Source organism: Durio zibethinus, chromosome 24 (genome assembly GCF_047325235.1).
Source record: "Durio zibethinus cultivar Kanyao isolate XHJ-2024 chromosome 24, ASM4732523v1, whole genome shotgun sequence".
NCBI lineage: Eukaryota > Viridiplantae > Streptophyta > Magnoliopsida > Malvales > Malvaceae > Durio > Durio zibethinus.
Window position 1 is genome coordinate 6,045,052 of NC_143185.1, and position 72,089 is coordinate 6,117,140.

At 29.0% G+C, this 72,089-nt stretch overlaps 3 protein-coding genes across 9 annotated transcripts; 2 read left to right on the plus strand and 1 right to left on the minus strand.

Moving 5' to 3' along the window:
• The first annotated feature begins 8,128 nt into the window (after window positions 1-8,128).
• Window positions 8,129-22,764, plus strand: LOC111316783 (serine/threonine-protein phosphatase 5-like). 2 transcript variants are annotated; one of them, XM_022918919.2, is made up of 14 exons: window positions 8,129-8,273; window positions 8,759-8,906; window positions 9,090-9,259; window positions 9,341-9,412; window positions 10,224-10,374; window positions 12,296-12,460; window positions 13,777-13,885; window positions 13,965-14,082; window positions 14,398-14,545; window positions 19,904-20,152; window positions 20,939-21,064; window positions 21,152-21,252; window positions 22,150-22,224; window positions 22,341-22,764. In XM_022918919.2, exons 2-14 carry the CDS (start codon window positions 8,828-8,830, stop codon window positions 22,398-22,400), a joined length of 1,623 nt encoding a protein of 540 aa, XP_022774654.2. In that variant the 5' UTR covers window positions 8,129-8,273; window positions 8,759-8,827; the 3' UTR covers window positions 22,401-22,764. The 2 variants fall into 2 exon arrangements, with proteins under 2 accessions (XP_022774654.2, XP_022774651.2); XM_022918916.2 differs by lacking the exon at window positions 12,296-12,460.
• Window positions 22,765-24,291: 1,527 nt separating this feature from the next.
• On the plus strand, window positions 24,292-28,288 carry LOC111316784 (Pentatricopeptide repeat (PPR) superfamily protein). 6 transcript variants are annotated; one of them, XM_022918923.2, is made up of 4 exons: window positions 24,292-24,430; window positions 24,991-25,068; window positions 25,631-25,688; window positions 25,794-27,918. In XM_022918923.2, the coding sequence occupies exons 2-4, from the start codon at window positions 25,037-25,039 to the stop codon at window positions 27,783-27,785; spliced, it is 2,082 nt and encodes a 693-aa protein (XP_022774658.2). In that variant the 5' UTR covers window positions 24,292-24,430; window positions 24,991-25,036; the 3' UTR covers window positions 27,786-27,918. The 6 variants fall into 6 exon arrangements, with proteins under 6 accessions (XP_022774658.2, XP_022774655.2, XP_089610033.1 ...); XM_089753907.1 differs by having other exon boundaries at window positions 24,354-24,430; window positions 24,991-25,051; window positions 25,794-28,288; XM_022918920.2 differs by having other exon boundaries at window positions 25,631-28,288.
• Window positions 28,289-30,548: 2,260 nt separating this feature from the next.
• LOC111316339 (G-type lectin S-receptor-like serine/threonine-protein kinase LECRK3) lies at window positions 30,549-33,076 on the minus strand. The gene has a single exon (XM_022918326.2). The coding sequence runs from the start codon at window positions 33,054-33,056 to the stop codon at window positions 30,630-30,632; it is 2,427 nt and encodes an 808-aa protein (XP_022774061.2). The 5' UTR covers window positions 33,057-33,076; the 3' UTR covers window positions 30,549-30,629.
• Window positions 33,077-72,089: the final 39,013 nt, after the last annotated feature.

Sequence of the window (72,089 nt, forward strand, 5' to 3'; positions counted from 1 at the left end):
GTGATGATTAAATGGTAAGCTTATTTGTTGTTTGCATAAATTTTAGCTAGAATGTGATATGAAGATGTTATTTGACTTTAAATGTTAACTTAATGTTTTTTTCTCTTCTTAGTTTGTCATATGCATGTTGAAACTCCTCATATATTGTAAATGCCTTCATATGATGAAAATTGTGATGTTCAATGTATATTTGAATGAAATGAAATGTTGATTGCTTAGGAAAATACCATAAAGTATTTGGCCAAGGTAGTTTCCTTGCTTGGCCAAAACTTGCTCATCCATTTGTGGCAAAATATTGCTTGATCTTATGTATTTGATTTTTGTATTTGTCATGTTTATTAAATTTTCAATGTTTTGGATTAATTTTTCAATAGAAAAATGATAGTTGAATGAGTTGTTTAGTTGATTTTTATGTTTGTTTGCTTAGATTTTTAAAGAACAAAATGGTGGCACATTCAAACCAATTTCAAAAGTTTGTTATGTTTGATCTATTTTTTTCTCTTGGATTTTTATACGAAACTTGTTTGTAATTTAGTTTGTAAATGCATAGGCTTGTAATTAGTTTATTTTTTTGGTCATGCTTTTATCATGCATTCAGTAATGGCATTTATGTAATTTATTCCTATTGTGTGCATAATTTCATAAAACCCCAAATCTGTTTTAACTTTTTAGGAATTTGCATGAAAATCTTTTGTGAAATAATTTGTTGTTGAATGCCGGCTAGATGTTAGGGTATTTAAGAAATTTTATTTAATTAAGAATTTTTATATATTTTCACAACTCAAAATAGATCCGCTTTTGTTAAAATCATGATTATAAAAATACAAAATAATAAAAATTAATAGGACGAGACTTTAAATATAAAAATTCGCACCCAAACTTTACTTAAATGTTGGAGAGTCCAAGTGGTTATTTTGTATTTGAAAATTTGATTCTTAAATTCATATTTGAACATCATTTGCATATGTTTCATTTTTAGATTAATATCTTCATTTATAATGCATATACATATGTTTGCTCTAGTTATGGATGTTTAATATTAATTATATTATTTTTCATTTTTTACTACATAAAATGTTTTCTTAAAATTTTTCTTAAAATTTTTTTAATTTTGAACAAATAAAATTAAAATAGTATTATGTGAAATATAATTATTGGTACTTTACCTAGATGTTAGAGAGTCATTAATGATTATAATTTACAAAGAGAGTTATTTTATTATTTTAGATGGAATGTTATGATAAATTTTAAATAGAAAGATTATCTTCGAATTTTGTCTTTATGTCGAAGACTTTGAAGGTATTTTTTTAATTTAAAGATTTTCGTAATATTCCTAAATAAATGATTTTTTAAACCAATTTTATTTCTTACAAATAAAGGGAATTATAATTAAATTTCATATAAAAAGTCATTTTTATCCAGAATTACAAATAGCGCATAATTAATTGGTTCTAATTTTGTAGGCATTGTGAGGGTGCTAATCCTTCCCCACATGTAACCGATTCTTGAACCCAATCTATTTTCATAAATCAAAATTATCTTTTTAATAAAGCTTTTAAACATGTTTTATTATTTTATTACAAGATAAAACTTTTGGGTAGCCAATCACACTCTAAAAAAGATTAGTGATAACTTTTCATGTTTTTTACGATTTTTAAATTTTTATGACTAGCGATCAAATATCCAAACTAATACATTATGACACAAGTCAAATGACATATGGGTTAGTATTGGGCTTAAAAAGATGGCATGTATTCTGTCAGTCTAGGAAGCAAGTATTTTTAATAATTAGTTAAGTAGGAATATTTTTAAAAGGTTCAATTTGAGTGAGAGTATTTCGTTAGCTACTGCGACGGCATTAAAACCTCAAGAAAACATAGGCGCTTTACTTACTTCTAAAGAGACGAAGCTCGGGTATAGAGCTCATATTATACACATGCATATGAATGACATAGTAAGCAAAATAAATAAATAAAATAAATGAATAAAAATCTTTTTTTTAACAAATAAATCCAATTTTATTAGCCTTTTGGATAACATAAATTTATTTGTTGGCCTAACTCTTAGCTGGCCTCTAGTGGAGTCGTCAAATTATCATAATGCATAGATTCGTAGGCTTATCGCTAGTCATTGATTTTTAAGAGTCGCCACCAATTTTTTTTGTTTATATGCGATTGACTACCTAATGAATCTGTCATGTTGTATAAAGGAATCCCAAATTTTACTCAAGTATTTTTAAAAGGTAGATTTAATGTCTACGAAACCAAAACTAAGTTCAGAAATATGGTTATGTATGAGAAAAGTTATAGCATCCTCACAATACTCATTTAAAGATGGTACAAGCCTAATTTCATGTTATCTATTAAGCTTTAAAAAAACTTACAAATAATTAATTATTAGAAATTGTTCTTAATTGACTCCAATACTTTTGGTAGAAAACTAAAAAAATTTCTTTACTTCAAGAGTATGCATGAAAACTATTGTTTCTCTTACAAAGGTTCCATCATCATATTATTTAAAAAAATTAAATTCCATAGTCAACTTTTCTTAAGAATTCCTTTTTTATTTTGTTTCTAAAGATATTTTATTTAAGAGAAAATTGATACTTACAATTTTTTCCTTAACTATTTTTTAAATATTTTTATTTTAGAAAATTTGATATTTCAACTTTTCCTCCAATATTTTTTTGAAATATTTTTTTATTTAGAGAAAATCAATACTTCAACTTTTCTTCGAAAACATTGAAAAATTGAGATTTCATTTTTTCCTCAAAACATTTTTTGATTTTTTTTTTGTTTAAAAAAAATTAATACTTCAACTTTTCCTTAAGAGAAACACTTTTAAAAATTTTATTTTTAAGAAAAATTATTTTTTTAAGATTTTTTGTTTTAAGAAAAATTGATACTTTAACTTTTCTTCAAGAAATATTTTTTTGAAAATTTTTATTTTTAAGAAAAATTATTTTTTTGGAGTTTTTTTATTTTAAGAAAAATTGATACTTCAACTTTTTCTCAAAAAATGTTTTTTGAAACTTTTACTTTTTAGGAAAATTGATACTTCAACTTTTCCTAAAAAGATATGTTTTGAATTTTTATTTTCTTCAAAAAGTATTTTTTGAAATATTTCTATTATTTTTCATTTAAAAAAATTTAATACTTTCTTTTTCCTCACATTTTAATTGTTATTTAAAACATTTTAATTTTCCTAAAAAATTTTGGAAGAAAAAAATTATATATAATTGAATAAATGCTATTGATTTATGAAAAATAAATAAAGATAAATAAACAAATAAATAGGTAAAAGAAGAAAAAAAATACCTTAGCTTACTTTGGCTTGGCTTAGCTTAAACAAGGTGTGACGCTAGGACAAATGCAGATTGAAGCGGCTCAATGCACGGCTCAACTCGATGACTCAATGAAGTAGGCAGACAGGTCGAGATGCTATAGATTAGGTCGAACCTCGGGTGATGCATGGATCTTGCCAATTTTTTAAGTCTAAAACGACGTCATTTCAAGTTCGTATAAAAGGCAAAAAAAAAAATTTTCCTTCAAATCTTCCATTATTTTCTTTTTTTTTTTTTTCCTTTTCTCTGCCTTTCTCTCTCTAAAAATTGAAGAACACTATTGAATTTTATTGGTTTATGGAGAACAAGTGCTAGAAATTAGGTTTTCTTGTCGAAAAATTCAAGTTTCACCCTGAAATTTCATTGGATTTTGAAATTTTCAAAATTTCCCAAAAAATATAGAAAAATCCCCAAAATTGCCTAATCGCCTTTCTATTTCTATTAGGATTCTCCAAAACACCACCTAGGCTTTAATTAAATTTCATAACCAAAAATTTTTCCAAAGAAACCTATTTTTGAAAACTCTAATTTCTTCATAATTTTTTTAATACTTTCTAACTACTGTATTTTCTTCCTCCTCATTTGGTTATGTGATCATTGGTTTATATTGGGTTTAAATAGCAAGGATTAGGTACAAGATCGTTTGGTGATTCAAAAATTAAAATTCCTTTTTTTTTTTTATAAAAAAAATCCTATCTTATTCATCCATTTATTTTGGTTTCCAAAGAATCCTCTCATTAGTATAATTTCAAATAGCAACCCTCATTATCTTGGAGTTATATTAGGATTAGTCTTCTGTCTTTATTTATTTAGTTTTCATTATCTTTATCCAAACACAACAATAGGAGACGGATCAAGGATCCACCAAACCAATCCATGGATCAAGATCCGAAACCTTAAAAATGAGTGTCCACATTATGGTTTCTGTCTATTTGGCAGTAGCGTAAAAATGTAATCCTTGAGAAAATCTGTTGATAACTTTAAAAGTCACTCTGTTTGCAGCAAAAAATTTTCAATGTGTCTATAATGTGCTATCTGTTTGGTCTTTTATATTTCGATATTCCATTTCTAGATTTATTCACTAATCTTTGTCCTTTGTCTCATTGGTTTTGATGATGGATTTTAAAGAAACTTCTATGATATTTTAAAAAAATTTTTGTGGGCGTGTGTGCTTCTTCCTTCCTTTTCTCTCTCGATTCATGCATTTAGGTTTTACTCTTTTTTTTTTTTTTAAATAAGGGTGAATATGCTAAAAATTTCAGTGTTTCAGTGGAAGGCAATGAATTTCGGGTTTTACATCTTTGTTTTAAATTATAAATTGATGATGAGAGGAAATTTATCAATATGTATCTAAATTTCATTGATTGCAAAAAATCGACTAGGGAGTGGATTGTTCATTGCAAAAAATCTAAATTTCCTTTTGTTTCAAATTATTATATACTTAATTAATAAATAAAGAGAGAAAGGAGAAGGCATCTAAAGCCCTAAAGACAAAAAGAATTCCTAAAAAATCTTTCTGATGGAAATCCGTTATCCTTTGATATATTTGTTTTCATTGCAAAAAATCTAAATTTCCTTTTGTTTCAAATTATTATATACTTAATTAATAAATAAAGAGAGAAAGGAGAAGGCATCTAAAGCCCTAAAGACAAAAAGAATTCCTAAAAAATCTTTCTGATGGAAATCCGTTATCCTTTGATATATTTGTTTTCTTTAAAAAAAAAAAACCTTAAATTTTATTCTTTGTTGAGTTAAATCTAAAGGAAAATGGAGGAAAAAGGAAAATATATTTGTCTAATGCAATAGTCCGGATTTTTACATTTTAATACTTATTTTTATAATTTTTAATAAAATTTTTGTGACGAAATTGAGCTAAAAAAATTATCTATTGTTTCAAAAGATAAAAATTTAAATTTGATCTTTTATATTATGTACAATATTAATAATTTATATATTTTATCGTATTTTTTATAAAAATTATATATCGATCATAAAATATATTTTTTATTTTTATTAAATTTATTTATAATTTTATTAAAATTATAAATTATATTATTTTTATATTATGTTCATATCATAATATTATATAATATTTTAAATTATCAATATTAGAGTATCCATATTTGCTGCATCATTTGTGTGATATTCCACTGCAGTAGACCAATGCCTACTCTGCTGTGGCCAACCCTTCATCGACTTAACCATTTATGAATTTGGTTGGAGTATTATGGAACAACAAAGATTAGCTTATAATTTGGAGAGTCCAAATCCAAAAGTTATGATTCCCTATTTGTTTATTTATTTATGAATCTCAAATTTACGACTTCTGTTACTTTCATTTATGCACGATTATTTTAATCTTAAAAAATGATTATTTTCTATATAAACTAATTTTTTATCTGTGCAAATGCACGAAATATTTATAAAATATTTAATTTAATTCATTAAAAATCTACATAAAATTTTTGTAGATTCAAATTTTTGTTTTTTCTTCTAAATATTCGTATCTTTTTTATTTTTTTTTATTTTTAAGTAAATTTATATATTTAAGTCATATTTGATATATAAAATGATAAATAGAATAGTATGATTATAATTATATATTATATTTGATTTGTATTTAATTAAAATAGATAAAATTACAAGAAAGATTATCAATCTCTTGATATAAAATGATTCAATTCTTTCAAAATGAAGATAATTATTTTCAATTCATGAGATTAAATTTATATGCTTTATTATATTCTTAAAAATTATATTAATAATTTAAATTATATAAATTTTGAGGAAGAATAATTTTGACTAATAAATAAATTATCTCATTTTGATCCTTATACGCATTAACATAAAATGATATTATTTAATCTAATCCTAATTATAATATAAATCTTATCATAATTTTATATACTAAACATAACTTTAATATTAACATATTTGATTTGATTTTTAATTTCATATATTGAAATTGTAAAATTTCAAAATATAATTTATCAACAAAATTTTCAAATAACTTCTTGACTGTCATCTTAATTTAGAAAAGTATATTAATAAATATTTAAAACATTGAAATTTTTAATTAAATTCATTTTATAAATTTGTTTGCTTAATCGGTAAAAAAGAGAAATTTGCTATATAAAAAAAAGATTTACATAAAATCTAAATGTAGTAAGTATTTATAAATCTCAAGAAATTATAAAAAAAATTGATACTTAAGATAAAGTATAACTGAAGTTTAACATTGAAATCCATAAAAAGAATAGAAAAATTTGAAATTGAAGATAAAAATGTAATTTAAAAAGTGAAATGAAAAAAATTTTGTGAGATTCTATTCGATTCCTCAATCCCCTAAATATTTATTTTCTCCGTATATACATATGCCTATGATAAAAAAATTCTATTCATTTAAAAAAGAAAAGAATGATGAAAAAACTCTAATTTAAAATTTTTATTACTATAATATAATAGAATTTAGAGTAGTAATAGTAGAATTGATATATATTAATAAAAAATTACATGAAAATCAAGAAATGAAAATCCTTTTAAAAATAAATCACATACTAAGGAAACAAAAAAAATACTTTTTTATTTTTTCTAAAAAGACCCATTATTATCATTGCAAAAAAAAAAAGAGGATAAATTTAAGAGAGAAAATAGAGTTTTGAAAAAGAAATATGAATGAACAAAAATACTTTTAAATGAAAATTTTGAAGAAATTTGAAATGAAAGAAGTAAAGAAAAGAGTTTTGGATAAAATAGAATAGTAAAAATCTATTATGTTTTTGATCTTACATCAAGCATTTTAATTAAACATATTTTTATCTATTTATTTAAATGGATATTTTTATATGCTTTTTTAATTGGATATTTAAAAAATATATTAAGATGGATATTTTTAAATCCTTAAATCAAAATTTTTAAATAGTAATTTATGAATACTCTTATCAATTTAAATAAATTTAAATATTTTAAATGGATTTAAATAATATTAAATAAAGTAAATAATCATATATCTTTTATCCGTTTTTAAATTAATATTTGAATATTTATTATTATTTAATAATTTAGTTAAAAATTTTTTATATTTGATTATTTTAATAATATCTATTATAATTATTTATTAATATCTTATATGTCGTCATAAGAAACTATACACCTAAATATTAACATAAATAAATCTTTTAAAATTTATATGTATATTGTAATATAATATTATATATGATATATGATTGTATTATTTTAAATTTTATTATAAATAAAATTATTCAAATGTCATATATTTTATTTTTTAAGCAATTATCATATATTTATCTAATAATTTATTTATTTAAACATATCTTAATAAAACACATGTCAATCCTTTGATTTTATTAATTATTAAATTTTAAAAAATTCAACATCAATATATAAGATAATTTTTCTTACAATTAATTTATTATTGATGACAGAATTTAAATTCAAATGATTTGATTTAAAAGTGTATTATTTATGTTTTTAAATATTTGATTTAATAATTAATATATATATTTTTATTTAAAAAGTCGAATATTTTATTATTATAAAATGTGACAATCAATTTGTGAATTTTAATTCTTCTAACAATAAACCTAATATTCAATTCAAAATTATTTTATCACATGCAATTAAAAAAATCACTACTTTTTACTTTTCTCAAGGTTTTTTCTTCCCTTTCAAGTAGATAAGTGGCTAGTAATTCAGGACACATCCGATCAACCAAATGTCATCGAGGAAAATAATAAAACAAATAAATAAAATAATAATAATTTTGAAAAGTGAAAAATAATTGGGTTGCTCTCGCTCTTTAACTAGGGTTTCGCTTCCAATTAAGCTTACAATTCATTTTCTCTTTCATTTTCTGTCGATACGCAAGCTCGGTTACACCTGAATTTTTTCCTTCTAATTTACAGATAATGTACTTTCTTCTTCACTAATCTACACTTAGCTCTCCCAATACTAGACTGACCGCAAAGCTGTTAATATTTTTTTTTTCTATTTTCCTTTTGATTGGTTCCTACGAAAATGCTTAATACTCTGTTTGATTATTCTTTTGTTGCTTCTTAGCTGCAACTCGCTTTTTTTTTTTTAGGGTAAAAGTTAAAATTTCTTTCCCTGTATATGAAATTTTAAATATCTTAGAAAAAAGATAGAACTTTGAGTCATTTTTTAGTTGTATTAGTATGTAGATTGTAGAGGTTGTTTGTTTATTTATTTTTTAAGCTCTTGCTGATAATTTTAGATTTGTGATTTTTTCAGTGTATTTTAGGCATTTTTCATTTCCGTTTTGTGATACTTGTGTCATTGATGATAGTTACTGAATGGGATGTCTTGTTTCCGGATATGAAAGTGTGGTGGTTTTGCTATCCTGTTGTTTATTTGATGTTGTTATGGATGGTGCAGAGGCTTGTAAATAGAAGATAAGCATTTCATTAACATTTTACGGGAGTTAATCAAGACGGTAAAAGGGTTATGCCCAGTATGGAAAATGATAGTTCTAATGTCCCACGAGCCGAAGAAATCAAAGACCAAGCTAATGAAGCGTTTAAAGGTACCAACTTGATGTGCATGTGAATCTTCATTATTTCAGCTTTTTAATTGTTTATTGAATAATGATTGAGTTCAAGTGTTTGATTCTGCATAGAGAATGTGTAGATGGTTTAATGATGTTTGATGATGTTTGCAACTGTATTGTGTTTAGTTATGCAAAAGTTGTTTGTTTGCCTTTTTCCAGCCCACAAATATGGCCAGGCTATTGAATTGTACACACAGGCGATAGAGCTAAATAGTAAGAATGCAGTATACTGGGCAAATCGTGCATTTGCTCACACCAAATTGGAAGAGTATGGTAGTGCCATACAGGATGCTACAAAGGCAATTGAAGTTGATCCTAAATATTCAAAGGCATGCTTTATCTACTGAAACAGCTCAGCCCCTTGTGCAGAATCTATTTTGTTCTTTTTCTAATGTTTCTCCAACTTACAGGGTTATTACAGACGAGGTGCTGCTTATCTTGCAATGGGGAAGTTTAAGGAAGCACTAAAGGATTTTCAACAGGTATTTTGTCTTCCGGGGTTGTAATATTGCAAAATATGTTTGGTTCATGTCTCTGTTTAACTTCTTGCATACAGAGGTTGCCATTATCGGAAATATGTTTCTCAAAAATTTTTTTACCTGATTATTTATTCATTTATGAGTTAGATATTTCTTCCTTTTTAATAAATAATTTTCATTTTATTAGAAACTATCTTATTATTTTGACTCTCTAGGATTATTATTGAATTTTTACTCAATTTATAACATAGCTTTACAAGTTGTCCCCCCTTCTAGTATTATATATTGTATGGGGTGATGAGATGTGCTTGCAAGCTAGATTTGAGATAACTTCATTGGAGTCGATGTAATATTCTTCATTTTATGAGATGCATATATCTGCATATATGCATGCATTTTCTTTTGAGTGAGAAAACGTTTATGGTTTTGTTGGTTTTTTTACCTGAGATCATTGTGAAATGCCACGTTCCTTTGCAATTAATACACTGGTAGCAGGGGGATCCATTTTTCCTATTTTATGCTCTCCAAAATCGGTCTAGTGAAATTTATGCCTAGATAAGTCACATATGGCATATTGTCTGATCTAATTTAAAAGTCAATATTTTAAGGACCTAGGAGGGTTCTTGCAAGTTAAATGCCTAGGTCCAGAGTTTCAATTTAGAAGTAACTTTCTGTATTGCAAATACTTATTTTGCATCTATTGCCAATACCTTTTTTTTCTTCTCTCAGAGGAAATTTGTGTAATTGCCATACATTATAACATGTGACATGAGGTTTGTGATGTCTGAAAGTGTTTTCCTTCCTTTGGACTTAGGTAAAAAAGATTTGTCCCAATGATCCTGATGCTACCAAGAAATTAAAGGAATGTGAGAAAGCAGTAATGAAATTAAAATTTGAAGAAGCAATTTCTGTAACTGAATCTGAGAGGCATTCTGTAGCTGACTCTATTGACTACCACACGATAGGTATTTTCATTTTTCGATTATTTCTACAATTTATTCCCTAATTTATGTATTCTAAGATGTATTCCGGAAATGGTCTTCCACATAGATATGATATTCATTAGAATTGCTGTTTCTTTTTTGCATCTATGGGTAATACCATAATGGACAATTTTAAAAATAAGGTTGTGGAAATATCTATAGCATGTTGTTATAGTTGTGCAGAAGGTATTTAGTATGAGTCACATTCGTTTTAAGAAACTATGAACCTTGTTTGGTTGAAAGGATTACTCAAATATCATTTAGGAAGATTTGTGAATCTTTGTGTTTCATCTGTTGATATAATTTGTGAGATAATGTGTAGTGAAGCTTTTTTTTTTTTTTACTTGTTATTCTGGTGTGGGTTTTTCCTGCAAATTTTCAATGGCTTCTGATGTTATGATTTTACCATTTTATCCTCCTCTTGCAACTTCATATTTCCTATCAAGAATTTCTAAGCGTTCTTTAGGAGTAAAAACAACAAATTGTCTAACAGTTGATGCACTTCAATTTTGTTCTATGTATAGTTTGTTAGCTTGTGACCAAATGCTATTAGGCCTTTCAGTCTGGAATCTGGATGTCATCTTCTTGACAATTGATTCATTGGGTTTTATATATGTTTTATATATTATGGGGTAATGAGTTATTAGAAGGTAATTGTGCTGTAAAAGCTGCTAATTTATATAACTTTAGTTGGTAATTTTATTATTATATGTTTAAGGATAAGTGAAGTGGTTTATAAAAATTTTATAATGTCTTGGCCTATCAAGGCTGGGTTTTTCTAATGGTCTTTTGGTCACATGGATAAAATATGGCCTTGAGCTGAATCTTCTTGAAATCTTTTTATTTTTATACTCTGTAAGTATTATAGTTTTCCTGATTTACCACTTTAGGTTGTTTTTGTATGATCTATATTTTGGTAATGTATAGGTAAGAACATCGGTTGTAGGAGTTTTATTTTGTGTTGATATATCCTTTTTTTGAAGTAATAATAAGTTTTTTCTCTAATGATAAGAAATGATATATGTATATATATACATTATTGGGTGGAGGAACATGCCCATATACTTGTTATTATTGATCCTAATTTTTCAAGGATTCTTCATATTCTTAAGTTTCTGATGGACCGTAGACTACTTAGGTCTTGCAATAGTTTATTTTTGTTCCTTCCTGGGGGTGGGAATTTGGACTTTTTGGTGATTAGTTAATTTGTTGTACCTCTAGGTTTCTGACCAGGTTTTATGTTAATTATACTGCAGTAGTTTAGCATGCTAGTGAGTTGTTTTTGCTTCACTAGTGACTGGTTCTGCAAGGCAGTTATATTATCAAAAGGCAGTTTTATATGCTTAGAAACTCATCAGCCATCTTGCTGATGGGCAAGCAGTCAAGGTTTAGCATCATAATATATTTAAATGAGTAATTTGAATCTATATTATGAATAAAATAGTGAGGTAAGATCAATGTGGTATTGAGTTTGATTGCTTCCATCAATGATAAATACTTAAATTAATACTTATAATATTATGAAGAAAAAAAGCTAAATTGACACAATGGCTAATGCTCCTCTGTGTATTCTTCTGGTTTAAGCTTCATAACTTAGCACTTCTATTTTCGTGAGGAGAATCTGTACTCTCTTTTTATAACACCACAACTTAGTCTTAAAGTAACCAGATTAAGTGTTGTCTTACTAATTAGGTATGCTGGACCTTCCAATAATTTCTCTAACAAGTCTGGCTACCGGCTTTTGCTATTTCTAAGGGTAGAAGCAGTGTTTGGAGATGTTTTCCTGTCAGTTTGAACTGCTTTGATTCTAAGATTAAATTTACAATGGATAACTTTTATCAACTAGTATAAAATTTATGGTTAATTAACATTTATATTATTTTAACATATTGTATCATAATAGGGAAGAGTCCCAGTTCGCCGTCCATGCGCACCCAAGTGGCCTTAGCGGCAGTTGCAGTAGCATTTGTGGCAGCACTAGTGATGATTGTGGGGGCAGCAGCCGCCACAAAGGTGGCCGCAATAGTGGGGGTGGTTCTAGGGACATGGTGGTGGGGTGGATCTGCTGGTAGTGGTGTCTTTACTGAGAGTTAAATGCTTGACTTAGGTTTGACAGTTTGAGCTCCAAGTAAAATGAAGTACTGCTACAAGTCAATCTCACATGTTTCAATAACCAGTCAGGAAATCTTTTCTTCTGGAGAAGTGGTTAATTGCACTTTCAAGTTTAAATTAGTGAATTCACTAAAAACACTGATGCATTTCGCTTGGCCATTTAGTAGGAATTTTCCTTCTCTCTCTCCCCTTTTATTTGTTTAAAAAATTCTTCTTTTTGATTTCACTCTTATAAGAATTGTCCTAAGATAATGCTACCAACCATCATGTATTTTCATTAAGGAAAAGGGAGAAAAATTAAAAATGTTGATTGACTACTTATTGACTCCTTGATGCAATTATAGAAACGTTGGGGGAATTGGGAACACTTTTCCTCCCTGTGAGAGGGTACTTAATCCTAATATTCTAGGTGGATGGGAGTGGGTTTTTGCTTTTATTGCATCTATAATATTTATTTACAGAATAAAATTTGTGCCGATTTATTTTATATCCATATTACGTTTGGTTGAGGCAAGAAGTTATTACTCTGATTTGCTTAAAGACTGAGTTCAATACCAGGCTTAGATGTTTTTGAGTTTAGCTTAGGTCCTCCTCATCTCTTCCTGGTTTTTTCTCTGAGCCGGTGGTTGGATGATGTACTGGTAGGTTGTATTCTCCTTTCATGAAAAACCCTTAGCCAGTAATCAACAAAGAATTTGATCCCAAGTTTTTGACACATATGGTGAATGACATTGTCTGCTAGTTTATTTCTATATTTATTCCTATGCGTTGCATGGGTTTATGATGTAATAGGTAATAATTATTGATCCTAAAAGAATTTGTAAATTGAATATAGCATTTGAACAATTGAAAAGCTTTGGAAACGAGGACATGTGGAGTTATCAACAGATTAATTTTAGTACGTGAGGATGTATAACTAGGACTAGTACATGAGAAAGAGAGAGAGAGAGCTCTTGCTTGTTTACTTTTTATAGACCGTGCATTGCATGGGTTTATGTTGAAAGGATTTGTGGAATTGAATGTAGCAATTCATTCTGGCATTGGAAAGAGGCTAATGCATGATTGCCATTTACTTTCTAATATGTGAGCTGCATATAAACATTTAACTTACATGATCAGCAGTCATATAAACACAGATAAAACATTCTGCAAAATGTTGTTTATTTTGGAGACACTGAATATTTTAGATGCTTTTTTGAATTCTTCAAAGTATCTTAACAATAATTTTGTCTGCAGTGCATTAATGACATTGCTATTTTGTTTCCATTGTAGAGGTGGAGCCACAATATTCAGGTGCAAAAATAGATGGAGATGTTGTTACTTTGGATTTTGTTAAGAAAATGATGGATGACTTCAAGAATCAAAAGTGTTTGCATAAAAGGTATGTTTAGCAAGTGCAGTTATGGATTTTGTTCTTGCTACATCACTAATATTTTTTTTGAATAATGTTATTGTTACAGGTATGCCTTCCAGATTGTCTTACAAACAAGAGAAATGTTGCAGGCTCAGCCCTCTCTTGTTGATATTAATGTTCCTGATGGCAGTCATTTCACTGTATGTGGTGATGTTCATGGTCAGGTAAATTCACTCCTTTATGTTTAATCTGTAACTTTAACTGCTGGACATGATATGTTTTTACTGAATGTTAATTGACGGAGGATAAAGTGGTATTACCTGTTAATAGAAAATAAATGCACACACTTGCATGACATGGTGATGTATATAATGTCACTATCCGGTAATGTTGGATGTAAATAGCTTTGTTGCTTTCTTAAGTTACCCATCAGTTACAGCTATGTTAATTTAGCATGCCTCGTTTTATTGCTGATATTTTCTCTTTCTTTTTGGTGGTTTTTGTTTATTAATGCATTTATTTTTCCATATTTCTTGTAGTTCTACGATTTGATAAATATTTTTGAGCTTAATGGTCTCCCTTCAGAAGAGAATCCATATCTCTTTAATGGTGACTTTGTGGATAGAGGATCTTTCTCTGTGGAGGTCATCCTCACACTGTTTGCATTTAAGTGCATGTGTCCATCAGGTGAAACCTACTTTATACATTCTCTGCCTCACATTTCCTTCTTGGCTTTTACATTTGTTTTGGTAATCATTTGTTTCCTGCTTTTTCCTCCCCTTCCTCTTTTGGTTGACATTGTCAATCTTGTTAATTTCAGATATTTTAGATGAATCTTTTCCAATTTTCATTAATATTTTCCCCAATCTTATTTGCTTTCACCAAATTGTCACTGGAATATCTAGGTGCTTTAATTGAGAACTTCTTTTAGGTCATCTCTATCTAAACTGATCATCATGAGTGGACATTGTGGAAAAACTAAGAAATAAATCAGTGTGAAAACTGAATGTATGTTGGAAAACTGCTTATTGAGAATCATACAAGAATTTTAGGTTTATATACAACTAACTAGGGGTTAAATTAGGAAACTAAATCTTCCTAAAAAACTAATCCTATAATTGAGGGATTGTCTATCCTAATTTTAGGGATACAAATACTTAATTTTAGATATACAAATATAAATATACAGATTACAAGATTACAACCAGCTGTAAATAAGTGTTTTCCCACACTCCCCTTCAAGCTGGTGAATAGGTGTTTTTCATTCTCAGCTTGAAAATAATTTTTTGAAATGTTGCACTACTGAGCCCTTTAGTCAACACATCTGCAAGTTGACCCTTAGTTGATACATAAGGTGTACAAATCAACCCACTGTCTAGTTTCTCCTCTATGAAATGCCGGTCTAGTTCAATGTGTTTTGTTTTATCATGTTGCACAGGATTGTGTGCAATGCTTATTGCAGACTTGTTATCACAGTAGAGTCTCATTGGTCCATCCCACTTGATCTTCAAGTCTTCTAGGATAATCTTTAACCATAGTAGTTCACAAATTCCTTGAGCCATTGCTCTGAACTCTGCTTCAGCACTTGATCTTGCTACCATATTCTGTTTTTTACTTCTCCAAGTCACAAGATTACCACCTAAGAAAGTGCAGTAGCCTGAGGTGGATCTTCTATCATTTACTGAATCTGCATAATCAGCATCTGTATATGCTTCTAGAACTAACCTTGAATTTCTTTTGAATAAGATACCTCTCCCAGGATTGGCCTTCAAATAGTGCAATATACGGTAGACAGCTTGTAGGTGCACTTCTTTAGGACTATGCATAAATTGACTTACCACACTCACATCATATGTTATATTAGGTTTAGTATGTGAGAGATAAATGAGTCTTCCAACTAATCTTTGGTACATCTCTCTATTTTATGATTAGGATCTATAAGGGTATTTGCAGGTTTACATGCAAGCTTCCCAGTTTCCTTCAGAAGATCCATCACATATTTCTGTTGTGAGATGAAAATATCATGCCGTGAGTGAGCTACTTCAATTCCTAGGAAGTACTTCAATTTCCCTAGCTCTTTTATCTCAAATTCTCTAGCCAGACACTGTGTTAGAGATTCTCTCTTTTTCATCATCTTCAGTTACAATTATATCATCAACATACACTAATAAACTGTGAGTCTCCCTGAATCAGAGTGCTTGATAAACAATGTGTGATCTCTTTGACTCTGTTTATATCCCATTGCTAGCATCACTTTGGCAAATCTCCGGAACCAAGCCCTAAGAGACTGTTTAAGGCCATATAAAGCTTTTTTCAGCTTGCATACTTTATTTGCTTCTAGATGACCTCCAAATCCCGGTGGAACCTTCATATATATTTCTTCTTCCAAATCACCATGTAGAAAAGCATTCTTTACATCAAATTGTTGAAGCTACCAATTGTAATTTGCAGCCAATGATAACAAAATTCTAACTATATTCATCTTGGCAATTGGAGCAAAGGTTTCCTGGTAATCCACTCCATAGGTTTGAGTGTAGCCCTTAGCCACGAACCTGGCTTTATACCTTTCAACAGTACCATCTACCTTGTATTTTACAATGAAAACCCATTTACACCCCATTGGATTTTTTCCTTTAGGCAACTCTACCAATTCCTGTGTCTGATTTTTCTCTAAGGCCTTCATTTTTATTTTCATGGCTTGCCTCCATTTCTCACTGGATAATGTCTCGGATAATTTAGTTGGAACAGAAATAGTGTTTACGCTCACAAGAAAATTTTTGTGGGATGGTGAGAATTTTTCAAATGACACAAAATTAGAGATTGGGTATAGTGGATGCTTGGTACATTCTCTGGTTCCTTTCCTAATGACAATAGACAGATCATAATCACTAGTTATAGTTTTAGGAGATTCATGCTCATTTTGAGAAACAGAGTAAAAAACTGTAATTACCTCATTTCTAGAGTTAGGATCAGGTTCTTGGACTGGCACTGGTTTAGGATTTGGAACTTTCCTTCTTGAGTAGACTTGTAATTCCTTTATAGAATCAAGAACAATATTATCCTTTGTCACATCTTCCATATTTGGAATGGGTTCAGACTCAAATTCAGTGTTTGATTTGGGCTCAGCAGAAACAGATTTCGACTCAAAAGAATTAATGGGTGTAAATGTTGAAGAATGGGGCAAATCAAGCAAAAAGAAGTCTTTATCCTTATCTTCCATGAATGAAGTCTCCCTCTGAAGATAAGGTTGAGTAAAAAATGGTTTATTTTCTTCAAAAGTCACATCTGCAGACACATAATTTTTTGGTAGGAGGATGATAACACTTATATCCTTTTTGAGTTGAAGAATACCCCACAAAAATACACTTAATCGCTCTTGGATCCAACTTTCCCCTGTTATGACTGTGAACATGAACAAATGATGTACAACCAAATATCCTAGGTGTGAGATTGTTTGTGGTATTGAGGTTGGGATAAAATTGTGAGAGTAGTTCCATAGGAGTTTTAAATCCCAAAACCCTTGAAGGTAACCTATTTATAATATGTGTGGTAGTGAGAACAGCTTCCCCCCAGTAAAATTTAGGTTCATTTGCTTGAAAAAGAAAAGCTTGGGTTATGGCTAGTAAATGGCTGTTTTTTCTCTCTGCCACTCCATTCTGCTGTGGAGTATTAACACAAGATGACTCATGGATAATCCCCTCTTTTTGGAAATAGGTAGATAGACTTTGGTTGAAGTAGTCTTTTGCATTATCAGACTTAAATTTCTTGATTCTCACTCCAAATTGATTTTGGATCATGTTTTGGAAGCTTAAAAACACACTATTTACATCTGATTTGAATTTAAGTAAAAAAATCCAAGAGACCCTGGTACAATCATCTATGAATGAAACAAACCATCTCGTACCAGAAATATTAGGAATTGTAGAGGGACCCCAAATGTCACTATGAATAAAGTAAAAGGGAGTAGAACTTTTTTTGTTACTGATTGAAAAAGACACACGTCTATGCTTTGCAAGTTCGCAAACATCAGAATGAAAATCTTCGATATTTAATCCTTTGAACAAAGAAGGAAACATGTTTCTCAAGGTTCCAAAAGAAGGATGTCCAAGACGAAAATGATAAAGCCAGATTTTGTTTTTATTGGAAGATTTTTCAGAAAGAAATGACAAAGGTAAACTATTCTTGATACTATTTGTGTTATTTGATGTTTAAAGATAGTATAGTCCATCCTTCTCCTTAGCAAGTCCAATCATCTTCCCCAAACTCTGGTTCTGAAATTCACAATAAGAGGGATAAAAAGTTACTTTGCAATTCATATCTCTGGTAAGTTTTTGTATAGATATCATATTAGTAGACAATCCAGAAACATGAAGAACATTTTTGAGAACAAACGAGGGATTAACTTGAACATCTCCTAATCTTGCCACTGTGGTAAGTGAACAATCTGCAACAACAATTTTCTTATTACTAGGACACATGTTTTATGTACTAAACTTTTGTGAGGAATGTGTCATGTGGTCTGTGGCTCCTGAGTCAATGAGCCAAGAACTCGTAATAGGCTTAGCCGAGACATTTAATCCATGAGAACCGGAAGCTTTACCTGAACTAGAAACTTTACCCAAAGAACATACCACAGTAGGCTTTTCAAGGAATTTCAATAAGTTTCTCAGCTTTTCAATCTCTTCCCTGTCGAACTCTCCTTGTTTCTGAAACATCTGTAGTACTCCAGTGATTTTTTCAGTTAACATTTTCTCAAATTGGGTGGTAGTGATATCTTTCTTTGAAAGGGTTCGGCAATGAAGGGCTAAACAGGATTCAGCAATGAAGGCCTAAAAAAGTCAGCAATGAAGGTTGAAAATTTTGCTTCCCAAGAAGAGCCTAAAGCTCTGATACCATGTGAAAAAACTAAGAAATAAATCAATGTGGAAACTGAATGTATGTTGGAAAACTGCTTATTGAGAATTATACAAGAATCTTAGGTTTATATACAACTAACTAGGAGTTAAATTAGGAAACTAAATCTTCCTAAAAAACTAATCCTATAATTGAGGGATTGTCTATCATAATTTTAGGGATACAAATACTTAATTTTAGAGATACAAATATAAATATACAGATTACAAGATTACAACCCGCTGTAAATAAGTGTTTTTCCACACTCCTCCTCAAGTTGGTGAATAGGTGTTTTTCATTCCCAGCTTGAAAATAATTTCTTGAAATGTTGCACTACTGAGACCTTTAGTCAACACATCTGCAAGTTGACCCTTAGTTGATACATAAGGTGTACAAATCAACCCACTGTCTAGTTTCTCCTTTATGAAATGCTGGTCTAGTTCAATGTGTTTTGTTTTATCATGTTGCACAGGATTGTGTGCAATGCTTATTGCAGACTTGTTATCACAGTAGAGTCTCATTGGTTCATCCCACTTGATCTTCAAGTCTTCTAGGATAATCTTTAACCATAGTAGTTCACAAATTCCTTGAGCCATTGCTCTGAATTCTGCTTCAGCACTTGATCTTGTTACCACATTCTGTTTTTTACTCTTCCAAGTCACAAGATTACCATCTAAGAAAGTGTAGTAGCCTGAGGTGGATCTTCTATCAGTTATTGAACCTGCATAATTAGCATCTGTATATGCTTTTAGAACTAACCCCGAATTTCTTTTGAATAAGATACCTCTCCCAGGATTGGCCTTCAAATAGTGCAATATACGGTAGACAGCCTGTAGGTGCACTTTTTTAGGACTATACATAAATTGACTTACCACACTCACAGCATATGCTATATCAAGTCTAGTATGTGAGAGATAAATGAGTCTTCCAACTAATCTTTGGTACATTTTTCTATTTATAGCAGCATCTTCATTAGCTTCTCCAATTTTATGATTAGGATCTATAGGGGTATTTGCAGGTTTACATATAATTGATAATTTTGATTGGGAGCTCTTTAAACTGATCTTCTGGACTTGATGTTCCCTATTAGTATGGTACTTATGCAACCTTAATTTCACTTTTATTGCATCTAACTTACTTGGGAATTTTCAGCTATTTATCTTGCTAGAGGGAATCATGAGAGTAAGAACATGAACAAGATATATGGCTTTGAGGGTGAAGTCAGGTCCAAGTTGAGTGAGACATTTGTGGAACTCTTCGCAGAAGTATTCTGTTGTTTGCCTTTGGCTCATGTAATAAATCAAAAGGTTTTTGTCGTACATGGAGGTCTTTTTAGTGTTGATGGGGTGAAACTTTCTGACATCAGAGCAATAGATCGGTTTTGTGAGCCTCCTGAGGAAGGTAAACTTCAACAAGGTGTTTTCCTTTCAGTTTCTGCGATGCCTGTTGCAATTTCATATGTTAGGCATTAACTATTGATTTTTCTTCTTTTTAAGTTTAGCAACTAAGTTGTTAATGTGTATGTATTCATCCTCTTTTATTAGAATGGATGTTTCTCCATATAATCCATATCTATATCTATACAGTGTATAAATTTAGCTTAAGAGGTTGAATTTTTTTAAAGACATAAATACCCTGTCCATTTTTTTTTTTTAATTTATTTCTAATAAAATTTAACTATAGAGTAGAGGTTTACTTAAATTTTTTTCATGTAGAGTTTTAATCTAATTGAATCTCTATTTTTTATTTATTGACTTGCTAATATTAATTTATTAGATAGGATTGGAGGGGCATGAAACTTTTGTGAAGGTTAAAATACCTTATTACTTTTATTTTTTTATTTTAATAAATTTTTATAATAAAGTTATGATTTTACTTGAATTACATTGTAATCTACCTAAATCACTGTTTTTAATTTGTAACTTTTCAATCTTAATTTATCATACAAAAATTCAATTTTATGACGAGATTTATAATTAAATTGAAAATTTTTAATTTTTTTTATTTTTTAATCATTAGACTGATATATAATTTTATTCATATGTAAAATGCATATAAAAAAGTAGCTATCTAAATTTGCAAATCTATGACGAAATTGAAGCAAATTGAGGAGCAAAAAGGTAGTCATGTTGGATAATGATATCTTGTTTTGACTTATGTCTCATGGTTCTCTGTTGATTTCATCAGGGTTGATGTGCGAATTGCTTTGGAGTGATCCACAACCTTTCCCAGGACGAGGTCCTAGCAAGAGAGGAGTAGGTCTTTCATTTGGTGCAGATGTGACGAGAAAATTTTTACAGGATAACAATCTAGGTATTTATCTGTTAGTTTGTGTGCTTTTTTATAGTGGAAAAAAAGTAATTGGTGTCTGATGTTGGTGATCGTACATGCTTTTGACAGATTTAGTTGTGCGATCTCATGAAGTAAAAGATGAAGGTTATGAGATTGAGCATGATGGTAAACTTATTACTGTTTTCTCTGCACCAAATTATTGTGATCAGGTAATTGAATCTTAAATTCCTTCATAAATAGGATCATCTATTAATGCAAAAATTATCCTAAGATTTTTTTGTAATCGTTTCATAAGGATATTTCTGTACACAAAATGCTTTAAGTATGTTATCTTGCATGCTTCATTTTCATGAATCATTCTGCAGCCTTAGTTTAATTTAACTGCTTATCCTTGGTGAACTAGTATCAATTATTAACTATATGAAGTTGCATCATCTTGTTTTATTTTTTATCCTTTTTAATCTGAACCAAGTGGTTTTGGATAATCAGAAAGACAATGGTAGCTTATAACCAATATTGTAAAGCAATTAAGGTGGAAGGTTGAAGTTTATCAGTCTTGGTTTTATTGTCGGGGATTGGTGCGCATGCGTGCTCCTGACTTTTGTCTTTGTAATCTTCTTATGTAGTCATTTTAAAGTAACAATGTGTATATGTCCTTCGGTGCACAAGTTTCTCCATTGTAATCTGCATTCTATGGTCATTTTAAAGTTCACTGCAATATTACAAAGATCAATTGATGTTGTGGACAATGTCAGGCGTATTGTATGGACAAGAAGTTTCTACTAGTACTTGGTGAAATTACTCTTGAGAGTAGTATACTGTTCTTGAAATTTAATGTTTAGGTTTTTGCACGAGGATTTGGCCTTTTCCAACTTCACAGCCTCTTTACCTATGTTCTCCCCCAACCCCTGTTATCTTTAGGTCTCTTCTTAATTGTCATTCTGTTTGAAGTTGAAATTGAGTAAATTGGTTGGAGGTTCTGTTTTAGGAGTTGAAGATCCAAATAAATTATATATAAATATATATTTGTATTCTAACACCATTGAACCATTTGAGTCCTGTTTTCTTGTTTACATATTATGTTGTCGAAATTTTATTTGTTTCAGATGGGTAACAAGGGTGCATTTATTCGCTTCGAAGCCCCCGATTTGAAGCCAAATATTGTTACGTTCTCAGCAGTGGTTAGTAGTTGTTTCTTTTGTTGTCAACATTTTCCCTCCTAGGAAAGCACCAGGATCCTTCTTAATTTTTTATTTTATATGAAATAAGTTTGACATACTTTCTCTGTGATTTGCAGCCTCACCCTGATGTCAAACCGATGGCATACGCAAACCATTTCCTCCGAATGTTCCAATAAAACCATCCTGTATGATCTTCTGCTTTGCAATGTCTCCACTGCTCGATGGTAATTTGTTCCAGGAGGCAGCTCGAGCAGTTGTAAATGTTGACAAATGCAGTTTAATTTATGTTTTATTTTATTTATTTTATTTTTACCTACAATGTTGGTCTCTGCGATTTATTTTAAGAATTTCAGGCGTGGGGTTCATTATGAAAATTTTACGCACTTTAATCCAAAAGCCAGTTCAAGGTGGGGAAAAAGAAGAGAAAAAAAACTGGCTAGTCTGATAGCATTGTAAAATAGGTGACTTCTATTCCATGTCTTTGTATTTATAACATTTGTCGTCCTTTTTACATTCAATAAAATTGTTATGTTTCTTATTCGTAGGTGAAGTCATTGCCTCGTCACTTAATACTCTTTCCTTTTAAATAAGATTATTAAATATTTAGCTATCAGATTTTTGGATTTTTTTAAATTTTAATCCTTTAATTTAAAAAAAAACAGTAAGTTTAAATTTTTTAATGATTGAGTGATCAAAACAGTAAATTTATATATATATATATATTTCTTTTGGTAAGAAAAAATTCAAGATAAATAAGTTGTTCAGTTTTTTAGATCAAGATAAGATGTATCGTATCTAATAATTTAAGATAAATAGTTATAATTCGTGCATTCGATATGATTTTAATAAATGTTTATTAGTATGACTTAAATTCAAAATTTTTTCATCGAAAAAGATAAATTTTAATCGATTGAACTAATTATTATATGATAAATTTATATATAATACTTATGAATTTGGTGAATAAAACATTTTTTTTTAAATTAAATGACCAAAGTAAAGCGTTTATATATGAAAAGATTTATATATATATTTTTTCATTTTCTTAGTGGTACTTATTTTATTTTATATTTGATCTTTTAAAATTTTTTTTTGCTTATCTAACTTACAAAATTGATGTTTTAGTCATTAGCATTTATAAATTTGGTCACGTAAAGGAATGGACTCTAGGATGGCATTTCATCAGGTCTTGACAAAGTACATTTTGATTTTGATTGCTTAATAATGTAACCAAGGTAACATGGTAATAAAAATAAAATTTTTAAAAAGGAATAAGTTATAAATATTTTTAATTTTTTTTACTATCATGTGATAGAGCACCTTTCATGCCATGGCAATCAAAGTATTTTGTTACATGGAAGAAGTGCTTTTGTTGACTATCTTTTAAATTAATTGATATGTTATTAAAGTTAATATTTGAAGAATAAAAATTTAAATGAATTTATATATGTTATGTTCTTTTTAATTAGGTAAATAATAAAATAGAGAGGTTAAGAGTAGATTAAAAATTAAAAAAAAAATGTTTATGGACCATTGGATCAAGTTTGATTTGGATTAAATTTGATTGACATTTTTAAAGTTATGTTAAAACTGGAGTTGTTTATTTAGGCATGTATAGTTTCAAACAATAGTCTTGAACGTTATTTAAAATAAAAATAAAAATAAAAATTATATTAATATTTTAATATAATAAATAGGAATTTTGAAATATTTTTAATATATTCAGCAAAAAAAGAAATATTTTTAATATTAATATAAATAATATTTAATAATAAATAATACTATTTAAATTTAATATATTAGGCCAAACAAGAAATATTTTTAATATGAATATAAATAATATTTAATAATAAATTATTCTATTTAAAAATATTTAAAAAAATATTTTAACAATAAATATTTAACAGTTATGCAACACTCAACATTATAATTTTGCAAAAAAATGTAATATTTTTATAAAATTACCAAAACTATCATTAATTTATCCTAACAATAAAATTTTTTAAAAATTATTTTCAAATCGATTTTTGCAAATGGTTTGCCCTTCCAGGTCGAAAAAATTGATTTGGGCTGATTGGTCTCGGCCCATGAACATTTTGCATATGGGAGAGGTGGCGTCAACAACTCTTGAAACTTCACTCGGCAGCATTTTGTTACTCAGTATCTTCAGCATTTAGTCTTTGTTCCTGCTCCAACATGTTTTCAGGTTAGATCTTCAACACTGTTTTCTCTCTCTCTCATATTCATTTCCTCTGATAAACAAAAGAAAAAACAATTTTCCTCCTGCTAAAAAAAAAAAACATAGTTATTACTTTGATGTTTATCCAGCAATCAAGCCAACTGCGATTTATTTTAATAAATAATAATATAATTGCTCTACATAGAGATTGCTTGAGCAATGTTTACCATAAAACAAAGTTTGTTATATCTATAAACCCATTTCACCATTTCTCTTATTACTCTGTTTTTTCTTTTTCTTATCTGAATCCATGTATGACTTAAACAATGCCCTTTCGGCTTTACCCAAATTGACCCATTATCGATAATGTGTCCCTCTGCAATTTTACACCAATTTTATCATATTTCTTTCTTTTGTTTTTTACTCATCTAGAGCCCCAATCATTTAGAAGAAGAAACACTTTTAGGCTTAATTGATATACTATCTTTTGCTATTTTTAAAACTTTATGCTTTTTCCCTTCTTTATATATCACCGTATATACTATTTTATGAAAAAAGAAAACAAATTAATTTATACTGTCTTACAGTCTCACTTGGACACCGCCCAGGCTGGCTTGAGACAGTGAAGATTCAATGACATTTTTGCCGGTAATCTACTTTCCATTGTATGCCCTTTAATCTCTCCTGTTTCCCTTTCCAAAGATTCCTTTTGGTTCCAAAGACAAGTCATGAAATGATCCTCTGTCTGGTTATGCTTTGTTTTTTTTTTTTTTTTGTTATATAAGTTATTTTCTTTTCTTTGTCTGCAATCTGATTATCCAGTTTATATGAAGTTCAATTTGTAAATGGGAAGTAATTGTTTGTTTACTTTCAAGTAATGGATCATTCTAGCTATAAATTTTTGGACTTTTTTTTTTCTTTTGGTTTTCACATTGCAACCAATCAGAGGATTAATTGAAACCCATGGGGCTAATTTTTGTTGTCATCTCCTGCATTTCCCATTTTTTAAAAATGGTTTGCACTACTATATATCATGCCAACGGAGGATTAGCTGGAACTTAGTTGTGAAAACTTCTAATTCTTGCTTTTTATAATTCTCTCTTCACACATACATATATAAATACATGTGTATGCATGAAAAGATTTTTCATTTAGTTGATGGTATTTTTGGCATTTCTTATGCTTCTTATGTGTTTAGAAATGAAAATTAATCTGGGTTTGGTGCAGGTTGTGGGTTATTACCATTTATCTGAAAATGGCACTAAAATTTAGGAGGAAAATACTGGTGAATCCTTGCTTCATTAGTCACAATTCTTCTCGATTCATTGTGTGCTTGAATTCAAATCATGACACAGGGCTTTTCCTTAGCAAAGGTTTTGGTGGGTTTCAGGGATCTGATGTAATATGCAGACCTCGCTTTTTTTGTCCTGTTACGTGTCTGGAAAGGTTAAGTTGGGAAGGTTCTTCTCATGCAGTTTTGTTGACAAAGCTTGAAATTGCTTTGAAGGATCTCAAACTGGATGAAGCGTGGGGAACTTTCAATGATTTTCAAAGGTTATATGGTTTTCCCAACCATTTACTTGTTAATAGGCTCATCACTCAACTGTCCTATTCGTGCAGCCCTCATTGGCTACAAAAAGCTTGTGATTTGGTTATGATAGTCTTTAAAGATAAATCATTTCATCTTCAGCCTGACATCTTGGCTAAGCTTGTTCTCTCTTTAGCAAGAGCCCAGATGCCCATTCCATCATCAATGATTCTTAGATTGATGCTGGAAAAGGAGATACTACCCCCTATGAATGTATTGCGGTTAGTATTTCTGCATATGGTGAAGACAGAGGTTGGGACATGTATAGCATCCAATCTCTTGGTCCAGTTTTGTGACTATTACATAAGATTTTGTTCAGGAAAGAGTCATTGCACTAACTTGCTGAAACCTGATACAATGATCTTTAATCTTGTGCTTGATGCTTGTGTTAGATTTGCATCATCTCTCACAGGTCAACAAATTATAGAATTGATGTCACAAACTGGGGTTGTTGCTGATGCACACTCAATCAATATCATTGCTCAAATCCATGAAATGAATGGGCAGAGGGATGAGTTGAAGAAATTTAAAGATCATATTGCTTTTTTACCAGTGCCTTTTGTTTCTCATTATCAGCAGTTTTATGAGTGTTTGTTAAGCTTGCATTTTAAGTTTGATGACATCGATGCTGCTGCAGAGCTTGTCTTGGACATGAATAGATCTAGGGAATCCCATCCTATTGAAGATCTTGGGAAGGATTACCAGAAGCCTCGTTTTGTTCCCATTGGATCTCACAATCTCAGGAATGGACTGAAGATGCAAATTGTGCCTGCGTTGCTGCAAAAGGATTCTGCCTTCAAAGCAGAAGGCAAATCGGATCTTGTTTTCTGTAGGGATAAGAAACTTCTTCCTACTAATAGGGCTCTGTCCAAGTTCATTAATGGATACAAGAGGCATGGGAAAATCAATGAGCTGACAAAGTTTTTACTTAGCTTAAAAAGGGAGTTATGTTCATTAGGTGGATCAAGTTTGTTTTCTGACTTGATTGATGCATGCATTTCATTAGGCTGGATGGAGATTGCTCATGACATTTTGGATGACATGGAATCTTCTGGTGATCCTTTGGGTTCTAGTACATATGTGGCACTCCTGACAGCTTATTATAAAAGCAATATGTCTAGGGAGAGAAATGTACTGCTAAAACAAATGAGGAAGGCTGGTTTGGTCGTAAATTTGTCTGAAAAGATTGTTATGTCCGAAAATGTGCCAGCAAATGTAAGTAGAAGTTCTCTCTGCATAAACGTATCATCTTCTATTTGTCAACCAAGTCTCTCTGAGTCTCTTTTTCAAGAAATATGTGAGGCGGAGAAGGCAATATCTCCTATAATTTATGAATTGAACTCTTCTATTTACTTCTTTTCAAAGGCTAAAATGATGGGGGATGCGCTGAAGGTATACCGAAGAATGGAAGAGATGAAAATCCAACCCACTGAACATACTTTTGCATATCTGGTATGTGGGTATTCTTCACTAGAAATGTATCGTGATATTACTATTCTGTGGGGTGACATGAAGAGGACCATGGAGAGTAGGAATTTATCTGTGAGTAGTGATTTGTACGAGTTCTTGCTGCTAAACTTTATTCAAGGTGGATACTTTGAAAGGGTGATGGAGGTCATAGGTTATATGGAAAAGCGTAGCATCTATATTGACAAATGGATGTATAAGATTGAATATCTAAAGATTCATAAGAATCTTTATAGGAGCTTAAAAGCATGGAAAGCTAGAACTGAGGCTCAAGGTAAGAGGCTTGAGCATGTTCAGGCTTTTAAGAAATGGGCTGGCATTAAATGAAGGTTTTCAAATATGTTAGGTGTTTGGGTGAATGGTTTATGATGTTGCGTGCTTTTAATGTTAAGATTTGATCTTTAACTTTCTATAACTAAGAGCCGAAGCTAAATAGTTTAGAACCAAAAGCAAAATATAAGGAGAAATTAAGTTCTGTTGGTCATGAAACCTTTATAACTTTCAAAGCCCGAGGAAGAAGTTCAGTTTCATTTTTTGATCTCTCATTGGATCTATGTTGATATCCAATATGTCTTACTGTACTTTCTCTGTTCCGATAGCTACAATGTTGTCAAGAAGATGGCTTTACCTTAAGTTGCACTCTTGACTCTTTCCTTTCTAGAGCTGGATTTGGTAAAGGTTCTATAGTGTGCTTTCCCAGGAGGTAAGGACAAAGTTACTTATTTTTAAGATTCATAACCTTTATACTAAATTATGTGAATAAAAACCATTTCATTGTTTGTTTTCTCTGTAAATAACAAAGGTTTGATTGAATTTTGTTTCTCTCTCTCATCCTCTCAGTGTGTTTTAATTTATCTTGTGAGGTCGGGGGATTATCATGCCTATATATCACGAAAGCATATAAGCTATAATTATTTAAATGTAATTAATCAATTATAATTTAATATTATGTAGGGTTTATAAAAAATTATATAAAGTTTATATTTTTAAGTGATAGATTCTTACATAATTTTTTATTATGATTAATTAAAATTATAGTAAAAAAAATTTGTAAGTGAAATACTCTCTCGCCACGTAAAGTTTCACGACAGACAAAAGCATTAAAGATTGGTTAGGAGAGTTGTCACGTGATAAATGTGTGTGTGGAGTTTCATGTGCGCTGTGTATTATATAGCTTAAATTTAGATAAAAGAGATGATCAACCCAGTTAGTAGGCTAACTTTTTAGATTGAGGTCCCAGCGTTACGCCAAGGCTTCAAGAAAAATTAAATAGAGTATTAAATTGGATATTTTAATCTTACATTGAATATGAAAGAAAATTACTGAGATATTAAAATATTAATATTGTATAAATTGATTTAAAAAAAAAAAATGATCACGTAATAAATAATATTAAAGTAAATTTTAGATCGTTTAATTCATATCAAACGTTTTAAAATTTTTGTTACGAAAAATCACGAGATTGAATAAAAAAAAATATCATATTAAATATATAAGATATTTTAATTTCATATTAAATATAAAAAAATGTTAAAATATTATCGTTACATTCCTTAATAAATTGATTTTGAAGAGAAAAGATAATGATTACATGACACGAATCTGTGCCACGTGGAAGAGGCAGAGTGATACGGTGGCAACATTATTAAATCAATTTGCTATGGTGAAAATTTCTTGCTTCAGCCGTTTTCATAATCAACATTATTAAATGAACATTATATTCTTTTGTCGTTTTCATAATGGACAGTTGTTTCTTGCTTTACCGTTGCTTTGAAAAACTGTTTCATTCTGAACTTTTCTCCAATATAAAGAGGAATTCAACACTTGGCCATGTTGATTTCCAATGCCAATCGCGATTTGTCATTGTCGTGGGATGTTTGAAATTAACAAATTGGTCGGTGGTTGGTGCCCCGAGCATTGAGCAAGGGCGTCGATCGATTTCTGAAGTATTAGTAACGGACCATTCAATATAGCAAAGCCGCTTTTTTCTTTTTCCCTTTTTTTTTGGGGCCAAATCGAAATGCTAATTCAAATGGGCAACAATTTTTCCTTCTAGGTCTAGTCGTACCTTTTGTTCATTACAGCCAGAGAACCGGACGTGCTTTTTTTAGGGGTTGTTTTATCCTGTTATTTTTTAAAAAATTTTATTTTTTTTTATTTTTAATTTATTGAATTTAATAAAATGTTTTAATAGAACGTTCTTTTACAGAAATTTATTAACAGAAGCTTATAAAAGAAAGTAGCTAAAACTTTCCCGAATCCTTTTAATAATCTTTTGGATTTCAAACATTAAAATTGACATTGAAGTTTCCAAAATTTTAAAAACGTTTAAAAATTTTGTTTTCAGTTTTTTATTTTTTGGTTTTTAAAACAAAAACATAAAATTACCATACTATCCCTTAACAATTGCCTTTTTTTTTTTTTATAAATTTTTTATGTAAAGGTCAGTTAAATTCTAGATTACATAATTATACCTAATTTTTTATCATAAGTTTTTTTTTTTTCTTTTTTATCACACAGTTATAAGGTAAATAAAGTTACTTATGTAGTTTGAAAATAAAATTAAGTGAAGATAAACGAGATAAAATTTTTACTTTGATCTAAAAATTTTTAAGAAGAGACGGTTTTATTTTTATTTTTATTTTTTTTTATGTTGTTGAAAATTTTAAAAAATCTTAAATCACATTCCATGAATTAAATTAAAAAATTAAATTACAAAAGTAAAATTTCATTTTTCGAACCAAATGCTTCCTTAAAAATTTAAAGTTAGAAATTTCAAATTCTAACTGTGCATGTTCTAAATATCTCTTCAAAAGAGACAAAGGCTTCAAAATAGAAATTGCGTTAAGTCTAGAACTATAGAGGGTCTAAAATGAGTCTAATAAAAGCCCCAAACAAGCATGGATTATAGTGTTGTAGCAGTATCCAAATAGTTTCTATTTTTACCAAAGACAACTAACTGTTTGAGCATTTGTCTAGAAAGGGTTATGAATCCTGTTAGGGCTTCATTGTAATTATAAAATCCAAATCTTTCTAAAGCTTTTATACGAGGCATAATGCATGGTGCAAACAGTGAAAATATTGCTTAAACATAAACTATAATATAAACTATAGACATGGATTAGGAATTGATGAATGAAAACATATAATTTTTAGATCCACAACTTGGATTTAACAAAAAGAACTAAAAGGGCAAGGACATGGGGGCATAGAAACTTGAACTACTCCTTCAATCATCTGTGTAACCATTTTCATTGAAGGCCTTAAAGATGGATCCTCTTGTATGCACCAAATTGCCACCATAACAAATCTTTCCACGCTTCTCATGTCAATCTTTGCCTCCTCATCATTTTCCACCAGCTTATCTAATCTTCTGCATCTGTAACAATCATAGACCCAGTCAACTAGTATTACTTCCTCTTCATTCTCTTTTTCCACGTCTAAACTCTTCCTGCAGAAAATAATCTCCAGCAACATGACCCCGAAACTGTACACATCCACCTTTGCTGTAATTGGCATGTTCCTGAACCATTCCGGTGCTACATAACCTTTAGTCCCTCTGACAGCTGTAAGAGTTCGAGTTTGTTCATTCATAAGAAGTTTTGCCAACCCGAAGTCTGAGATCCTTGCAGTGAAGGAGTCATCAAGAAGTATGTTTTGGGGCTTAATATCGCAATGAATGATCTGTGTACCACACTCCTCATGCAAGTAAGCAAGCCCTCTTGCAATCCCAAATGCTATCTGGACTCGTTTGTTCCAGTCAGGTTTTGAGATTCCAAAGAGGAAACTAGCTAAAGTGCCATTGCTCATGAACTCGTAAACTAAAAGCCTGTGTTGCCCTTCTTCACAGAAGCCAAGCAATCTTACCAAGTTCTTGTGATGGGTCTTTGCTATTGCACTTGCTTCTGCTACAAACTCCTTCTCTCCATCTTGTATCGGATTGTTTAACTTCTTGACCGCAATTAAAGTTGTTGAACTCGGTGATGATAAGATCCCCTTGTATACAATTCCGAAAGCACCTCTTCCTAGTTCTTCTCGGAACCCGTCTGTGGCGTTTTTGAGGTTTTCAAAAGTGAAAGACCGCAAGTTTGTTTCTAAAATGCTTGACACTCCGGCATGTTTCTGTCTTTTGTGGTATGAGAAAATGAAGGCTATTGAACTAGCTGCCATGAATAGCAAGTTGAGAAACACTGAGATCCCCAGGATAATTGATATAACTAGGCTTGCAGTTGCTTGATCCCTTTGATTGATGCTCTCCGGAGAAGGAAGTTCTCTTGAAGTAAGATTAGCTTTTGGTATTTTGATGAAAACCTTACCATAGGTACTAATGTCCACCATCCCACTCGAGAGGGGCAATTTCTTCTTCCAGCATTTCCCTGCATAAGTGACAGCAACCACACAATTGCAATCAGAAATGCAGGAATCACGACAATCTACTTCATTTGATGGTCCGAGCTCTTCATAGTTTGCAGAAGTGCGCCAAACTAAATTTGACAGGAATTTTGTTTCATATAATTCCTCCGGATTCGGAGCATATGGATCACATGTTTGTAAATTGTCTTGCTTACAGCCACTAAATTTGTCATCCTGATCAAATAAGGAGAATCCAGGAAGGCACTGACAGGTTGGTCTTCCATTTGATTGAAGTATGCAGTAGCTGTTAAAGCCGCAAACTCCGCCACCCAGGTCGCCCTTGATGCCTGAGCAAATGTCTTTTGGCTCAAACCAAACAGGGGTCCAGGATTGAACCCAACTGCTTCCATTTGCTGGAGACTTGGGGTGGGCATATTGTGTGAAAATCCCATCAACATCAAGTGTTGCCCTGTAATAGAAATCTTGCGGTGAGGAAATTGATCCTGATGTAAGGTTTTTAATGTTTCCATTCCTCCGAACGACATAAAGGTAACCTGATTCATTGAAAACCAATCGAAAACCAGAATTTGTGTCATTAGCAATATCATTTGTGTCACTGGTATAATAAGCACCATAGGCATTATCTGTTGGCAGGGCAATGGGATTGAGCACAAGGTTACCGTCTGGAAGCAAGCGGAGCTGGAACCTCCCCTTCTCATAGTTGTTTTCTGTTCTCCTTGAAGATAGCAGTCCACCACGCTCCATTATTTGAGTTGGCAGTATGGTGTCGGTTGGATCCCTGAAACTTTCCCAAATATGGTTAGAATCATTATCTGCAAGGATGAAATTCCCTGTGTCGAGCATAGCAGCATAAGAGGCCTTATCTACCATATTATCGGGTTTCCAGATTTCTTTGCCTTGTGGAGTAGTAAGAGTGAACTGACCATCAACACCAAGCTCAAGTTTCGATCCTTCCGGGGCTGTTTTACCATCATTTGCATACCATACTATGGTTCTATCTGGTATGGCATCAAACCATATGGCAAGCAGAAAGAGATTTTGATCACCAATGCGACGAAATCCAAATGCAAATTCCTTGGAAGGTGAATGCCATGGGGAGGAGTCCTCCGAGGCAACAAGAGATGATCCTAAACTAATATATGCAGTTTGAGCAGTCACCAAAACTGGAAGAGCAAAGAAAAGCACAAGACTGAAATTGTGAAGAATAGAACAGGCTATTTCCATGATATGGAGTGGGGATTATCATTCAGGACAAAGCTTGTGCTTTAGATTAAACAGAATCATATAAATAGTAGATAAAGAGTATTTTCTTAAAAAAAGCATGGTCAAACAATTAAAAGTCACTGCCTGGTATGGTTAAATTAATTAAAAGTCACTGCATGGAATGATCAAACTAATTAAAAGTGATTGGGAAAGTTGTTGGGTTTGTCTACAGTACAAGCTCTATATGGATTTTATTTTAACGTCACCATATCATGATAAATTGTAAAAATAATATACCTTAAAAAAAAGACTAGATAATAGATAAACATTAAAAAAGATATACATAGTTTTATTTAATTTATTAATTTAACAAATAAAAAAAATATACTTTTTAATTTTATAATATTAATTTATTTTACGAAATCAACTTAATTAATTACGTTTAATAATATATTTTTATACTTTTTCCTATCATTACATTTAGAATTATTAAAACTTTTTACAAGAATAAGATATTTCAAATTCATTTTACATCTAATGATATGAATTTTATGATTATTTCATCCTTTTACTATAACAATTTTTTTATTTAGAATATTTAATTTAAAAATATCAATTTTTTTATATTGTCAAGTTAACTATTTACTTTAATTTTTTGTTACTCTTGTTCTTACTTTTTATTTCATTTAGAATTATTATAACTCTTTCTTAAGGTATTATGAGATATTATGATAAATTGTAAAAATAATATAACTTAAAAAAAAGAAAAAAAAAGAAAGAATAGATTAACAAATAAACATTAAAAAAGGTATACATAATTTTGTTTAATTTATTAATTTAACAAATAAAAAATTAATAGAATTTTAATTTTATAATATTAATTTATTTTACAAAATCAACTTAATAATTATGTTTAATAATATATTTTATACTTTTTTTTATCATTACATTTAGAATTATTAAAACTTTTTTTGAGAATAAGATATTCCAAACTCATTTTACATTTAATGGTATGAATTTTATGATTATTTTCATCTTTTTACTATAACAATTTTTATTTAGAATATTTTAATTTAAAAATATTAATTCTTTTACATTGTCAAGTTAATTATTTACTTTAATTTTTTTTTATTCTTGCTTTTACTTTCTGTTTTACTCAGAATTATCATAACTATTTTTTAATGTATTATGACATTAAATGATATTAATTTTACAATTAATTTTACTTTTTTTTCTTTTTTACGTTAACACTTATTTTTTGGTTTGAAATTACTTTTTATTTATAATAATATTTTTTTACGTTATCAATTTAATTATTTATGTTATAATAATATGTTTTTACACTTGTTCTTATATTTTATTATGTTTAAAATTATCACAATTTTTTTTTAAGGTGTTACAATACTTTTAATACACTTTATGCCAAATGATATGAATTTTATGATTATTCTCACATTTTTTACATAGACACTTATTTTTTGATTGAATTATTTTTTATTTATAATAATAATTTTTTTATGTTGTTAACTTAATTATTTACGTTAAAATAATTTTTTTACGCTTGTTCTTATATTTCATTATGTTTAGAATTATCACAACTATTTCTTAGAGTGTTACAATAATTCTAACTTATTTTACAAGGATATTAATTTTATGACTATAATCACCTTTTAATGTTACTATATTTTTAACATATTTTATGTTAAATTATACCAATTTTATGATTACTCTTATTTTTTTTACGTTAACACTTATTTTTAGGTTTAAAATTATTTTTTATTTATAATAATAATTTTTTATGTTGTCAATTTAATTATTTATGTTACAATAAAATTTGTTACACTTATTTTTACATTTTATTATATTTAGAATTATCACAATTTTTTCTTAAGTATTATAATACTTTAAATATATTTTACGCCAATTTATACCAATTTTATGATTATTTTTATCTTTTTACTTTAATACTTATTTTTTTATTTAGAATTATTTTTATTTATAATATTAATTTTTTTACGTTACAAATTTATTGCATTTTAATAATATCTTTTACATTTTTTGTTACTTTTTATTACGTTTAAAATTACTACAATTTTTGTATAAAAGTGTAATGATACTTTTAACTAATTTACGTAAAATAATACTAATTTTATGATCATTCTTACCATTTTATGTTAACTTTATTTTTTGTTTAAAATTATTTTTTATTTGTAATAATAATTTTTTTAAATTACAAACTTAATTATTTACATTATAATAATATCTTTTTATGCTTGTTATTACCTTTCATTATGTTTAGAATTATCATAACTTTTTCTTAAATATATTACAACACTTCTAATCATTTTACACCAAATGATATCAATTTTACGATTACTCTCACATTTTTTATATTAACACTTATTTTTTAGTTTATAATTATTATTTATTTGTAATAATAATTCTTTTATGTTGCCAAAAATATTATTTATGTTACATTAATATTTTTTATACTTATTCCTACTTTTTATGATATTTAGAATTATCTCAACTTTTTGTTAAGGTATTATGATACTTTTAATCTAATTTATGCCAAATGGCATCAAGTTTACAACTATTCATATCTTTTTATGTTATGACATCATAATATATTTAACACCAAATAATTTTAATTTTTAATTATTCTCACTTTTTTACTTTAATATGTATTTTTTTGTTTAAAATTATTTTTTATTTATAATAATAATTTTTTTATATTGTCAACTTATTTATGTTACAATAAAATTTTTACACTTGTTCTTATTTTTTGTTATGTTTAGAATTATTACAAGTTTTTTTAAGGTATTACGACACTTCTATATTTTACACTAAATGATACCAATTTTACGATTATTCTCATATTTTTACGTTAATATTTATTTTTTGATTGAATTATTTTTTTCTTTATAATACTAAATTTTTTGCGTTACTAATTTATTACGTTTTAATAATATCTTTTTATGTGTGTTGTTACATTTTATTACGTTTAGAATTATTGTAATTTTTTTCTTAAGGTTTAATGATACTTTTAACTATTTTACATTAAATAATATCAATTTTATGATTATTCTCATTATTTTATATTAACTCTTAACTTTTTATTTAAAATTATTTTTTATTTGTAATAATAGTTCTTTTATATTGTCAACTTAATTATTTATGTTCTAATAATATATTTTTACTCTTGTTGTTACTTTTCATTACGTTAGAAATATTACAACTTTTTTCTTAAAGGTGTTATGACACTTTTAATAATTTCATGTCAAATAATATTAATTTTATGATTACTCTCACATTTTTTTTATACTGAGACTTTTTTTTTTGGTTTAGAATTATTAATTATTCACATTATTAATTCTTTTAAGTTATCAAAAATATTATTTATGTTACAATAATATTTTTTACACTTATTCTTACTTTTTATTACGTTTAAGTTTATCACAATTCTTTGTTGATGTTACGATAATTTTAATCTAATTTATGTCAAATGAAACCCATTTTACAACTATTTTTATAATTTTACGTTATGACACTTTTAACACATTTTACGCTAAATGATTTTAATTTAACAATTGCTCTCATTTTTTTATGTTAGCACTTTTTTTAATTTAGAATTATTTTTTATTTATATTAATAAAAATTTTTATGTTATTAACTTAATTATTTACGTTATAATAATTTTTTTTTACACTTATATTTACCTTTGATTACATGTAGGATTATTATAACTTTTTCTTAAAAGTGTTATGATACTTTTAACTATTTTATGTTAAAAATATTAATTTTACGATTATTCTTATATTTTTACGGTAGCACTTATTTTTTGGTATAAGATTATTTTTTATTTATAATTTTTTTATATTATCAATTTAATTATTTATATTTTAATAATATTTTTTTACACTTGTTACTTTTCATTATGTTTAGAATTATTACTATATTTTATTAAGGTGTAATGTTACTTGTAACTATTTTATGTTAAATAATACTATTATCATATTTTTTTACATTAACTTTTTTTTGTTTAAAATTATTTTTTTATTTGTAATAATATTTCTTTTACATTATTTTTGTTACAATAATATTTTTTTATTCTTGTTCTTACTTTTCATTATGTTTATAATTATCATAATTTATTGTCAGGGTGTTATAACACTTCTAACTCATTTTACATTAAATGATATTAATTTTATAATTATTATCACATTTTTATATTAACACTTATTTATTAGTTTAGAAGTATTTTTTGAGTTTAAGGTAATAATTTTTTTTACACTGACAACTTAATTATTTATATTTTACTTTTTTTTATATTTAAAATTATCATAATTTTTTCTTAAGATATTACAATACTTTTAACATATTTTATGTCAAATGATACTAATTTTATAATAATTTTTATGTTTTTATGTTAACCAATTTTTAATTAAATATTTTTAAATATTATATTATTTTCTTCTCTTTTAAAAATTTTAAATAGATTGTATTTATCTATTAAAATTTTCTTTTCTTTTATTTAATAAATAGTATTTAATGTTAATTAATTAAAATTAAATTATTAGGTAATTAATTATTTTTATAAATAAAAAAATGAATAATTTATATTTATTTTTTATATCTAATTGTTATAAGGTTAAAAAATTTAAATTTACTATAGAACTTCGCGAAAGTTGTTGGATATTTTTAATTGTATTTGTGATTCTTGACAAGTACGAGGAAGTCCCTAGAATGAGCTATCATGTTCAATTTCATTCCCAAAGAGCCGTTTTAATGTTTTAAATTTTCGGCAAATAATATATCATTGTCTAATATATATATATATATATATATATATATATATATATATATAAGGGATTTCCATCTGGCGGTGTAAATGAAGGTTGACTAGAGCCTAGCTGGTGACCGGGGAAATGCAATCGATTTGGTTAGTAGTTTATTTGGGTGATAGTGAGATTAATTTTAATAAATTTAAAAATAATAATGACCATAATAAAATTAATTATTATAAAAATAAAATTAATTATTATAATTATAAAATTAAAATTAATTATGAGATATATGTTTGAATAATAAAATAATGATGATGATGAGTTAAGAATAAAAAATGATCATTACAAATTTTATTTCATATATTATTTATATATATATTTTAATATTATTTATAATATTTAAAAATTAAAATTTTAATTCAATTATTGATACTTATTATTTGTTTATTATATAATAATATTTATTTATCATATAATAATAAAATTTATTTATTTATTATATAGTAAAATTTATTTATATTAAATTATTAAAGTTATTTTAAAATTTTAAAATAAAAAATAAAAAAAATGAAAATAAAAAATAAAAGTTAAATGGCACGAAAATCTTTATAACATGAAGGGCAAAAAAAAAAAAAAACAAAAAGTCATGGACAAAATAGGAATAGAAAGTTGGATTTTTTTAATAGTATTTCTGATAGTAGAAAAAAATATGTAGAATGAATGAGTTATAATTTTCGACTTGTCCCAAAATATCAACCTTTTTAGTTTTCAAAATTTTGGGCAAATATGGGCTAATACGTCATTGTCAGATGACTGGTTTCCTATATATTCAATAAAGAAAAGGACATTAGTCTGCCAGCGTATATGACGGTTGATCAGAGCTTAGCTGGAGAATGGAGAAATGCAACCCCTCTGGCCAATGGAAATTTAAACTACTTGCCCCCATCCCTGAACTCGGGTTTAGAGTTGGGACCACAAGGACAGGTGCACTGATAATTGATAATTAAGTCCGATGCTACCATTAATTACGCGTATGAATTTTCAACTAAAGAACACAAAACAAAGCCCATAGCTCATAGCCATAGGCTTTAGCCATTGAATGATCCTAGCTATCAATTTTATTCATCTTATTATCACGTGGTATCTCAAAATCCTGATCCTTTTTCACCTTTTTTTTTTTTTTTTCTTTTTTATATTCAATAAATAACTTTATTTTTTATTTTTTTAAAAATTTTTGTATGAAATCCATTTAATATTTTTATTAAAACAACTTTTTTATTTTTTTGTTTGTTTCATTTTTATTTTTTAAATTAGATAATTTTGTATTAAAAAATTAATGGAGGTGCCAACGCGGTATCTGAATTTATTTTTTTGATCTTTTATTTTTTTTTTCATTTTTAAGCATTTATTTTTTTATACAATTTTTTTTATTTTTAATCTATACATTAAATTTTATAAAAAAAAAAAAGACAAATGAAAATATTCACATAGCACCCTTATTCGACTTCTTTTTCGTTTTTACAACTCATATATTTTTTAGTCTTTTTCTTTCTTTTAATTAAATTTTATAAGAAATTAGGTCAATGTAAATAAGGATGGTAAAATAATTTATTTTCGATAAATTTTGATATGCCTCGATCCAATAAAGGCTTTTATTTTTTAAATCGAGATTGGGTCAAAATAGTTTTTTTTTTTTTTTTTTAAATCATAGTTGACTTGTAAACGAGTGTTGGTTGCTCTACTCTTTTTTATTTTTTTTAATTAAATAAATTTTGTAAAAAAAGGCCAATAGAGGAGTCCCTATGACACTCTATTTGACTTTTTTTTATTACTTTTCTATGTTTTTTAATTAGTTAAATTTTGCAACAAAAGGATTTGATAAATAAAAATAGTAAAATAATTCTTATTCGATAGGTTTTGATTCACTAAAATCCGATAAGGGTAATTGTTTTTAAATTAGGATAAGGTTAAAGCATGTTAGGTTTTTTTTTTTTAAAGGAAATAGAGTTGGATTGGAAGTGAATTTAGGGTGCTCAATCCCAATCTACCTAAGAGTTTATATAAAAGTATATGTGTTTTATTATTTATTTAATGTTATATTTAAATATATATATATATTACATTAATAAAATTATTAATTAATACAAAATTTTATTAGACAGGTTTTGACCCATCCTAGAAGAATAGATGCGTTTTTTAAATCGAAATTGGATAAGAGGTTAGGTATTTTTTTTTAAATCATGATTAGGTTAAATCTGGGTTTAGGGTACTCTACTTTAGGTATATAAAAAAAATTATTATTTTATTTTATTTTATATTTACATATAAATTATACTAACAAATTTATTTTTAATATATTAATTTAATAAAAATACTAAATTTATAATTTGTATATCATTAAGATGTAATTTATATAAAAAATAACTTTTATGAATATTATACTAAATTAAAATTATTGAATTTAATTTTGGGTTAGGTTAGGTCAAATGCGTGTTACATATATATTTTAGATCAGAGTCGGGTATATAAAAAACTTGATTTTTGAGTCAAAGTTGGAGTTTGATAGAATTATTAAAGAGTCATATCAATGTTAAGGTAACCTTAAACCTACCCAACTCGACTAGTTGTTATCTCTAAATGGAATGTGTTTGCGTGACACTCCATTGGACTTTTTTTTTCTTTTTTACTTTGGTCCTTTTCACTTTATACTTCTTTTTTTTAATTCATCTTTATTTCAATTTTTGTTATAATTTAAATTGTGTATTTTAGTATTCCTTAATTATGTTTAAAAAAGATAAATAGTCAATTATGGTATTCATGTAACACCCTTATTTGGTTTTTTTTTGCAATCCTTTTTTTTTTTGTTTTGTCATCTTTTTAATTAGATAAATTTTATAAGAAAATGGGTCAATGGAGGGAAAGATGGTAAAATAACATATATCTTATGGGTTTTGACCTATCTTGATCTAAAAGGGTATTTTTTTCTTTTAAAAATCGAGATTGGATCAAAGCTAGGCAATTTTTCCTTTTCGAAATTTGAGATCGAGTTGGAGACGAGTTTGAAATATTCTGTTTCGCCCTTCTTAAGATATATATAAAAATATATTTTATTATTAATTTAATTTTATATTTATATATGTGATATGTTAATCAAGTAATTATGTAATATCTTAATTAAATAAAAATATTGCATTTATATATATTTAAAATATAATTTGTATTAAAAAATAATAATTTTATATTTTTTTATACTTAGGGCTACTAGAATTTGATCTTTGATTAGTAGAACTAAAAGTTCAACACTTTACCAATAAACCACGCAGTTATTGGCAAAAATTTTTTTTATAAATATTATACTAAATTAAAATTATTTCATTTATTTTTAATCGAGTCAAGTTAGATGCGGTTATACATATATGTGTTGGGTTAGGGTCAGGTTGGGTATAAAAATAATAATTCGATGTAAGATCTAAGTTAAAGACAAGTTAAATTATTAAAAAATAGAGTTAGGGTTGAAGTGAGCAAAAGTCATCCTTAACCCAACCTATTACCATCCTTAAGTGGAGGTATCCACATGACACCTCAAATTAGCTCTGTTTCCTCTTTTTCCTTTTTTTTTTTTTTAAGTTTTAATTTTTTTAAATGTCTATTTTATTATTTCTTAATTATGTTTTGAAAAATATGTTTGAAATACTAGATTTAGATTTAGATTTGATTTGTTGGGATAAGATATGATAATGAAATGCATATATTATATACAAATTAATTAATACATTTTCACTTATAAGTGCTTTTATTAAAAATTATAAACCAAGCTATGCTCACTGATTTATGAAATTCATCATAAATATTATTTATTATAAATAAATAAATTTAACTTGTGGTAATGCTTAGGTTTATTTCTAGTTGTTTTAAGAGGTGACATCTGTAAATTTGTGGTTTAAATTCTAGCACCTGCAACTTTTTCTCTTATTCTCAGGGTGTGACTTCTTTTGTAAAAAAATTTAGAGTGATGGAAAAAAAAATCCTTGTAATGCTGAGAAAGGTTTAGTGGTAAAGTTTTTTCCTTACTTTATAACTTTTAGGTACATTCCTAAAAGTTGTGTAATTTTCTTTCAAAGGAAATGGAATTGAAGGCTTCTGTTTTCTTTTATGTCCAAATCGTTAGACACATGTCTAGGTTTTAACTTAAGTTTTCCTAGTTCAATACTTAATTTCATTCATTATTGCCTGTGTTTTGTATCAAGAAAATGTTTTTTATGCTTCTCTCATGTTTCCTTTAGCTTTAGTGTTTTGGTTTATTAGGGTGCTTGGTTAGTTTGCTAGGTTTGATTGATATGAATCCATGATTTTTGATCTGTGGATTAAATATTTTAAGTTAATTTATTAAAATTTTGATTAAAATACAAATCACTATATAGAAAAAATACAAACAAAATTAACACGTATAACCGAATTTTTTTCTATAAAAAATAAAATTTTTTCTACAATAGAAATAAATTTGCATTGCTAAAATTAAGTATATGATTCTAGATAAATATAATCTAAATACTATTATATCATAGATAAGTCATCTTTTGACACACATATATAGACATTTATACACATATAAATATGTATACATATACTAATTTAATATAATTTTACTTAAAGATAAAATATGTCAAAGAAAAGAATCAATATTTTCAAGTTAATTTACTTTTAGCAAACAAATATATTGTGTTTCTTATTTGTCAAATTTTTTATAAACGATGAAAACAAAAGTGAAGATATAAATCTCTGTTTGTTAATGATGATTTTTTATTTTTTATTCTTATTGATTTATACGTTATATATTATCTATATGAACTTTAAAAGTCTTTGTTTGTTTTTAAGAAAGTTAATATATATTATAATGAAATTGCTTACTAGAAGTATAAATGTTTAATTAGTAGATAAATAATAAAAAGTTTTTTGTATGAACCTCAATGTAATGGGGGCAAATATGATAAAAAATTTCTATGAGGGCAAAACTTTAAATTTTTAGAACTTATAATATTTTTTATAATAAACTTAAACAAATTTATGGTCTCAATAGGGGTTGTTGCCTCACCCCACCCTATCCAGATTAGTCCCTTGGTTTGATTTTTGTGTTTTTTCTTAAATAAAAGTAATCTATAATCTTAATATCTTAAATAAGGTACTTTTAAATTTTATTCCAACGTAAAGACACTTTTACTCAACTGGACACCAAATTAGCATTATATTTGTCATAACTTATAAGTTCGAGAATTTGACATCTAAACACTAATTAAGGAGTTGCTATCAATCCTTTTGTTTAGGTGTTATTGGTCCTCTAATTCTACTCGTTTAAAGATTTCCTAAACTTGATTAAAGGTCCTAAAAGATTGAGTTCTAGTCTATTTGTCAAAACTAAGTTAGGGAGTTCAGTTACATATATGAAAGGTTATAGCACTCTCATATGCCCATTCAAAAGAGGGTACCAATTTTAAATCATCCTAAATTTTTGGTTTAAATGTGTAGCGATGTTTGGGGCCAGAAAGTGCCCGTCCATTAGAAGATTGGGAATGAGAAAAACAGGGGGTTTAAAAGGCATTTTTCAATTAAAACAAAATGATGAGTTACCACCAATCTTTTTTAGGGTGTGATTGGTCACCTAAAAATTTTTTCTTTTAATAAAACATTTAAAACGGGATTAAAGTTTTATAAAAAAAATATTTTTGTGGTCTACAAAAACAAAGTTTGGTCTAGGAGGGGATTACACATGGGGAAGGATTGCACCTTTACAGCGTCTATCGAAGATGGTACCGATTGATTGCAGGTTATCCTTAGATTTTGTGAAAATAGTCCTATCCTAATGTTTAGAAATTAATTTCTTTCTTTTGCGAAGCTTGAAATTTTTTTTTTTGAAAACAAATCAACTTTTTCTTTTAGAAACAAACCATTTTATTTTTGGATCAAAATGAAAACGTATTAAATATCAAATACCTTTTTCACTATCCTATATTTAGGTAGAGCTTCAAAAGCCTATCTAACTTAAGAGTTTTTAGATTGCCTTATAAATCGAGATAACACCTCGCACAAATGATAGCCATTAGACTGCCCTTATATTTAGGCCAGATCTCAAAAGCTAATTTTTACTTGATACGTTATTTTATTTTAAAATATTTTTCTTTGAAAAACTTTATTTATAAAAGTAATGCATATAAGCATGAACATAATAATAATATGAATGCATGATTATTGATATAAATGCATGAATATTGAATATGAATGACAAAGTATAAATGCACGATAATTTAAGAATGCATGTAACAACAAAGTGAAATGAAATGCAAATGCATGAATGGGATCAAGGGTTAGTTTTTAGGTTTGAAGGTCAGTTTAGGTTTTTAGGGTTTGGGGTAAGTTTAGGGTTTAGGTTAGGGTTTGGGGTTCGGCTTAGGGTTTGGATCAATTTGGGGTTTAGGTTAGGATTTACTATTTAGTTTAGGGTTTAGGTTAGTTTGGGGTTTAGGGTTTGATTTAGGGTTAAGGTTTGTTTTAGGGTTTTGAGTTAGTTTTAGAGATTAAGATTAGTGTTTAGGGTTTAGTTTAGGGTTTCATGTGTGGTTTAGAATTTGATGGGTGGTTTAAGGTTGCATGGGTGGTTTAGAGTTTCACAAGTGTTTAGTGTTTTAAGGGTGGTTTAGGGTTTCATGGGTGGTTTAGAGTTTCATGGGTAGTTTAGTGTTTGGAAGGTGGTTTAGGGTTTGGAATTTGGGTTTTATTGGAAATGCATGTGACAAAAACAAATAATGAAAATGCCATTGGTAAAAATGTAAATATTGATGCATGAAAAATGCATGACTAAGGAACAAACTAATTACAAGTCTAGGCATTTACAAATTATATTACAAACTAAATGTGCATGTGAAAGCATGATGTAAATGGATCAAATACTAAAATTTTTTAAACTTTCAAGACATGTTCCACCATTTTTTTCTTTTGAAATACGAGCCAATAAACACAAAAATCACCAAAAACCTACTAAACGAACATTTTATTCATGGAAAATTGAATCAAACACATTAAAAGCTAGAAAAATCATGCAAAAACATAGACAAGAAAGGACGAATGAACCAACATTTAGCCATGAACAAGCTTGGAGGTTTCGGCCAAGCATGGGAATGGCTTGGTTGAACCTCTCTAATCCCTCCCACAACCATGCCTTCATTCCATTCAACTCAAACATGGATCAAACATCAAGGTATTCATTAGAGAGAAGCATTTTAATTACAAAAAGAATTTCATCAAACATGTAACAAACTAAAATAGTAAGAAAACCATAAAAACAAAAACATTAGCCAAACACCAAATATACACCATTAGCTAATCAAAACTCATGCAAAATACAAGTAAACTAATTATCTAATCATCATAAACATTATTTAGAAGCAAGAAGATCATCAAAGGAAACCAAAAGGAGGTTCGACCATGGTGGATCCACGCTTGGCCGAACCTTCAAATAGCTTTAATGGTGGATTTATTTACTTGTTTATATTTGTTTTCTTTGATCTTTTGTCTCAAATCAATCTATGGATTAGTTGATTGAGTTTTTAGATCAAATTTGAAGCTAAGAACACAAACAACTATGAATTTTCTCTAGAAGAAATAGAAAAAATATATGAAAATGATATAAAAATGCAATGAAAATGCTATGAAATGCAAGAAAGGAAACTAGAAATTACATTTTTAAGAAAGCTCTCCAAAATTTTCCATTTTTTAATTCTTTTATTAGTTTCTTTTTTTTGCCAAATCTCAGCTCTTCATCCTCTTCCAAAACCATGTATCTCGACCTTCGAAATGGTGAGAAAAAATCCCATGCAAATGAATGTAAGCCCTTAGATTAAAACTTCATTTAATGTTTTAACAGTCTCCCTTGTTTTCTTTGCAAGGAGCTAACTTTCACGTTGGATCCTACCCCTTAAGATCATCCCATGGTTAAGAATGCTTGTTGCCAAAGATTGGATTTTTAATGTTGTTGGAACTAAGTGAAAAGATCATTTTAGCCCACAATAAAAAGTTTTCGATTTCTAGGCCATTTTCTTGGAAAACAATGCTCCCATTTTCATTTTCAAGAATTTAAATCAACAAAAAATCATGAAATAATATAAAATTATGATATGAAAGTTTTTGTGAAAATATGACTTTGAGAAGGTAAAATTACAAAATTACCCTAAGGGGTATTTTAGTAATTTTACACCTACCAAGGTGCTGCCAATGTTTTTAATGCACCAAAAACCATAAAATAATTTAAAAACATGATTTGCAATGTTTCATGAAAAATCAACATCGGGAAGCTCAAATTACAAAAATACGCTAAAAGAGTATTTTAGTGATTTCACATCTTTTGAGATACGATTAAAGCTTTAAATATTTCAAAAATCATCCAATAATATTAGATTATGATCTGAAGCTTTTCGTGAAATTTCAATCTTGGAAAGGTAAATTTATGAAAAAATTCTTATGTATATTTTATGATCAAGGTTTTTAATGCATCAAAAATCATTAAAATATTTAATTATGATCTAAAAATTTTTGTAAAATTCCAACTTCGAGAAGGCCAAATTATGAATATACCTTAAAGGGCATTTCGATAATGTTACCCTTCTCGAAGTGCAATAAGGTTTTTTAATACTTTAAAATAACAAATTTCAATTTCAAGCCATATTGATTCTAATTGGTTATGAATTTTGAAAGTTGACCTAAGTTTTATCTATTTTGATGAATTTTGACCAAGGTTGACTTTGTTTAATTAAGTTTGACTTTAGGGCATTTAAATTGGTCCTAATTTTAATTTTAAAACTTGTCAAAATTAAAAAAATGTTAGATTTAGAATGGGTCAGATTTTAAGAGTTGCACAGATGATTGGATTTTACGCCTTTTTGCATATTTTTGGTAATAAAAAATAATACAAAGACCAAAGACATCGATTTTGTTTGGGACCAAGAGCTTAGAGGGTTTTGCTTGTGTGCTGTTTATTTTTTGCTGTGGAAGTTTTTCATTTTTTTTTTTTTTTGTAAGAGCTCCTATAGACATAGGTAAAGAACTTATAAAAAAATCTTAATAGGAAAAATGCTCTTATATACATAGGCAAGTAACTTTTTAAAAATCTTAATTTGAAAAGTGCTCTTATAGACATAAGTAAGTGGCTTTAAAAAACTCAATTTGAAAAGTGTTGCTATAGATATAGTAAGTGATTTTAAAAGATTTGAATTGAAAAAGCTTGATGTCAAGGACTGCAGGTTCCTTATATCAAAACCATGCGACCATGTAACACCAAGACTACTTATTGTCAAGGATAGCCTTTTGCAAGTCCATTTCCTTATAAACAACTTGACATTGATTTTTCAAGCTGCATACACATAAGCCCTTTTTGGCTCTGATCCTATAGGGTCTCTCGTAACAATTCCAAACTTGTCGAGGGGGGAACCCAACTCCCATCTTATCATCAGACCATAAGTTTCAGGTTGGCCCCAAGCACCCATCTAGTGCCCATAGGCACCAAGGTCCTGAGCACTAACCCATTTAAAGGTGCCCATACATGGCTTCACTTGGGAGCACCTGATTAGCTAACAGGCTTTAGGGTGCCGTACACTAGTCTGCATTTGCCCATATATCCTAGGACTAGGGCTCACATTGCCTATACACTCAATTGGGGATCACCATTTTGTGCATAAGGCCTTATCCATTATTCATAGTCATGGCAGGACTAAGACACACAAAGGCTTAATAATAACACTCTCCCTCATTTATCATGTCGATGCCCTCATCAATGCCAAGATAACACCTAACTCACTTGTTGCACATAGTTGATATTTTCTCATATGTCCCACACTTGTTCCTTCAAGGATTAGGTCGTGATCTCGTCACATTCGGTACCACCCATAGTATTTATTAATTGTCAATGTAGATAGGTCTCATCCTAGTTGCATTGCACCTTTTATGTTGTTTTCATATTTGATCATCTTAACTTAATCTGTTACTTATATGTGCTATTGCATTGATTAAACTATGATCATAGAGTTACGACCTTAAGGTAGCCTTGTTGATCATGACCCTCTATTGGATGAATGACCATTTGTTTTGCTATACATTGATGCATTTCACTAGACGTGACCCATCACACTAACTGCATATTTGTGGCATTGACTTTTTGATGCAATTCTTTGGACGTGGTGCTTAGGTCAACTATATTCATGCAACATCACGTACAATAGATCCTAGCATGGTAGCATTCAAACACTTTGATCATCTCACAACTTAGGTCCTCTTGACCCATCCAAGGTCACCTCTCTAAGTGTGGCCCTTTTTTATGGTGGCACCTTAATGCTAGCTATTTCGGTCTTCATCCTAAACTTAAACACATGCTCAGTTGCCCTATAAGCTTCACTACCTTAGCTCAGTTTTGTATGAAATCATGATTTTTCCCTATTTTTATTAAAGCTTAGTTTTGCATGCAACCATGTCTCAATGATGGTCTCTTTTACTTTGTTAAAGCTTGCTTTTGCTTCTAATCAAGCGCTGTTCAACTCTAGCATAGCTTAGAGGGCATCTTATAACCCACACAATATTCAAGGATTCATTGATCCACACAATTATAATGTTCTTTAACTTGCTCAAACTCAGGGTTTACCCACCCACTCGATACTTAAGGTTTGTCGACACACTCAAACTTAGGGCCATCCCATTGGCCAACATCATCTCAAAAAGGTCCTATATTTGACTTAATCTTAAATGGCTTAATTATGCCTTATTCAAACCCGTTCAGTTCGCTAACTAGATCCCACTCGAAATGTTAATACCATTGGCTTGCTTAACTCAATTGGTCCTCTAACTTACACAACTCATATGGCCTTGTCCACTGGCTGACTCCTGTTTGCTTGCTTTACTAACTGAACAACATCATGGTCCACTGACCACCATAACTTATAAAGCCATATCTATTGGCCAGCATAAACACGGTTCACTGACTAGTACAATCTCATGATCTTTTGACCACTAAAACTCATGGTCCACTGATCATCACAAACTTAAGGCTTTAATCATAAGCCAGCTTAAACCTATTTGCCTTTGTAAAATGGCCTTATGTTTGGACCTAAGATACTCATCTCGTACCTTCACTAGGTCACCTGTAACACATAACAAGTGCACACATTAGTAACATTATCTTAATATGCATGACTCGTATCCCTAAAGACAAAACTCGTTCGACCTTCATGGCCTTGCTCAATGCCATTTCATGGCGTAGCCCATTTCACATTTCAGTTTTAATTATCGTCTACCACTCAAAAGGCATCGTATGCCCACATGAGCTAACATTGTTTGTTAGGTGAGGCTAGTCTCTTATGCCCTTTTGCTTGGCATCCAAAAGTTTTCTTGAAGGCCTTGCATCAAGGCCAATTATCCCACAACATGAACCACTGGCTCATTATTGAGCCAACATAGCCACAATATCATTTTCTTACCTTGATAGCTCATTTTGAGCTTTAGCACCTTTTCAATATATTGTCATAGTATCCACACTTGGGGTCCACTTGGTCCCCACAGTTGAGCTAAACTAGGCTCTATTACCATGTGTCACGGACTGCACATTCTTTATTTTGAAACCATGTGACCATGTGACACCAAGACTGCTTATAGTCAAGGTCAACCTTTCGCAAGTCTATTTCTTTATAGAGAACTTGATATTGATCCTTCAAGCTGTATACACATGAGTTATTTTTAGCTTTGATCTCGTAGGTTCTTTCGTAACAATCCCAAATTGGTTGAGAGAGAACAACTACTACCATATCATCAGCCCACAAGTTTTAGGGTGGCCCTGAGTACCCTTCCAATGCCCGTAGACACCAAGGTTCTAAGTACCAACCCACTTTAAGGTGCCCATACATGGTTTAACTTAGGAGCACCTGATTGGCTAATAAGCTTTAAGGTGCCCCCACATTGGTCTATACTTGTTTACACATCATGGGACTAGGGTTCACATTGTCGGCACACTCAATTGGGGATCATCATCTCATGCACAAGGCCTCGTTCACTGCCTGCATAGGGGTTGTCATAGCAAGACCAAGGCGCACCAATGTCTAACCATCACACTGGGGTTGTGTAAGACCTTGAAAATGATTTTTTTTGTTTGTTGTTTATTTTTTATTCACAATGGAGTCGAAGATTCAAAATCAGTAGACTTTAGATTCACATAAAAGAAAATGATTCACAATTAGAGGTTTTTGGATTCACATTAGAGAAAAAAATTCACGGTTGGAAAACTTTGGATTCACAACAGAGTAAATGATTCATAGTTGGAAGACTATGGATTCACAATAGAGTAAATGATTCATAGTTTGAAAGATTTTAGATTCACAATAAAGTAAACAATTCACAATTTAAAGGATTTTGGTTCACAACTGAGTAAATGATTCACACTTAAAAAACTTTGGATTCACAACAGAGTAAAGTATTCAAAGTTTAAAGGACTCTAGATTCACAGTAGAGTAAATGATTCACAGTTTGTAGCACTTTGGATTCATAGCAAAGTAAACGATTCTCAGTTTGGAAGACTCTAGCTTCACAGTAGAGTAAAGGCTTTGGTTCGAAAGATTCACGCACATAAATTCAAAGATTTACAGATGATTCAATCTTTTGTAAGTGAATTTAGAAAAAAAATGTCAAGATTAAAAAATTTTAAGGTTCACAAAAGTTTTAAGATTCATAAGAGTTCAAAGATTTGCAAGAGTCAAATACCCACAACTTTCAAAGATGCACAAAAACCTAAAATTCACAAATTCCAAAGATTCATAAGGACTAAAGATCCATAAACTTTAAAGATTCATAAGAGTCAAGGACTTGTAAATTTCAAAGTTTCGCAAGAGGGATTAAAAAATTGTAAATTTCAAAGATTTGCAATAAGGGTTAGAGATTTACAAATTTCAAAAATTCATAAGAGTCAAAGATTTGAAAATTTCAAAGATTTGTAAAAGGGGTAGAGATTCGTAAACATAAATGATCAATCATGAAGATGTGGAATGTGAATGAGCTATACTATGATGCAAATGCAAGTATGCTTAGGTAAAATGTAGATGTTCTTTCTAAAATGTACATGCAATAATGCAAATGCCTTTACAAGGATACAAATGTTTATTTGAATGATGCAATTGTTTTCTATAACTAGAAAATTTCATTTCAAAGATGCCAATGCTTATGTATGATGCAAAAAATTCATAATGTATGTACCCTAATCATGGATGCAAACATAAGAAATACTCCCTTTATTAAAAGGAAGTTCTTTATCAATTCTGTTGATCTCTCCTTGACCATCTAATTAAATCTTCAATTTCTTCCCAAAATGATCTTAACTTACCATTTTCTTATTCTTTCACCTATTCCATCTTGTTTCTTTACCAGTTTCCATCAAGTTTTTTGATTTTTCTTTCTTTTTCAACATGCTTTCCTTTTTATTTTTAGTTCCAAGACACAAACATGCAACATGCAACATGTGGTTTAGCCTTAATTGTGAAAACAAAAAGATACACCATTCTTAAAACATTTTTCTTTTGTTTTTCTTTTTCAACAATATTAATTCTTCAATGAACAACATTTTTCTTCCTTAAATCTGAATTGGTCTAAAGATTTACAACATTATTTTCTTATTTTACAAAAATGTGTGATTGGTTATTCAAAATTTTTCAAAATGATTAACAAGATTGCCCCATATGATTAAATTTCTTAAGAAAAAGAATGAAATATCTGAACAAATGTGACTTTAGAAATATTTTAAAATTGGCATTCTCTATTAGAAATGAAAGAGTTAAGAATTTTCTTTTCAAATGGATTGAATGGTTCAGCACGTGGAGGTTTCAGTTCAATCAAAAGGGTTTCACCATCTGAAGGAAATAAAAGAGATGTATACTTTTCAATGCAAGCTTATAAATGAAATGTATGTTTTTCTTAAAAAGCATGAATCCCTTGAAAACAAAACATGTTTGACACTTTCTTTATTATCTAAATGTAACATTTTGATTAATGTTAAGGTCAGCTGTGATTGGCTCAAAATTTTGAGAGGTCATTTAGGGATGAGGAAAAAAGGCTCAAATTTTCAAAATTAATCCCTTTTTATGCATTTCAAGCTTTTAGATCTTTCAAAAGGTTTGGGTTACCTTTAGTTAGCATCAATTTCACTTAGTATCAGAAGTGGTTTTAAGGCCTTTAAGATTTGCTCTAGACTACCCTTTTGTAGGGTTTTCACTTTAAAGCCACATTCATCTTCTTTTTTTTTTTTATAATTACACCACACACTCAAGAATTCAAATTTATTCAAAATGAGATAATAGTCCAAATGAGTAATTAGGGAATAAAGGAAGATAAAAAAGATTCATGGGTTTAATGGCTATTCCTAAAAAAGAAGCTCTTTAATTTAAAGTAGCCATGCTTGATCCAATATGGACTTTCTTAATGATATAACATGGGTCGAGGTTTAGGTTTCTCGAAGAAAAAGATAGATAGGCCCAAAATAACTATTTAAGGGTGATTTAACCAAGAATCATTCTTTTTTTTAAAGGATTCATTTTAGGGTGTTTGTCCTTTCATTTTCCTATACTTTCCATTTAATCATTCATTTCCCCTTTTTTTCTTCCTTTCATTTTCTTTCTCTTTTCTTATTTTCTCATTTTTTCCTTTTTTTTGTTCTTTTTGAGTGGATTCAAAACTTTTGAGAACCTTTTAGTGGTCTTTTACCTTCAGCATATAAGGTCCGTTCTTTGGACTTTACGATTCTTAGCCATTATATGCATCCCTTTTTACCTTTAATATAGAGGGTGATCATTAGTTAGGTTTTATTTTTAAAGAATTTCATCAAGTTCAATAGGATAGCAAAGGATAAATTTATTATATTTGCAAAAAGATGATGAAAGATGGCCATATATTATCTCAAGCAATGTTACTTAAATTTGAAGAGCAATTCTTTTTAGAAAGAAAGTTTGAAGAAAGGTTTTTTTTTTTTAGGATTTTTTTGGACTTTAACTCTTTTTGAGCTCTCTAGTTTTCTTTCATTGGTTTTTTCATAAATTTATTGAGATTTTTTCATTTTTGGATTTATATGAATGTCTCGAGTGCATGATGTCATAATTAATTTTTTTTTTTATTTTTTTAATTTCATTTCATTTTGTTTTTTTTCCTTTTTTCTTTTATTATTCTTCTTTTTTCTTTTTTGCCTTGCATGTCGCCTACCACAATTCAAGAAAGATGCCTTATAGACAAACCACTCCTAATGAAAGTTAATGTTAGAAAAAATGCCATGTGGAATAAACTCGTTCAGGGAGTCAAAGAGTTCATGTCACTTCATAATAAAAAATAGGTTGAAAATAGCTCAATTTGTCTAAAGGGTAATGGGGTCTTTTTTTTTTTTGGTCAATGTGCCTTTAGACACTGGATAATGGTAATTTTGGGTAAAGAACTGAAATGTTAGTATGTTTATGGTCATTTTAAAGAATTTAGGTAGCTTTGATTTTTTTTTTTTTTGGTCAATGTGTCTTTAGACACTGGATAATGATAATTTTGGGTAAAGAACTGAAAGGTTAGTATGTTTATGGTCATTTTAAAGAATTTAGGTAGCTTTGATTTTTTTTTTTTGGAGTATAGCCTTGACACATCAAATTACCACATCTAAATTGTTAAAAAATAATGTCGTATTTGCTTGATCTTCTATGGATCCCAAAATTTTCTTTTTTTTTTTTTGTTTTAAAATTGGTTGTCTCATTATTCATTATCTAACAAAAGATTATCACCCTTTTAATATTATTAGGCGAGGGCGAGGTTCACGTATTCAAATTCACGTCTCTTGAGGGGTTATGGTTAAAGAGTGAAATCAACTGAATTAAAAAAAGTATAAAGGTAATTGATGAGTTTATTTCTAATAGTGAATTGCCAATTTTTTCGAGACTTCCTTTACCTTTTATTGCAAAAGATAGCCCATTTTTTTTTCTCTTTTTTCTTTTCTAAGGCATTTTATTCTCTTTTCATGATTTTTGGAAATTAATTATGTGGGGATTTATTCTTAATCCAACAATTTTCCTTTTTCCTTCCAAGACAAACCTTGAAAACCCAAAATTTAAAAGAAATTGAAATCTCCAATGACAATATTCACAAATTCATAAGACAATGCAATGCACCATGATTGAAAGTTATAGTCTATTCATTTAATGTAAACATTCAAATCCATTCGAACACTCCCAATGATATACATACTTAAAAGACTACCCTATCCTTAGAATTTTGATCTTTGACTTTTTCATTATTCAACTATCATAGCCATTAACCATTTCTTTAAATCTTGTAAAATCTGCATTGATAAAAAAATGAGCTGCATCCTTGCAAGCAATGCTACTTTCTATGGAATGTCCTTTGACCCCTGATATATTTTGTATCCCCAATGTTTGAACTATTAAAATAACACTTACACGTGATCTTTGGACTACCATATCAAAATCTTACTTTTAAGGGAATGCCTTGTCACTCTTGTATAGAAATGAACTAGGCACATATATGGCCACTGTTGTTTAAGGGTAAGGAATTAACCTATCTACCATTGGCTTTGGCTCATTATAGAAGATTTTTAAGGGTTTTGGAATGAATATATGGCCACTAATATTTTAAGGTAAGGAATTAATAGCTATTAAAAGGTGAAATAAGGGAAACCTTGACATAATGCAAGAAGATTTGGTGAATGCTCATTTTCACTAGTCATTACATCTGTCCCAACCTTGTTATAATTCGACACCTCAAGCTAGTGATTTTCCTCAACCATTTCATCCTTATACCCCAATGTCCATATCCTAAATTCCTTCACCATAGATATTCATAAAACAAAATATCAATTCAGTTCATTTACAAAGTCGTAAAAGGAAAAGAGCCAAAACACACAATTCACATCTAATTTCCTGTGCAGAGCTTTTCTTTCTGCTTGTCAATAATCATATGATTTCCCCTACCCCTATAAAGCCTAGAAAGCCTTCTTACTTAAAATGGTACGATTTCAATCCTAAATGTGAATACCATAATGGGGTCAGAGGATATTCCATAAAAGATTGCACTACTTTTAAAGGTATAGTTCAATCATTGATTGATGCTGACCTTGTGAAATTTAAAAAATTGGTTGATGGCTATGACAATTGATAAGAGTGAAGTTAATGATTAAGATTGTATAGGTGAGGCACCCAGTAAGGGACCTTTTTTTTATTTAAACTTATATATCATCTTGAGAGCACCATTAAGGATGAGAGTTTGAAGTTGGGTTTGAATATTTATTTTGTATGAATAGACATAGTGCATTACATTACCTAATTGCATTTGTGACTATAGTCATTTAAAGTTTTAATTGGTTTTAAGTCTTGGATTTTTAATATTTTTCCTAAATAATAATAATAATAATAATATAAAAAAGAAATTTGTTGGATTTCAAATAAAGCCTCATATAATTAATTTCCAAAGTGATTAAAAAAACAACCAAACAAGAAAGGAAGAAAATGCCTTGAAAAAAGAAAAAAAGAGAGAGAAAAAGAAGTTTTATTGTGTAATAAAAAATGAAAAGAGTCTTAAAAGCGTAAGTATTTACTATTAGAAACAAAACTTATCAAATACCTCCACACCTTTTTCAAATCAACTAATTTCACTCTTCAACCATAACTCTTTAAAAGGCATGAACTTGAATTCATGAAACTTGCTTTTGCTTGATAATATTATGATATAAAATGGTGGTATTCTCTTTTTAGGCGATGGACAATGAGATAGCTAATTTTGAAACAAAAAAAAAAATAGAATCCAAAAAGGTCAAGCAAACACAACATTTTTCTTAAGAATTTAGATGTGGTAATTTGATAAATGTTAAGGCTATGTTGTAGTTTCAAAATTTTCAAAAAGCAAAGCCACCTAGATCTTTTTTTTAAATGACCTTAAACATACCAACCTCTTAATTTTCCAGTCCAAAATTATCCTTATCTAATATCTTGGGGCACATTTTTCACACAAAAAAATTTCACTGCTTTTATGACAATTGAAGTTGTGATTAACGTGTCCTTGGTTGAAGAATTGCACATGACCTATTTTTGTCATATTAACCTTCATTAGGGGTGGATTGCCAAACTAAGGCATTTTTCTTGAATGGTGGTGAAGGGCATATAAAGCAAAAAAAAGGGGGGAAAAGAAAAAAAAGAGAGGAGAAAAAATTTTGGTTATGACATCATACACCTAAACATTAAAATAATAAAAAAAATAAAAAGGTCTTAACAAATTAATGTAAAAACCAATAAGAAAAAACTAGAGAGTTCCAAAAACAAAAAAAAATTCCTTTAAATGCTTTTTCCAAAAAGAACTATTTTTCAAATTTGAGTAACTTATGCTTAAGAGGATAAATGGTCATATTTCATCATCCCTTTATAAATATAAAAATTTATCCTTTACTACCCTTTTGAGCCTAAAAACTCTTTTAAAATGAGCCTCAAGCTAGGATCAACCTCTACATTAGAGGGTAAAAAAGATTTGTTGAAGGGGTTAAGTATGGTAATGTCTAAGAAGGAACCCTAGATATTGAGGGCAAATGTCCAACAATGGTTCCTAAATTTTAGATCCACTCAAAGAAAAAGAAAAAAAAAGTGAAAGAATGAAATGGGAAAGGAAATGAAAAAATGAATGAGTGAAAAAAAGGGAAAAGAAATGAAGGAAAGAAAAAAAAAGTGGTAGAAAAAAGAAAGAAATAGAAAAAAAGGAAAAAATGAATGATTGAGTGGAAAGAATGGAAAAAAAAAAGACAAATACCCAAAAAATGAATCTTCTAAATGAAAGAATGATCATTGGTTTAAATCACCCTCAAATAGTTATTTTAGGCTTATTTATCCTTTTTTTTTTACAACCCTAAACTTTGGCCTACGTTACATTCAATAAAAGTCCATATTTGATCAAGCATGAATACTTAAAATTGAAGAGCTTCTCTTTAAGGAATGGCTATTAAACCTACAAACCTTTTTTTTTCCTTTGTCAATTAGTTACCCATTTGATCATTAGTTCATTTTAGATAAGTTTCAATTCTTAAATGCATGGTGTGATAATAATAAAAAATAAAAAAAAGGAAGGAATGAGAAGGAAGGAAAAGTGATGAATGTAATTTTAGGGAGAAAACCTTGTAAAAAGATAGTCTAAAATAAATCTTGAAATCCTAAAAGCCACTGTTAAGATGAACCAAAGGCAACCTAGACCCTTTGAAAGATCCAAAGATATAAAGGACCTAAAAGTTTAAAATGCATAAAAAACAATTGATTTTGAAAATTTGAGCCTTATTTAATCATCTTTAAATGACCTTTCAAAACTTTGTGTCCACCATAGCTAACCTTGACATCTATCAAAATACCACATTTGAATGCTAAAAAAAGAGTTAGACATGTTTGATTTTCAAAGGATTCAGGCTTTTTAGAAAAAATTATGTTTCATTCATGAGTCAGGATGGAAAAGTATAACACCTATTTTTATGTCCTTTATATGGTGAAGCCGTTTTAAATTAAATTGAAACCTCCGCATGCTAGACTATCCAATCTATTGAAAAGAGAATTTCACTTTTTCCATTTCTAATAAGAAATGCCAATTTTCAAGAGATTCCTAAAATCACATTTGTTTAAATATTTCATTTTTTTTTACTAAGGAATTTAATTATGTTGGGCATATTTTGTTGACTTTTTTGAAAATTTTGAATAACTAGTCAAACGTTTCATAAAAAAAAAGGGAAAAGGAAGTCATGTTTGTTGTATAAAAAAGTTGTTGAATTGTGACAATCTTTAGACTAGTTTGGGTTCAAGAAATAGAAAATTTCTTTTCATTAAAAATGCTTTCGAAAGTGATGTTTGTTTTTTTTGTTTTCACGATCAAATACAAAATGCATGTTGCATATTGCATTTTTGTATGTCAGAACTAAAAATAAAAAGGAAAGCATGTTAGAGATGAAAGGAAAATCAAAATAAAAACTAGATATTGATAAAGAAACAAAGTGGAGTAGGTGAAGAAGTAGAAGAATGGAATGTTGAGATTATCTCGGGAAGAAGTTAAATATTTGATTGGATAAATAGCTGAGATAAGCAAAATTGGGAAAGAATTTTCTTTGGAAAAAAAAGTGTTCTTGATGTTCATATTCAAGTTGGGGCACACATATCATGAAATTTTTGCATTTACATGAACATTGGCATTTTTGAAATGAAATTTTGCATCGGCATTGGCATCATTAAAAAAAAGAGAGGACAGATTAGAAATGATACCAAATGAGGGACATTAACTTGGATGGAAAAATGGGTGATAACTAAACAAAAGATAATGATGGTGGAGAAACAGAAATGATGATTAATGAATGAGAAAAACAAAAAATATGAATGATAAGAAAAAGAAGAAAAAATGCTTTTGGTAGTATTTCACAATACAACCACTAAAGATCAAGGCAAAAATATTTGAGAAAAGAAAAGATAATTGCTTGAATTAAAGAAAGACATCAATTAGAGGAGTCCAAGTTGACTGCTAATGATTTAGCCAAAACTATACATTTGAAGAATATTTGTGACCATGAATATCTAATTTCCCCAAGTACAAGCACATGATATGTACAAAATTTGTGGAATCATATTGCTTTCCTTGCATTCATTAAATACATTGCATGAGAAATGAATTTGATCTTGAAGAAACAAATACACATAAAGAATGAACTCTTTTTGTGAAAAAAAAAAAACAATCCTTTAAAAAAGATCAAAATCCATTTCAGAGCTTCATATCCAACCCAACTTTCCAAAATAAGACTTTCAATCTTTTTCGAGATTAGATTAACCCTTTTCAAAATTAATTTTTAAAGTCACCTACCTAATTTTTTAAGACCTTTTCCAAAAAAAAAAAAAAAAAGAGAAAAGAAAGAGAAAGAGAAAGGATTGCTAAAAAAGTGAATGAAAAAATGAGATATGAGAACAAGTTCAGTTCTTAAAAAGAACGAATTTTGAAAGAGATGAGAATTAAGCCAACATTAGCTAGCCCAAAGGAGAATTAAGCGTAATTTAGCTGGCATCTAGAAAAATTAAGCCTATATTAGCTAGAGTTGAGGCAAATTATGCCTAGTCTAGTTAGCATAAGGAGAATTAAGCCCATATTAGCTGGCACTATAAAAATTAATCCCAAATTACCTAGCACCAAGGAGAATTAAGCCTAGGCCAGTTAGTAGCATCAAGATTTTTTTAAGTTCTTTACTTATTTTAATAAGAGCTCTTTCCAAATTGATTTTTTAAAAAGTTTGTTACCTATTCTCATAGGAGCCTTTTCTAGATAGATTTTTTAAAAATTTGTTACCTATTTTTATAGGAGCCCTTTTTAGATAGATTATTTTTAAAGTTTGTTGCATAATTTCATAAAAGCCTTTTCCAGATAAATTTTTTAAAGTTTGTTGCTTATCTTTGTAGGAGCTTTTTTCAAATAAATTTTTTAAAGTTCGTTGCCTATTCTCATAAGAGCCCTTTCCAGATAAATTTTTTATAGTTGGTTGCCTATTTTCATAGGATCTTTTTCCAAACAGATTTTTTAAAGATTGTTGTCTATATTCATAGGAGCCCTTTTCAAAAGTTGATTTTTAAAGTCACTTACCTATATTTATAGAAACTCTTCTTAAAAAAAAAAATTCCTCCAACCTAAAAGCAAACAAATGACAAATGAAACTCCTTAGCCCTTGGTGCTAGGCAAAATTCATGTTTTTGGTTTTTACATTATTTCTAATTTTCAAAAATATGTAAAAATGAGTAGCTGTAAACACCTAATTTTGTCCAGTTAAAATCTTAGTTATTTGTGAAGTGCTTAAAATACAAGCCGATTCAAATCTAGCATATCTCTAATTTTGAAAAGGTTCTAAAATTGAAATTCGAACTAATTTGACCTCAATGCCAAAAGTTAACTATGGTCAAACTTGGTTAACAAAGTCAAAATTAGTAAAAAAAAGTCAAAATGGGACAAAAGTTGGTCAAAATGGATAGAATCCGAGTCAACCATCAAAATTTACAACTAAGTTGAAATCAATGTAGCTTAAAACTAAAATTTTTTTATTTTGAAAGCACCAAAAAGTTTGATTGTACTTTGAAAAATGTAAAATTATCAAAATACCCTTAAGAGTATTTTCGTAGTTTGGTTTTGTTGAAGTTGAATTTTCATGAAAACTTTCAGATCATAACTGAATATATTTTGATGATTTTTGATATATTAAAAACCCATATCAAACTTTAGGAGATACAAAATTACCAAAACGCTCTTTAAAGGTTTTTTCATAATTTGACCTTTTCAAGGTTAGAATTTTACGAAACACTCTAGATCATGGTTTGATATTATTTGATGACTTTTAAAATTTTGAAAACCTTGATTGTACCAGGAAGGTGTGAAATTACCAAAATGTGCATTAGAGGTAATTTCATAATTTGACTTTCTTAAGGTCAATTCTTTGTGAAATTTTTTAGATCATGTTTTTATAATATTTGATGATTTTTGATATATTCAAAATCATAGCAGTACCTTGGGAGGTATGAAATGACCAAAATACCTCTTAGGAGTAATTTCATAAGTTTACTTTTTCGAGGTCGAATTTTCACGAAAATTTTTAGATCTCAAGTTTGTAATATTTCATAATTTTTGATGCTTTAAAATTATATAAAATGAGCATGCAAACATTGATTTCTAAGAAAATGGCTTAAATACCAAAAACTTTGTATAAACACAAAATAGTCTTTTTACTTAGTTTAAGGGCTATAAAAATCTAACCTTTGTAGTTAACAATGTGGACTATTGGATCTAATAAGATATCTTGATCCATTAGCTAAAAGTTGCTCCTTGGATTTAAAACAAGGTTAGAATTTTAGCCCATGGATGTTTTTTTGATGGCCATGATTCAATATTTGTACGATATTTTGGTGGCTTCTTCTTTATTCAAGATAGGACGTTTGCTGCAAGGAAAACTAGAAGAGAATACTAGCTCGTGAAAAAAAAAATAAAAGATCAAAAAAGAAGGAAAAACATGAGAAAAAATAAAGGAAAAAAATCTTGGTTGTTTGTTTGTTTATAGGTAGCCTTTCTCAACCTCCATCCTTCCATTTTTTTGTATCTTTATCATGTCTTTCATTGCATTTTCATTGTAATTCATTTATTTCTTTATTGATTTTCTTGAAGGTTTTTAGTTTTTTTTTTGCTCTAAGTTTGAATCAATTTTCATCTAACTAATCAATAGTTGGATTGAAGTTGAAATCCAAATAAAAACAACACAAATCCACCATTGTATAACCAAATTAGAGGTTCAGCCATGGTGTCCCTCTTGTTGGCTAAACCCCTTTCTTGGCTTTTTTCATGTTTTATTTGCTTTCCAATCTTGTTTATGATTATTAGATGACTAGTATGCTTATATTTTGTATAAACTTTGCTTAGTTAATGATATACGATGGTTTTTGGTTCATGTTTCAAGTGTTTATATCTTATTGTTATTTTAAGTTTGTTTTATGTTTGATGAAAGTTTCTTTGTGATATGAATATTTTTGTACGATGGTTTGGAAGGTAAATGAGGTAAGCTTCATTAGAATGAAGTGAAAATGTGATAGTGGGATGATGGCAAGGTTCAGCATGGTGGACTTTGGTTGGCCGAACCATACTTTTTGTTTTATGAATATTTGGTTCTTTGATTGTTATATTAGATTATGTTTTTATGATGTTTAGTAAGTTTTTTTAACATGTTTTAACAAAAGTTTGATTAAAAAAATGTTGTTTGATGGTTGTTTTTTTTATTGTTTTTGGAACTTGTGTGGTTAAGTTGAATGATGAACGATGGTGGAACATTCAAACCAAATTCAAAGGTTTTTTTTTTTTTTTTTAATGTTGGATCCATTTTAGTCTTGAATTTTCATGCATTACATGTTTTTGATATTAAGTTTGAAAATCCGTTAGTTTGTAATTATTTTTGAAGGTTATACGTTTGGTACATGCATTTATTAATGGCATTTTTATAATTTGCATTTATTTCATGTCCATTTCAAAACCTAAAAAAAATTGAAACCCCAAACTTGAAACCCCAAAATTTGAAACCCTAAATTCCATGAAACCTTAAATCCTAAACCTTAAACCCTAAATCCAAACCCTAAACCTTAAACCTTAAAACCTAAAGTCCAAACCTTAATCCTATGCTTAAACCCTAAACCAAACTCTAACGTCATTCCCAAACTTTAAACCCTAACCTATACCCAAACCAACTCTTAAACTCTTAATCAATCATGCATTTGCATTTGATTTTACCTTGTCGTCACATGTATTTTTATAGTATCATGCATTTGTGCTTTGTCATCCATATTGTATTGTCATGCATTCATTATATTTTATTATGTTCATGCTTCACATGCATTTATTTTGAAAAATTTGTTTCCAAAGTAAAACGTTTTAAAATAAGATAATATCTCAAGTAAATGTAGTCATCAAAATCTTGTCTAACTATAGGAGGACTCTTGGTGATCATTATTTATAAGAGTTGTTATCTTAGTTTTGTCAGGCAATTTGAAAAGTTTTAAATTAGAGGTATTTTTAAAGCTCTATCTAATCATATGGAAGTAAAATAGGTGTTTCGATATTTAAGGAGTTTTCATCTTGACCTAAAGTAAAAAAAAAAAAAAAGAGAGAGAGAAAAAAGTTATTTTTTTAAAAAAATTTGATTTGTTTTAAAAAAGAGAATAAAAGGAATTAATTTTAAACATTAAGTAAAATATGACCATTTTTATCAAAATTAAAAGATAACATGCAATCAATTGGTGTCATTTTTGATGGGCATTATGGGAATGCTAATCCTTCCCAAAGATAATCAACTTTTAGACTCAACTCTGATTTCGTAGATTGTAAATTTGTGCTTGTTCTAAAACTTTTAAACTCGTTTTAAAATGTTTTACTAAAAGGATAGATTTTTTTGGGTAGCCAATCACAACTTAAAAAAGATTGGTGGCAACTCTTTGTCTTGCTTTTCATTGAAAATATTTTTAATCCCTCATTTTTCCAAAATTTCCCATTCATCTGACTTTTAGTCAACTCACCCCTTAGTCTTGAAACATCGCGACACCAGCATGATTGGGTAATGGATTTCCTCCAATGTTTGGCTTCACTTGGGTGTCAAAATTTAGTAACCCAGCTTTTATCGATCCTTATACCTTATATTTTAAAGCCATATAATCTTCTAAGGAATGGCCTATAACACCAAAATGGTATTCACATCTAGTATTGGGATTATACCATTTAGGGGATGGTGGGTTGAGAGGCTCAATGGGGACAGGGGTGATAAGGTAGCCTTGTAGGAGCGATAGGTAGAGATTTATGTAGGACATGTGTATTGGGTTGATTGGGGTTCTTTCTTAGCTATTGGTGCTATAGTAGTTTTTTTGCTCTAGTGTTGGGTTGCCTTGTTAGGTGAAGGGTTGTGTGGTTGATGTTGAAGTGTATTAGGGACTCTAGGTTAAAAACTTGGTTAGTGCATAGGTTGAAGAGGTGGTTAGGGAATGCAGGCAAAACAAATGGTTATGAAATGTGAGATGGAGGATATAGGTTCATGTGTGGAATCCTCAAAGGTTGTATGTAGCTTGGGAGCCTAGTCTTAGGTACAGAAAAAAAACATCGAATGTAGTCATGATGAGAGTTTAAGTGCAGGTTTAGATTTGGGATAGTTGGTGATGGTTGCTTGAAACCTGGTGACTTTGTTTTAGAAATCAAACTTTTGAATTCAATCATTTGTATGGCCAATTCATCAATTTCTTTTTTAAGATTATTCAAACTATGATTTTCACCATATGCATCGAGTTCTTCTTGAAGGTTATTAGATCCAATAAGAAATGGTTGATCTTGATTTGATTGAATAGGAAGTGACAATGACCCTTGAAGAGAAACAAACTTAACCCTACCATCACCTTTAACCATTTCTAGCAATTGGGCAATCTGTTGTTTCATTTTCTAAAGCTTGTGCCTAAATTCCTTTTGATTTGATTCTAATGCACTGATCCTCGCTTCTAATTAATTTCCTATTTTCACTCTTCTAATGCCCACCAAGACAAATATTTCATTACAAGGTTTAGACCAAAAAGTCTATTGATTGCACTAAAATTTTAGTATTTTCCATGTTCATTTTTAGTGCAATTTAATTCATATTTTGGCTTGTTCATTAGGATTTTTGGCAAAATTGCTCCTAAATGCACATTTTTCTCAATTGTAGGTAAAAATAGAGAAAATGAGGAATTTTGGTCAATTTAGATACATTGTGGAGAAGTTTTTGGTGCAAATTGTAAAAATAGCCCAAAACTAGTGTCATTAAGTTAGATTGCTTTTGAGAGAGTTTTCTTGAACCTTTCTTCTATGAATTTTTTTATATTTTGTTTCCAGCATTTTTATAATGATTTTCTTGTTAAATTTGCTCATGGAATACTTGAATTTTTTGTAGCAAAAAATAAAAACCTACATGCATGCAAAAGGTTTAATAAGGAAAAGATGGTGCACTAGTGGCATGGAATTCAACCTTCATTTGCATGAGAATTGGGTAGCACTTTTTTGCATTCAAAGGAAAACTTCAAGAGATGATGACATGGCATATTGGAGAACTTTCATTGGTCATAACTTGAACTTTTTGGAAGTGGCAAAACGCATGAGGAAGGCATGCAATTGTGGAAGAACAAAGAAGCCTACAAACAGCCATGCACCAAGTGTACAAGCAAGGAGGAAAGAAGTCTCTAGAAGCTCACTTCATTGTAGATATTTTGAAAAGATTTTTTAAGGCTTCATTCACCACTCACATGCCTATAAATAGGAGTGGAGCTGGCCATTTTAGAAAGACTTTAGCTTAGGATTTTATTTTTCTTGTTCTTTAATTTTTGCATTTTTTTTACTGCATTTTACTTTCTTAGCAAACAAATAGCCCTTGATCTGTATGTTTCTCTATTGATTTTTATTATGCTTTTACATTTCCTCAAGTATTTTTCAGTTTTTCTTACAATTTTGGTAATGAAACTTGCAAATTTTATTGATTTCTAGCTCAAATCTATTGATTTTTCATTGATACTCAAATCTGTTTTTAAATCTACCAATTTTGACCTACCTGCGATTTTTTAATGCTATCTCATTCAAATCTTGCTAGTTTCTGTTCAATTATTTTCATTGTTTCCTGATTCAATTAGCTGCAACATAATGAAAATTTAGCTTTAAACTCGTACCACAGCTTTCTAGATCAAGCTTGGAAGATTCAGCTTAATGTAGGTGACAGGTCCATGTCAGATGTGATCAATCAACTTTGGCTTGGAATTGCTCTCTCCTTGGAGAGTTTTTGTCTTCTTTTCACTCTAAATCCTTAGTTTTACTTGTTTACTTGTTGAATCGTGGTTGATCGAATTCATTTTTTCACATTTTATTAGTTGTTTAGATCAAAATTGTTGAATATATTTTATTTGTGCTTAGTTGTGTACTGTTTGGTTTCCTAGCTTAGTGAGCTGATTCCTTATTAATTTCTGCAATTTTTAGGTTTAATCTTGTAGAATACTTGTTGATAAATATGTTCTTAGCTCAACTAAAGTTCATTTTTAGTATACGGTAGTAGATTGAATTTTTTTGTTGCAATTTTATGTGTTTGCAATGCACTGCCAGGTTTAGTTTTAGAGTCTTCTCACTACTTGCTATTTTTTCTTTCAATTTTCCTACTGCAATTTTCTTTTCCATTTAGTCCTTTAATATTTCATTTAAATTCTAGATTACAAGTTGTTTTAATTGAGCCATTAGAAGTCCAAACCATGACATAAACAAATTTCATTTATAACTTGCATTTGTCTTGTTGTTTTTGGTTTTTGACATTTTTGTTTGGATAACTTCACTTTTATATTCTATCCATTGCCTACTTTCTAAATCATGTTTTCATGTAGTCTGTTTAGTGTTTGGTTAGAATATAGTTCAGGTTCAAGAATCTTTTTATGCATAGTTTTAGTTACAAGTACAACCTTTAGCTTTCATTTCTTGATCATATTATGCATCAATTTCAGTCTCTACATGGCATCAATTTTAGATTCATGTTATTTTTAGTTTCTTCATTTTTACATCACTTTTATCCATGTATTCCATGTTTGACTTTCAACCATGCATTTTCTTTTAGTTACCATTTTTTCTTACATTTTTGGATTAGTTGTAATTTTTCTTTTGCATTTTGTTCATTTTTTGTTCATGTCTTTATTTCTTAGTTAGTTTTAGTTGATTACTTCAAATTTTTCTAGTAGAATTTTAAAATTTTCATGGATATTTTTTATTGAACCAACTTTAGAAGGGTATTTAGCTTAGGAATGTCTTTAACCAATCCTTATGGGATTGACATCTCAACTTTTATAGCCTCTATTATTACTTGCAGAGTTTCTCCAATCAGCTATGTTATTACTTCTTACTAAATGAATGCCACAGAATGAATTACAACACACAAAACATGTTATAAATGCATGCATATGATAAGAATGCTAGAAATGTAATGAAATGCAAAGATGCCTAAGATAATGGATTTTCATATGTACAAGGCCCAAATGTTAAAAATTTCACACCCATGAATGTGTATGCAAGAAATGTAATGTCCTATTCTAGGGATGGTGGGATATGTCCTCATGAAATGCAATATATACTATGCATGAGATATGTCTATATGAAATGCTATGTATATTTTATGAAACCTACTGAGATTGATACTACCATTAAGATATACATAAGGTAGAATGCATATACTATCTATTAATATATGCATGAGATAGAATGCATATACTATCTATTAACATGTACATGAAATGAAATGCATGTAATACTATTAATAGGTGCATGGAATGGAATGTGTGTACTATCTATTAATATATGCATGAATTGGAATACATGTACTATCTTATTATTTCCAACTCTAAAAACATGATAATGTATGTAAAAGGATTAAATGAAATGTAAAGGATGAAACAATATTCAAACTAAAGACTTTTTTTTTTGGGTTTTTCTAGAATGAAGAAAAATTCAAGAACACATATTTTTTATTAACAAAGAATGACTACGATTCAAAGTTTTTTATTTTATTTTTTTTCTTTTATTAGGCCAATAAACAAATAATTTAAGAAAGCTTTTTTTTGAAAAAGTTTTTTTGTTTGTATTCTTTTTGGATTTTTTTCTTCCTTTTTTTGGTTTTGTTAGTTAGTAAAAAAAATTTTATTTCAACACATTTTTTAAAGATCTACATTTTGGACAAACATTAAATGAATCAAACTGTATGTCAAAAGAAAATTTTTTTGAAAAAATACTTTTTTTATTATTATTTTTTTTTTTTTTAATTTTAGCTTAGTCACACCATTATTAACCCTAAATATAAGTTGAATCAAAGTGTTCCATCATGTGACTTATTTAGGGTAATTTTTACAGATGGTGTGGCATGGGTCTACTTAGGGTTGGCTCCCTAAAGTTCATTACATGCTGGGTTAGGAACTTACACGCCTAATGTTTCCCAAATTGTTCTTCACATTATCATCCATCATAGACTAATAAGGCATCCCTATCGTCTCCTATTATAAGTTTTGTGTGGAAAGGGTTCAATCTAAGTATAAGTGTTTCACTAGCCATAGTGGAGGTTTACACCTCATAAAAGCATAGTGACTTTACTTCATCCTAAAAAAGGTTAGAGCCCCTATGCATGTAATGCAAATGTAAGTGTATGTGAAGGAACATACAAACCTTTCACACTTTCCTATATTAGCCTCATCCTAAATGCCCTAAAATTATTAAAAACAAGATAAATAACAACAATTTAAAATAAATGACATAATTAAAATATGCATGCAATGAAAAAAACACACACCTTTTTTTTTTTTTTGAATTTTTGTGTTTTTGGAAATTAGAAATTAAAATAAGAACATTTTTATTTTTTTCAATTTTCCTACTTTAAAAAAGAACAAGAAAATTAAAATCAAAGAATTAAGGTTAAACACTAATTAAGATCATTAAACCAAAATTTAGGATAATATGCAATCGGTCTTTGGTTGGATTCTTTAAAAATGTGTCTCTAGTGGAGTCACCGAGCTATTACAACATTTGGGAGTAGAAAGTACCTGTCTACTAGATAATGGGGGATGAGAAAAATAGGGGGCTTAAAAAGTATTTTTCAATAAAAACATAAGAAGGAGTCGCTACTAATCTATTTTAGGGTATGATTGGCTACCTAAAAATTTTTATCCTTTTAATAAAACATTTAAAATGGGTTTAAAGTTTTATAAAAGAACATTTTCATGATATGTGAAAGCAAAGTTGGGTCTGAAAGTTAGTTACGCGTGAGGAATGATTAGCACTCCCATAACGCTCATCAAATATGGTACCAATTGATTGTCGGTTATCCATAGATTTTGATCAAAATGGTCATATTCTAATGTTTAGAAACTAATTTCTTTCTTTTTTGAAACTTGAAACTTTTCCATTTCTTTTGAAAACAAATAAGCTTTTTTTTTTTGGGAAACAAAGCATTTTATTTTTGGAACAAAATGAAAATGTCTTAAGTATCAAGATACTTTTTTCACTCTTATATATTTAGGTAGAGCTTCAAAAGCATCTCTAATTTAAGAATTTTCAGATTGTACCATAAAATGAGATAACACTTTGTATAAATGATAGCCATCGAGAGTCCCCTTATATTTAGGCCAGATCTTGACTGCTATTTTTTTACATAAAATGTTATCTTATTTTAAAATATTTTTCTTTGTAAAACTTTATTTATAAAACCAATGCTTGTATGCATGAACATAAATTATATAATAATAATATGAATGAATGATGATTGAATATGAATGACAAAGTATAAATGCATGACAATTTAAGAATGCATGTAACAACTAAGTTAAATGAAATGCAAAAACATGAATGATTTCAAGGGTTGGTTTTTGGGTTTGAAGGTCAGTTTAGGGTATGGATCAGTTTGGGGTTTAGATTAGGGTTTTGGGTTTGGCTTAGGGTTTAGGATTAGTTTGGGGTCTAGGATAGGGTTTTGGGGTTTTTTTTAGGGTTTAGGGTTTGGTTTTAAGGTATAGGGTATAGGGTTAGGTTTTAGGGTTTAGGGTTAAGGTTTAAGGTTTAGTTTAAGGTTTCAAAGATGGTTTAGAGTTTGTTAGGTGGTTTAGGTTTCATGGGTGGCTTAGGGTTTGGAGGGCGGTTTAGGATTTCATGGGTGGTTTACTATTTGGAGGGAGGTTTAGAGTTTAAATGGTGGTTTAAGGTTTGGAATTAGGGGTTTAATGGGAAAATACATGTGATAAAAACAAATATAAAAGTGCCATTGATAAAAATGTAAATATTGATGGGAAATACATGTGATAAAAATAAATACAAAAGTGCCATTGATATAAAAATAAATACAAAAGTGCCATTGATAAAAATGTAAATATTGATGCATGTGACAAATAACAAATATGTCATTGATAAAAATGTAAATATTGATGTATGAAAAATGCATGACTACGGAATAAACTAATTACAATTCTAAGCATTTCAAAACTTTATTACAAACCAAATGTGCATGTGAAAGCATGATGTAAATGGATCAAACGATAAAATTTTTTAAACTTTCAAGACATGTTCCACCTTTTTTTTTTTCTTTTGAAATTCAAGGAAATACACAAAAATCACCAAGCAACCTATTAAACTAACATTTTAGTCATGGCAAATTTAATCTAACACATTAAAAACTTGAAGAATCATGCAAGAACACAAAAAGTAAGGATGAATGAAATGTTTAGCCATGAACAAGCTTGGAGGTTTTGGCCAAGCATGGGAATGGCTTGGCCACCTCCCTAAAGCCTCCCACAGCCATGCTTTCACTCCATTCAACTCAAACATGTATCAATCGTCAAAGTATTCATCATATAGAAGCATTTTAATCACAAGAGGAATTTCATCAAACATGTGACAAACTAAAAAATTAAGGAAACAAAAAAAAAAATCAAGAACATTAGCCAAACACCAAACATACACCATTAGCTAATCAGAATTCATGCAAAATAAAAGTAAACTAATCATCTAATCATCATAAACATTATTTAGAAGCAAGAAAATCATCAAAGGGAACCAAAAAGAGGTTTGACCATGGTGGATCCATACTTGGCCGAACTTCTAAATGGCTTTAATAGTGGATTTGTTTTTTTTTTTCCTTTGATCTTTGTCTCAAATCAATCTATGGATTAGTTGATTGAGTTTTTAGATCAAATTTGAATCTAAAAACATAAACAACTATGAATTTCCTCAAGAAAAAAATAGAAAAAAAATATAAAACTGATATGAAAATGCTATGAAATGCAAGAAAGGAAACTAGAAATTATACCTTCAAGAAAGCTCTCCAAAATTTTCTATCTTTTTTTTTTTTTGCCAAATCCCAACTCTTCATCCAAAACCATGTATCCCAGCCTTCTAAATGGTGAGAAAATATCCCATTCAAATGAATGTAAGCTCTTAGATCAAAACTTCATCTAATGGTTAAAATTTCTTCCTTGTTTTCTTGGCGATGAGCCACTTTTCACCATTGAATCCAGAACCTTAAGATTATCCCATGGTAAAAAATGCTTACTACCAAAGATTGGATATTTAATGCTGCTCGAACCAAGTGAAAAGACCATTTTACCTTAAATTAGAAAGTTTTTGGTTTCTAGGTCATTTTCTTGGAAAACAAAGCTCCCCTTTTCATTTTTGTGATTTTAAAGCACAAAAAATCATGAAATAATATGTAACCAAGATCTAGAAGTTTTCATGAGAATCTGACTTCGGAAAGGTTAATTTACAAATTTACCCCTATTGGTATTTTAGTAATTTCACACCTCTTAAGGTGCTACAAAGGTTTTTAATGCCTAAAAAATCATACAATAATTTAAAAATATGATTTGAAATGTTTCGCAAAAAATCAACCTTGGGAAGGTCAAATTAGAAAAATATCCTTAAAGGATATTTTAGTGATTTCACACTTTTCAAGGGGCAATCAAGGTGTTCAATATTCCAAAAATCGTTGAATAATATTTGTCATAACATATAGATTTGTAAACTTGTTACTAGACATAGACTTTAAGAGTCACCACAAATCATTTAGTTTATGTATGATTGGTCACCTAATCGAATCTGTTCTAGCTATTGAGAAGTCGTAAGATTGAGTTAGATATATTTAAACAATAGATTTTAGTCTTTGAAACTAAATTTAGGTTCAAGAGTATGGTTACGTATGAAAAAGGTTATAACACCCTTATTACGTCCATCCAAAAGATGGTACCGGTTTGATTTCAAGTTATCCAAGCCTTAAAACATATTTAAAATTTACCAAATAATTTAATATTGGAAATTTACCTTGAATTACTTCGATATGTTGTAATAATTTAAGAATATTTTCTCAGCTCATGAGTATTCAAGGAGACTATTTATCACATTTTGAAGAAGCTTCATCGTCAGATTCATTTAATTTTGTTTCTAGAAATAAATATCTATAAATCGGATTTATAGTCAGAAATATCCACCAATCTGTTGATAAGACTTTTTGTTGAAATTATCCTTCAATTTTTTAGTAGGATTTTATGCAAAAAGATAAAAATATTATTTTATTATTTTAACTTGATTTTTTAAAAAATTATAAGGCTTTTTGATATGTTTGTAAAACGTTATTTTGGAAATAAAATATTAGCCCTCCAATATGTTAGTAAAGCTTTTATTTTTATTATTATTTTTTGAAATAAAAAGGTTATAAGGTTTTCTAATATGTTGGTAAAACCCTTTTTTTTTTAAATGATTGCCTTCCAATCAGTTGATGAGGCTTTTATTTAAACATATTTTTTTTTACAAAAATATATTTAAAGATTGATAGATAAATAAATAAATAAGTAAATAAAAAAATTGGATAAAAATAAAATAAAATACCTAAAATCAACTTGGCTAGGCGGCTGAGCTGCGTGACTTGGCTCTAGGCACAAACCAAGGCTGACTGATTGGCTCATGCAAATCGGCTCGATTGGAAGGAGATGACTGGAACCGGGTTGTAACTTGGATTCACACTCGGTCAAGTCAGGAAATGACAAAACACTTGGACCCAAGGCTTTAAAAGTTCAAAATGATGTCGTATCGAGGGGTTATAAAATCTTAGTTCTTTTGTTTTTACTCCCAAAATTCT

Bases quoted from the DNA above. Each gene is read 5' to 3' on its own strand.
- LOC111316339 (XM_022918326.2), bottom strand. From the start codon at position 33,056: ATGGAAATAGCCTGTTCTATTCTTCACAATTTCAGTCTTGTGCTTTTC.
- LOC111316783 (XM_022918919.2), top strand. From the start codon at position 8,828: ATGCCCAGTATGGAAAATGATAGTTCTAATGTCCCACGAGCCGAAGAA. The intron at 9,260-9,340 runs GCATGCTTTATC...TCCAACTTACAG, and splicing joins TTGATCCTAAATATTCAAAG to GGTTATTACAGACGAGGTGC. The intron at 10,375-12,295 runs GTATTTTCATTT...GTATCATAATAG, and splicing joins TATTGACTACCACACGATAG to GGAAGAGTCCCAGTTCGCCG.
- LOC111316784 (XM_022918920.2), top strand. From the start codon at position 25,037: ATGACATTTTTGCCGGTAATCTACTTTCCATT. The intron at 25,069-25,630 runs GTATGCCCTTTA...GGTTTGGTGCAG, and splicing joins CCGGTAATCTACTTTCCATT to GTTGTGGGTTATTACCATTT.